This window comes from Callorhinus ursinus, unplaced genomic scaffold (genome assembly GCF_003265705.2).
Source record: "Callorhinus ursinus isolate GAN/ISIS: 27379988/994484 unplaced genomic scaffold, GSC_fseal_2.0 scaffold3, whole genome shotgun sequence".
NCBI lineage: Eukaryota > Metazoa > Chordata > Mammalia > Carnivora > Otariidae > Callorhinus > Callorhinus ursinus.
In genome coordinates this window covers 51,215,351-51,276,298 of record NW_027397065.1, presented here as the reverse complement: position 1 = coordinate 51,276,298, position 60,948 = coordinate 51,215,351, and the positions used below count along the sequence as shown (strand labels likewise).

Sequence of the window (60,948 nt, the reverse complement as noted above, 5' to 3'; positions counted from 1 at the left end):
ACTGTAGACCCCTGTGCCTCTTTTCCTCACCCATCTGGCCAAACCCGAGGCCTCTAGATAAACCCCACTAAGTACTTGCCCCCGGCCTGCACCTGGGGAGGTGAGCTCCGGAGGGGGAAATCTCTTAGTGGGACGGAACAGGACGCGCGTAAATTAATGATCACCAGCCTCAACTGGGTTGTCGACACTATCAGGCAATTGGGGATTTTGTGGGCAAGTTTGCTTCCCAAGTCGGAATGCTCATTCTCCTCCTTCCTCCAGACTCTTCACCACCTCTTCCTCGCTCTCAGCAGAGGACCTTGCCTCCCACTTCGCAGAAAAAATAGAAGCTCAAGATGAAATCTCCCTTAGCATCCCACTACAAACCTACATCTACATCTGCACCCATCCTCTCTTTGTTCCTTCTTTTGGTTCTAGAGAAGTCATCCCTCCTCTTCTCTGAGACCAACCCCTCCACCCACATGCCTGATCCCATTCCCTCTTGCATATGCTCCTGAGCATCCCTTGCTGATTATCTCCCCTGTTCCCTACACCCTTAATTAAGCTCTCTCCCCTTGATCTGCCTTTAAACAAACCCAGCTCTCTTGCACCTTATAACACACTTCCCCCAGCACACACACTGACCCTGGCACACTGTCTCTCTCCTCCTCTTCGCACAGAAACTTCTCCAAAGACCCACTGCCTCCTTCATCCCCCCTTCACTCATCAGACCACTGCCACCTGACCTTCTCCATCACTCCACAGAAGAAGCGCTCCCTAAAGCCGTCAACAGTTGCCACAGCCATCATTAAACCAAAGCTCACGGTCCCACCCTCGTCCCATCTGACTTCTTAGAGCATTCCCCATGGGCTCGCCCCACCTTCCTGAAACTCATCCCTTGCCTTCCTTCCCTACACCCACCCTCCTGGGTTTTCTCCTGCTTCTCTGCTCGCTCCTTCTCAGCCTTGCCGGGCACATCCTCCTCTGCGCAGTCCTACCCTGTGGGTGTGCCTCAGGGCTCCCTCCTGGGCCACCTTCTCTCCTCTGTCTGGATTCTGCTCCCTGGTCAACCCGGCCCTCAGCTGTGCGCAGCCTCAATTATCATCTCTCTTCGGACAACTTCCCATCTTCGTGCGGGTCCAAGCGCAGGCCCCCCAGTGCCTACCCGACACCTGCACTCCACGTCTCAAAAGCATTTCAAGCTCCACCTGCCTCAAGTGGGACTCGGCTTTTCCTGGCCCCCTCGTCACCCTCTCCTCCCCACTCTGCGCCCATCCCTGTCCTCTCCAGGCTTCCCCTTCTCAGGGAAAGTCGCTGCTTGCCAGGCTGCACAAAACCTCACAGTCCATCCTGACGCTCCCTCTGCCTTGCCCTCCATTCCACCACATCTCTGTGACGATTTTACTTCCTGACAACTCTGGAATCTTCCACCAGTCTCCACCTCCGCTGCTACCAACATTGCCCCATTATATTCTCCCTGGATGCCTGCCTGCCCTCCTAACCCTAACTTGCCCTCTGGCATGGACGCATACACACCCTACTCCACTCTCCACAGGCCTTCACACAGGTCACGTTAAAATGAAAAATCATCCTGTCCTTCGGCCTACGCTGTCAGTGGCTTCCTATCATGCTTAAGATGAAAAGGAAGATTCCTTAATGCGGAATCTGCCTGTGCCCACCTTCCACATTCCCCAATCCCCCTGCTCTCCCCCTAAGCCTTCCTACCAAGGCCTTGTCTCGCCTCTTCTCTCAGCTGCACCTTCTTGCCTCAGGCCCTTCGCACAGGTTCTTCCCCTCTGCCCAGGAATCCCCCGCCCCCCATCATCACCTACACATCATTCAGATTTCCTCACAAACATCACTTTCTCAGGGAATCCTTCCCTAACCCCCAAGAAAGGATAGATCCCTCCTTCCTGTTAAATGCTTTCACAATTATGGCTAATATACATCTAGGCACAGCACTATTGTTAGAAGCTCTTCTTAGCATTTCTCCTTAGAACTCAGGTACTCCTCATGACAGCCCTATGAGGTAGACATTACACTTACCTCTATTTTACAGATGAAGAAGCTGAAGCACAGAGAAGTTATGTAACTTATCCAAGGTTCCAGTTAACAAGAAGCAAAGCCAGAATTTGAACCCCAGCCGTGTGACTCCCACACAGTGTTTACTGTTCCATAAGAAAACTCTATTCTTTTCCTCTCTGCCTGGACTCACTGTTTGTAATAAAGTGTTCATATGACTGTTTAGCCTGTGTCTCCCCCTTTAGACTTCAAGCTCTGTTGGGGTGGAGACTACTTCATCCCAATAGTAGGTACTCAACAAATATTTTACTAAATGGCTGAATGCAGATTCCTCTCCTCCCTCTTCCTCACTCACTGTATTCAGTCACCTGGACCTATCCCTGTTGCCTCCTGGAGCTGCAGTTCCTAACTCTAGGAGGTTCAGTTATGCGCTTATCCACGTCCTAAAATTGGTTTGAATATGTTATGTGTCTGTACACATTCAAAATTTTCTACAGCAAAGTCTAGGTGGCTCATGCTATCTTCAGTTTCTCAATGGGTCCATGAAGTTAAAAAGAGCTGATTCAAATATTCCCCAGCCTACCTCATCCCCTCCCTGCCAACCTCCCCTCAATAAGTACAACAACCTCACATCTAGTTTTGTTCTCCACAAATCCATCCTCCACATTTTGGTGATAGAAATCTCTTAAAAACACAAACCCAGGTCACCTTCCTACATAAAACCAGTCAGAGGTTATCCGTCACCTTTGGAACAAAGCGCAAGCTCTGCTCAGCAGGAGAGGATGCTGTAGGGCCTGTTTACTTCTCCGTCCTCCTGTGTCCTTACTCATCCCCTCTTTCCCACAACTACAGCCTACCAGCACAGACCAGGTTCTATGTTTTGGCTTCCCAGCCTATACCAGGGTGGTTTCTCCTGTCTGTATACAGGCAGTGCCCTCTGCCTGGAATGCCAGTCCTCTCTTCTGCACCTAGAAATTCCTGCTCCATCTTTAAGCCTCAAATTAGATGTCTCTTTGGGGTTAGGTGCCCCTCCTCCCGGCTCCCATAGGCTGTGCCTGTCCCTGACAATGCACTCAAGGCATTGAACCATAGTTGCTTTGTTACCGAATCTCCCTGGAGCCTTGAGGGTAGCCATCATTTCTTATCCATCTTTTTATCCCTCCATTCTAGGTGAGCACTTAGCCTAAAGTATGGTGCTCAAAAACGATTTAGGCAATGAATGAATGACAAATAGTCATTGGTCCTAAAAACTCTGTGAAGTGAATAAATGAGTGGGTAACTGGAAGTTCGGGATCAGAGAAAGATGCAGATTAAGATGTTCAGAGATGAGTAAAACCCTATCGCAGACGTCACAGCGAACATGGAACACAAATGCCTGCAGTGAGCAAGTCTAGAGGATTTAAGAGGGAGTCATTCATCTCAAGGCCAGGAGGCGTGTCTAAGCCTGACCGCGCCCTCCCCCGCCAATGGGAGGCCTCGTTATCCTCCAAGCCTCCGCCCCTTTCACCCGCCGGGGCGGGGCCGGCCACTCCAGGAAATAACACTACATTTCCCGGCGCGCCGCGCGGCGCGGGGTTAAAGAGGAGCCGGAAGTGGGGCGCGCGAGGTCTAAGGGCACGAGGGAAGTGGCGGGCGGGGACTGAAGGGGGCGTGCAGGTGAGCGGACGGGCCGGGTTTCGCCGGCATGGCCGAGGCCAGGAAGCGCCGGGAGTTGCTTCCCCTGATCTACCAGCATCTGTTGCAGGCGGGCTATGTGCGCGCGGCGCGGGAAGTGAAGGAGCAGAGTGGCCAGGTAAGCGTGCGCGAGCCGTGTACTAGGGCCGCGTGCAGGTTTTGGGGAGCGACTGCCTGCGCCCCCTCCCTTAGGGGCCTGGCGGGCACCCGGAGCCGGACCCTGCGGTGCCCCGGGAGGCGGCCAGGGGTAGTGAAGGAGCCGCAGCCTCTGCCCCCCTGCGGCTCCCTGTCCTTCTGGGCCTCAGTTTCCCCATCTGTGCAGCGGGCGGGCCGGGATGTGAGATCCGACGCGCAGGGCTTTGTAATTCCCGCGCCCCTTACCTCCACCCCCTTCCTGGTAGTGGCGGTTTAAAGTTTCCGAAGTCTCGGGCCACGTGGCTCAGCGCGGCCCCGGAGGGCGAGAGGGTTGCTGAGAGTCTGAGGGGTGAATTGCGACCAGACCCCGGGAAGGGTAGGGAGGTGAAAGAGCGCCGAGGGAAGGGGCTTGTGGCCCCTTAACTTGAGGTGAAGCTCCGGCCCTCATCCCTCCCGTACTGGGTCAGATAGCTTTGGATTGCGAGCTTGTGGTGGAGTCATTGCTTACTTCATTCATTTTTTTCAGCACTCAACTCTGGCGCTCAGGGTGCTGGTGATAGAATGTTGAGCACGGTCCCTCAGCCCTTCTAGGGTTTACATTTCTAAATCTAGTAGGGGAAGTGGACATAAATCAAAGAATCACAAAAGTAACTGTACACCTAACATATTAGGTGCCAAGAATGAGAGACATAGGGTGGCAAATTGCCCGTGTCAGGGATATCCAGGACTGCTTTCCCCGAGAAGTGGATGTTGATTTGAGACCTGGAGAAGGAAAGTGGATATTCCAGGCAGAGGTGCAAATGCCCTGTGGTGGGAGGGAACTTGCTGCATTTGTACTGGCCTCTGGAAAGTCCACTGTGGCTGAAGCATAGAGTACAGGGTGACAGGGGGTAGGGAGCTGGCTAGAGCCCTACTGTAGTTAGTTTGGTCTTTATCTGAAGAGCAGTGGTAAGCCACTGGAGGGTTTTAAGCTGGTAAAGTGGTTATTGACCTGATTAGTCACCCCTTTGGCTGTGGTATAGGCCCTGGTCCTGATGCTTGCTCCCAGGATCTCCCTAAAGGGTGATGGGCCTTAAGACATTATCCTAGTTTTTCTCAACCCTCTCTGGACCTTGATTGCCTTCTTACTCCATTTAGGTCACTCAACGGGTAAGTGGGGTAAGAGACAGTACCCATCTTCACTGGGGCATTTGTCTAGGCCAAGGTGTTTTGTCCTCATGGAGCATACAATGTAGCAGGAGCAGACAGATGACAAGTATTTTTTTAAAAAAGTTAATGAGGTAGTGTGTTAGGTGATCATAGGTGTTAGCTATAAAAATAAGGCAGGCAAGGAGGATAAAGAATATCAGGGTTCAGTTATAAATAGGGTGATCAGGAAGCCCCACTGAGAAGGTGACATTTCACCTGACATTTCACCTCTGAGAAGGCAGAGACCTTAAGGAGTGAGGGAGTGAGCTATGTAGTTAGCAGGAGAGAGCATTCCAGGCAGAAAGAAAAGCAGCACTTTTGAGGGCCAGTGAGGAAGCAAATGTGCCTGGGGCAGAGCAGAGTGAAACAGACAATTGGAGTCTGTGTTATCAGCTCATGTGCTGGGCACTGACTAGAATATCTTGTTCAGGCCTGATAGCATCCTGCTAGGTGGGTGCTGCTCTTATCCCTGTGTTATAAAGAAGAGCCTGAAGTTTGAAGAGGTGAAGAGACTAGCTCAGCCAGTTAACAGAGGAGCTGTGCCTGACTCCAGATGCAGCCTCTTGGCCATTCTGCCCGGATCCATGATACTGCCCTCACCTCACATTGCTCACTCGACCTCCCTGAGGCACTTGACACCCTGGGTTCTTGACATTTACAAAGTGGACCATCTGGCCTTGGCTCTAAAGGGCTGGATTCCACCCCAGTTCCCTCTGCTTCCACCAAGGGACTGGCGCATTTGGTTCTAGTCTCTTCCCAGCGGATGAGTGGACCGCAGTCATGCCACCTGGACACCTTGGGTGTCTGGGCTGTGGTTCGTACTGCCCTGGGAAGATTGACCCACCTGGCCTTTCAAAGACTTTTGAAAGGTCAGGGGTGGAAAAAACTCTGCCTTGTGGCCTCTAAGCATGGAGAGTGCAAGGGTGGTTGGGGACTGCTGGATAAATGCTAGCCTGGAACATTCTAATTCCAGTCTCTCAAAGGTACCTCTCATTAACATGTTGTCTTAAAAGTTTTTAGCTGGAACTACTTGCCCTGCTTGTCTCTGGAAGGTTTGAGTGGTACTGACAGGACCAAGCAGATATATTTTCCAGAGCAAATAGTCTCCCGTGAGGTCGTGGAGAGTTGGGCCCAAGGAGGACCCATATTGTGCTGGGGGGTTAATTGCTGCTCTCTCTTTACTTCTCTGCAGAAAAGTTTCCTGACTCAGCCTGTAACCCTTATGGACATCTATACTCACTGGCAACAGTAAGTCTGATGGGACTGAAAGAGTGGAGTAGGGACACCCCAACCCATCAGCTTGAAATAGGATTCTAATCTGATCTGCGATCTGTCTGCATAGCCCACTGAGGACACTGGCTTTGCCCCCGAGAAGCCAGGTCACAGGTATGGGTGTCTGATAGTGAGACAGAACATTGAAAGCTGAGATCAGTGCTTTCAAGGACCACAGCTTCTCAGCAGCTTGTTACTCATTCAGTCAACAAACATTTATTGAGTACCTACCCGCTAAATGCCAGGTCCTATTCTGAGTATGGAGATAACTGTCATGAGTGAGACAGACATGGTTCCTTCTTTCCTGGAGCTGACATTGGAGTCAGGGAGGTAGGCATGCCTCAAAGAATGAAACAAGTAAGTGTAAAATTAAAATGGTAGTAACAATTATGAAAAAGGACCTGGTGCCAAAACCCCATAAACGGGTTAACTGGGCCTCATTTGGGGGCTTAGGAGAGGTTTCCCTGTGGTGACCTTTGGTATAAGGGCTGCAGGGAGTGGGGGAGAGAACTAGGCAATAGGTCTGGAGAGGCAGGTAAAGTGGGTCTGGCAGAAGGAACTGCAGTGCTGAGGCCGTAGCTGCAGCCACAGGCCAGAGGAGGCTGGACGGCTCGCAGGGTCCACCCCATGCAAGGCCTTATCATTCATGGTGAGAAGTTGTGTCTTTGTCCCAAGAGCAGTGGGAGCCATGAAAGGGTGCAGTACAGACTGGAGAGATCACTCTGCAGGATGGCATGGCTGGTTGGGGCTGTGGACACCATCATCCAGGCAAGAGCTGATGGGGCTTGAGACAGGAATAACAGAGGGGGTTGAGCGTCAGATAGTTGATTCCAGGAATATTAGGGGATGAGACCGGGTGCTGTGGATAATCTGGAGGGGTGGGCTCCTTGACTCCCAGGTGCCTGGCTTATGCCCTTGCATGGAAGGTGGGCCTGAGCAAGAAACAAGCCCAATTTGGGGGGAGAGGTGGAGGGAAGGGGAGGACATGTTGAGTGTGAAATGTCTGTGAAACATGCAGAAACAGGAAAGGGGGGATAATCCAAGGGCATATCAACAGAGGAATGGTTCGAGAGGGAGGGAGGGGATAATCATTCTCTCCGTGAACTGGCCTGATCACAGTCATCCAGGGGAGTGGAGGACCTGCAGTCATGTCCCATGAAGAATGATTAGAAAATACTGAACTGTCCAGGATGGACAAGAGATGGCAAAGGGGCAGGTGATATGTCTGCAAATCTCTGAGGACGAAGGGAGTGGGCCGTTCCCTGGGGCTCTGAGAGACTGAAGTGGGACCCAGATGTACTGCTCTAGGAAGACAGGCTTCAGCTTCTGAATATAAGCACTTGGTCGTCAGAGCTATCCAAAAATGAGGTAAGCTGCAGTTTCCTGTCATCGGAGGTGTGTAAGCAAAGGCAAGAATGGTGTGGAAGACATCCCAGCTTCCAGTGGAGAGCTAAGGTCTGTGAAGGCCCTGTCAGCTCTCAGTTCTCAGCTTTCCTCTGCTATAAGGTAGGGTCAGAGTGCAGTGCACACCCCGCACCCTGCACTTCCTCTCCCTCACCCCCTTCAGCGTGCCCAGTTGTCTGGCACTTCCTTCCCTAGAGAGCTGCTTCAGTGAGCCCCTTCCTTGTCACTGGTCCCTTCTGTGGGTGAGGGGTACTGAATGCAATGAGGACCTCACACCCACCAGAGGCAGCCTAGTCTAATGGTTCTCAGCAAAGTTCAAACCCCACAACGACCTGTATGACCTTGGGCAAACTTGGCTTCCTTGAGTCTGTGTCTTCATCTGTAAAGTATAGTAATAATAAATAAGGTGCTAAACCTGACCATCAGAGGCACCCCCCCCAATATTTATTGAGCAGTAGCTACTATGAGCCAGAACTATTCTTGACATATCTGAAACCAACCAGAGAAAAATCCCCGCCCTTGTGAAACTTAAGATTCTGTTGGGGTGAGAGGGGCAGAATGAATTGAGAAGTGTAATAAAAAGTGGGACTCAGGGGAGTCCCAAAAAGTGGCCTTCCTGGGAACAAGGGACCGCAAACTGTGTCAGAGCACGTCTCGCCAGCTGGAGAACACGGGGCATAGCCAGTGACGCTGTCGGGGTGAGAGGGTGAGGCCAGACGAGATGGTCCTTGCACGTTCCAGGGACTCAGCCATCTGGGTGCTTGTCCTGCCCGTGCCCCAGCCTTCCAAACCTCCTCTCTGACCCTAAGCAAGTCACTTAGTTGTTCATTTTTTGAGATGTAAGCTACATGCTGAAGATATTTAGTGAGCCAGCAGAGGTTCCTGCCAGCCCCCCCAACCCCCTGGGGTTTGACTACATAGTTGGGGAGTCAGGCAGGAAGTAAGTAGAATAGCAGGAGAGAGAAAAGTGCTCTGAAGAAAATGAAACAGGATGGCAGGGCAGAGATCGTGGGTGGGCCACGATCAGACAGGGCCTTTGAGGAGTCTTTGTTGGCGCTGAGGCCTGAAGCACAGGAAGGGCCTGAGCAGGGTCTTCCAGAAAGAGGGTAGTGCAGGTGCTGCAAGTTCTGGAGGAGGGGGAGCCTAGGTGGTTCTATGAACGGCCTACAGGTGCTGGCTCATCCCACTCGGTGATTGTTGGCCATTGTTATATAATGTTACTGACCCTTCCTGATTATTTTGAAGACTAATAGTTTATGAAATGTGGGAAAATGCAGAATACAAGTATATTACACCATGTTCACAAACTCTCTACACACATTTCCTTGGGGGGGTGCGGGGGGGGGCATATCTTTCTTTTCAAATGTCCTGGAGGTGTCCTTGTCACCTGGTTGGTATAGCCAGTCACCCTTGTCCTGCAGAACCTCAGAGGTTGGTCAGAAGCGGAAGGCAGAGGAGGATGCGGCGCTGCAGGCTAAGAAGACCCGAGTGTCAGACCCCATCAGCAGCTCTGAGAGCTCAGAAGAGGAGGAAGAGGAGGAGGTGGAAGCTGAAGCCGCCAAAGCCGGTAAGAGTCCTGCATGCTGGGGGAGCTTCCATCGGTGTGTTTGTAGGGGCTCAGCCCAGGGCCCTGCAGCTTTGGGGAGCAGGCTTTTGGATATTGGGTTGTTCTGGGGGAGAGCCCGCCTCCAGCTTCTCCTCCAGTGAGTCCTGGGAAGACCAGGACCTTTTAGAGAGAAGATTGGAAGCATCTTGCATACATATTGCAATATTTAGTTGCGGCCTTTCTCGTGCCAGACATTGTGTGCCGGGGACTGGGAATCCAGTGGTGAACAAAACCTGAGCTGGGCCCTTACAGCCTGATTTGGGGTACAGCGGCTATGTTGGTACAAGCCCCCAGGGATTCTGATAAAGATGGAAAGAAGCCCACAGTTGTAGAAGAACTGCTGGAAAGATCGCGGAGGGCAGCTGGCGGGCACCCCTTCAGTGTGGCCTGTGGGCTATGGGAGAGGTTCTTTGCTTTCCGTTGTTCTGGAAGAGTACAAGTGGCTTGGGGAGGCTGTCCTGGGCACTCTGCTTTCAGAGCTCTCGCAGGGGTGACCCCATGAGGCCTGCCCAGCCCCTTCTCCCCAAGTCCTCAGGACAGTTCATGCTTTAACCAACACACCTATAACTCCACAGAGGAGTCGTCCTTTTTCGCTGCAAGGTAATTGGGTTTTGCTTACGTAGAAGGTAATTTCTTAATTTTAGGTATATTTTCCGATTGTCAAAGAAATCTGGGATTCACTGTGGACTGTTCATTATAGGATATATGAAAATGGTTAAAAAGGCAGGAAAAAAATTACCCATGCTCTCGCCACCTACGATTTGGCAAATTATTCTTCCATTTATTTTTCCTGAGCCTGTTTTTTTTTTTTTAAGATTTTATTTATTATTTATTTGACAGAGAGACAGAGCGAGAGCAGGAACACAAGCAGGGGGAGTGGGAGAGGGAGAAGCAGGCTCCCCGCTGAGCAGGGAGCCCGATGCGGGACTCGATCCCAGGACCCTGGGATCATGACCCGAGCCGAAGGCAGACGCCCAACGACTGAGCCACCCAGGCGCCCCCTGAGCCTGTTTTTAAAAATATTCAAGATCATATTGAATATATATCTTATATCTTTCTTAATCTTTTAAAATTACAATTGCAAAACAAGTTCACTTTGAACCATACGGAAGCACGTTGAAGGAAAATGAGAGGTTTTCTGTTCTCCTATCCTGGTTCCCTCCCCCCCCCAAAATGTATCCCGGCGGGTAGCTTTACAGCTCTCCCCTTTGCATCTAGTCCTACAGAGACAGCCATCCGTATGTGCACACATCCGTATCGACACACTTTGTAACACAAAAATTGGTCAGTTTCGTACTGACTGATATTTGATATTAATGGACTTTTATTTAGTGATACCTTATGAATTTTTCCTGTGATAACAGAATCATAATTGAGTCCCCGTTGAGAGAAGCATATGGAAATATTTGTGGGCAGTGTGGTACAATGTCTGGTGTTCTCTTCAGAATCATACTTGATGGGGAAGGGTGCCAGAAAGGCTGGGTGACATCACATTGGCCACAAGTTGCTAATGGTTGGGACTGTGTGGTTCGCTGTACTTCCTCTCCACTTACAAACGTATCTAAAATTAAAAAGAGAGGGAGATGGAGTTAAAGTGCCAGGAAGGGAATTAGACCATGCTGTTCATCTCTGCAGTGTCCTCTCTAATTCACAACCCTAGAAATTTTGTTTTGTCTGAGATCTGGGGAGACAGTCTCCTGGTGTAAGAGCACCAGGAATCTGTGAGTCTCAACATCTGACCAATTCCCGGGCCCATGGTTCAGCTGCCTTTCCGCTAGAAACCCTTGAAATCCCGAGCAGCTTTCTCTGTGGCCCCGGGGGCGGGCTGGCTGACCACTGCCCCTGTCCTGCTGCGTGGCTCTTGGGCTGCAGTGTGGTCACCTGTCGGGCTGGCCCACCCTGAGGTTGGGCCGGGCCACTGAGGTATGCAGCACGCCTGTGAGCCAGCCCTTTCCTCTGGGGGCACCAGTGTCTCATGCCAGCAGGGAGTCGGGACTCCCTGGGGGACTTGGACCCGTGGCTTTCACGTCTCCCTGCCCTCTTACTCCTTCTGGCTGGGGCTCCTGCACCCCAGAGCTCTTTTCCACAAGTCTGGGCTCAGCCTCAGGTCCTCGTGCCAGCACCAGGCAGCCATACCAGTTGAACTGTCAGGTGAGCCGAGACCTGTTGGCTGTTCTTAATGAGAGAAAACTCATCTGGCTCATCCCGCGGGTGTTTCTGTCTTGCAGCCCCAAGACTAGCGTCTACCAACTCCTCAGTGGCAGGGCCAGTTTTGCCATCAAGCGCAAAAGAAAAAGCCAAGGTGAGTAGGACCACCTTCCAAGCTGTGGCCTATGGGAGTGAAGTGCCTTACAGGGGGCAGTCCCCTGCGTCGGAGAAGGCTAGGGTTGTGGGTAACGGACTGACTTGGATTCATATGTCGGCCTTTGTCACCAGCTCTGTGATCCCTAGTGCGTCCCTTCACCTCTCTGGGCCTCAGTTTCCTTTTCTGTAAGGTGGGAACAATGCCCACTGCTCTGGGCCCCTGGGCACAGTATGCACCTGTAACAGCTTCTTGCTCCCCGTCATCCCCGCATTCTCCTGTTCAGCCAACAACTTGTGACCCATCCAGTTACTTTCCAGCCACCGTGGGAGGCAATGGGGGCACCACAGTGAACAAGACACCTATGGTTCTGAAAGCGCGAAGCTCATTTTCTAGACTGAAACCACTTAGAGAGGAATACCATGTGCTGGTAGTCCATAAAGCAGCATCGGACACACAAGGACGCTGAGCCGCGTCCCTGAGCTGCCTGGTGCACTAGCAGCGATGCGAAGAAGTGCTAGGAACCACAGCTGGCGGCTCGTTACCACTTAGCGAGTAACTCCTGTGTCCCAGGAACTGTAATTGGGCTTTCGCCCCACATTAAAGATGAAGAAACAGACCGAGGGAGGGAGTTTGCCCAAACTCTCACAGCTAGGAAGGGGTCTGTGCTTGTCATTCACCAGGCCACACCCGGCCCATCTGTCACCCCTGTCCTTTGTAGGCAAAGACCAAGAAAGCCAGCCAGATGGTGAACTCCACACCACATCCGGCCTCTGGAAAGGCAGTGGCCCACCTTCTGTCTGGGAGGTCCCCCAGGAAGTCAGCAGGGCCCTCGGCAAATACCATCCTGGTCTCGGAAACTGAGGAGGAGGGCAGTGTCCCGGCCCTCGGAACCACGGCCAAGCCTGGTGAGCAGCGCTGACCTCTAGACTCCGAGCCCCCCCCCGAGTTTGGGCTGGGGAGGCAGGCCCCGGGCACTGCTTTATCCAGCTCTGGGACATTCTGGAATTTAGCGGTTTGTCTGCATGGCAGTAAGGGCTCCGCACCTCGATGAGGGAGGGTCTGCTGCCGGGACACGTCAGGCTTTGCCAAGGGAGTTGGAGCAGCCTGGGTGGTGGTGGAACATTTTCTGGTTTATTGCTCTCAGGTGGGCCCGGGGCCCACTGTAAAGGCTGAGGCTAAAGTGAGAGGCCTGGGTTTGCCTCAGTTTCTCATGTCAAAGAGGCAAATAGGCATTTGCCGGCCTGCCTCAGTGTGGTGCTGATGGAAGGAGACCTCTGACCCATCAGACGCTGGTTCGTGTGTGCTAGGACCTAGTCTAACGCTTCCCAGGGCAAAAGGAGTGTGGGAACGCAGGGGGGGGGTGCGAGCGGCCCGCGCCGCGGCTCTGGGGTTCCGGGACAGGTGGAGCAGAAGCTCCGCACGCACGAAGCGAGCACAGGGCACGTGCCTCTCGTCGGCTGGCGTGGCAGAGTGCTGGCGAGGGGAGGGCAGTCTGGAAGGGCAGGCCCTCAGTCCTCTCCCTCCCCCTCCCTCAGGAATGGCATCAGCCAACCAGGCCGACAGCTCCAGCGAGGAGACCTCCAGCTCGAGCAATGAGACCTATGTGGAGGTAATGGCCACCATCCTCGGGAGCTGCCCTCTGCGAACCTCTAACCCTCCCAGAGGCCTGGCCGGGGCTTCGCACACCAATGGGGCCAAATCAGTTCAGCCAGTGTTTCAGGGGGACTGGGAGCTGGAAAGGCCAAGGCCTGGGGAGGGGAGCCAGGTGCTGCTCACCGCACCTTGGGCATGAGAGAGGTCTCGGGTTGGCGGGGAGAGTCGCCAACCTGTCTGTGGGACAAGAGGAGCCTTCCTGGGAGAGGTGGCATTGGAGCAGGGCCTCGATGCACAGGGGACTCACCAGGAAGGGATGTGGGGGAAAGTGTTTAAGCAGGAAGAGCTACACGACCCAAGGCCCAGGGGCAGGAGGGCGGCCATCCCGTGGTGTGGTCAGGTGAGTTGGGTGAGGGGCTCTGGGCACGCGGGTGAATGCCAGGCCTGGGCGCGTGGTCAGAGATCGTCAGATCGTTAGGTGTTGGTCTGTGGCCTTAGCTCTTCTCTGAACTGTGACCAGGGAGTCTTTCTTTATGGGGCACCTGGGCCTTGGGAATATAGTGGCAGGCAGGAATGCATGATTCCTGCTGCTGTGGGGACGTGGAGGGGCCCTCAGAAGTTTGACTGCAGTGCTAAAGGTTGCTAGGGGAAAGGTAGAGAGCCCTGAGGGGCAGCAACAAGGATGTGGTGCCGTAGGCGAGGTGCACGTCACAGAAGAAGGGTGAGGTGGGCAGGGGCCCCATCCTGCTGCCGGACCGTGAGGGCCAGCAGGAGTTTGGGCTGTGCTCTAGGCTCTGTGAGAAGCCATCTCAAAGTTTTAGGCATGGAGGTAAGGTGGCCTGATTTACGTTGGAGAAAGGCTGCTGGTCGTGGCCTGGGTTGGAGGACAGGGCAGAGCGAAAGTAGCAAGACGGTTGAAGCTGGCAGAGTGAGGCTGGTGGCAGGCGCCAGGGCGCCTACTAGAAAGGGCTTGTGGAGGGAGAACCAGCAAGGATTGGGGCGGGAGGGTTGATCTGGTGCCCAGAGTACTTCTCCCTTGCTTCCTGCCTCACCCAGTAACCTCCTGTCTACCCCAGGCCTGGCCGAGGGCCGCTCCCCACATCCCATGCCCACCTGGCTACAGCCATCGGGGCGCCCCGGAAAGCCAGAAGTCAGACACACCGCTTCGGTGAGCCGGAGGCCAGCACAGGGCCCTAACAGTAGTGAGGAGTCTGTGATTGAGGAGATGGCTGCCCCGGGAACCTGGAGTCAGGTGAAATCTGATGACGGAGGTGGAGGTAGGGCACTGCCTGCCTTGGAGATGTCAGAGTTTTAGAAGTCGAAGAAAGAGCCCATAGAGGAGAGGAATGTGCCTGAACAAGCCAGTGGCGAGACTGGAGTTCAAATGCTGGCCTCCCAGCCCTTGGGATGGCCGCCACGATCAGATACTGTAGTTGAAGGGGCGGATGGGGTGAGCCTCCAGGTGGCAGAAGAGCATAGTGTTCGAGGGTTCTGCCCCCAAGGCCACCCAGACATGGGTTCTAGTCATGACTTTGCCCTTCTTATTGGTCTTGAATGACTTAACCTCCGTGAACTTCTTGTCCTTTTCTGGAAAATGAGTGTAAAGATAGTATCTGTCTCAGCGATTTGAGAATCAGCTGATACAAGGAAAGGACTTTATAAACCATAAAGCCTCTCCTACCCCTCAGAGGCAAAGATGATTCATTTTTCCCTAATCGCATTTCCTTGTTCCAGATGAAACCTTCAGTAAAACCACCCCAGGTCAAAGCTTCACCAGCCCCTGCCAAGGACCCTCTCGGGAGAGGGGCAGCCCCAACCCCTGGGAAGGCAGGGGATGTGACACCCCAAGTCAGAGGAGGTGCTCTGACCCCAGCCAGCAAGGCCAAGAAGCCGGAAGAGGACTCAGAGAGCAGTGAAGAGGAGTCTGAGAGCGAGGAGGGGGCCCCTGCGGAGCCACCCCACCAGGTGAGGCCTGGGGGTGGACTACCCCTCGGCGTCCCACATCCCCCAGTAGCCAGGGAGTCTTCCATGGCCAGCAGAGGCTGGCCGAGTGGCTACATGATGAGCACCTCCTCTGCCAGATAAGACTCACCTTGGGGTTTGGGGAGCAGGAGGTGGAGGTGTGAAAATTGAAGGGCAAGGACAGTTGGGCTTGCGTCAGCCACCTGTGGAAATTGCCCTTCTTGCCCAAGCAGCAGCCTAGAAGGGCTGCTTCCTACAGGGTGGTCCTGCACCCCACTCTGTCAGTAACACCCCTTTACCTCGGCTTCCTTGTCTAGTGAATGGGATGTGGCCAGCTGGCCCTATTGTGAAGGGACTTAAGTTTTAATTGCCTGGTCGTCTGGCTTCTCGGGCCAAATCATGGTTTGTTAGCTAACAGGAATCCTGTTAACTCCCATCTGCTGGGATCCCCTCCCCTGGGCTGGTGGCCAGGGCTCTGGGCACCTCTGAAGAGAAAGCAGTGGGGCTGGGAGGCTGTTGGGGCCGGAGAGCCGGGAGGAGGAGAGCATCAGATAGTGGTGGGAAAAGGCCCCGCAGCCCTGAGCTGGCCAGGTGAGGCCCAGGTCTGGATGATCGGGGAGGTGTAGTAAATAAGGTTCCCTTTGCTGGGTGTTGAAGAGGAAGGTAAGGTGGGCTGCGCTGTAGGAATGGCAACTGAGATAGAGTCCTCAGGGAAGGCCTACAGAGACATCGGGGACCTGCCACACAGAGGGCGCGGAAGTGGGCCAAGCCAGACTTGGCGCCCGTGCTCACAGAGCTCTCCCAGCGGGGGGGCCTGGCCGAGGGCGGCTCTGACCCGTGTGTACGGGCAACCTTGGGAGCAGTGCAGGGAGGGGCCTCAGGGAGGACTGCCAAAGGAACTGGCGTCTGTCTCAGACCCAGAGGAGGAGACAGTGGTGGCCTAGGGAGATGGGCAGGGCTGTGAAGGCCCCAGGAGTGAGAGAGTGAAGCTGATAGGCCAGGCCTGAGCACCAGTCAAGGTAGAGAGTGAGGAGAGAAGCGGGGGCGTCTTGTGAGCCCCAACTAAGGCCTCCACTTTGTCCTGAAGGCACCACCAGAGGGTGAGGAGAGGAACAAACCACCCTTTCTCTTTTACTAGGTGAAGGCCTCAGAGAAAATGGTCCAGGTCAGAGCTGCCTCGGGTCCTGTCAAGGGGACCCCTGGGAAAGGGGCCACCCCAGCACCCCCTGGGAAGGCAGGGTCTGCAGCTGCCCAGGCCAAGGCAGGGAAGCCAAAGGAGGACTCGGAGAGCACCAGTGAGGAGGAGTCCGACAGCGAGGAGGAGGCGCCGGCTGCCAAGACGCCACTTCAGGTGAGGCCTGGGGAGGGAGGGTCCGTGCAGCCCCCCCCCCCCCCCCGAAGGCCTTCTGCAGACTTGTTCTGCCCTCTGCGAGAGCCCTAGACATGCTCAGAGTCGCATCCCTTCTCCCCTGGGGTATGTGTGATGTCCTTTGCTCTGTCCGGTCTCTTGTGTCTCCTCCTCATGTCCGCTCTCTGGGCTCCCTTCCCTGATTCCATTTGTCTCCCTTCAGGTGAAGCCTTCAGGGAAGACCCCCCAGGTCAGAGCTGCCTCAGCTTCTGCCAAGGAGTCCCCTAGGAAAGGGGCCCCTCCAGTGCCACCTGGCAAGGCAGGGTCTGCAGCTGCCCAGGTGGGGACGGGGAAGGGGGAGGAAGACCCAGAGAGTAGCACTGAAGAGTCCGACAGCGAGGGGGAGGCCCCAGCAGCTGTGCCCCCAGCCAAGAGCCCTGCTCAGGTGAGGCTGCAGGTGCCCCTGATTGGAGAGCCCATCTGTCGGCTTGTCTTCCCCCTCTGCACCTGGGGCCCTGCGCCCTGCATTTGCCTTCTCCCCACCTGTCTCCCCTCAAACGCACTCCCCTGTGGGCCCCTGCCCTGATCCTGTCTTTTGTTACTCCCAGGCAAAGCCCATGGGGCAAAACTCCCAGGTCAGAGCTGCCTCGGGTCCTGTCAAGGGGCCCCCTCAGAAGGTGGGGCCAGCAGCCCCCCGAGTAGGGAAGCAGGAGGAGGGCTCTGAGAGCAGCAGCGAGGAGGAATCAGACAGCGAGGGGGAGGCACCAGCCCAGGTGAGGCCCCTGTCTATAAGGCTCTTCCCTCCCCCTCAGTGTCGGGAGCACCCCCCGCCACACACACACACTCTCTCTCTCTCTTTCTCTCTCTCTCTCTCTCTTTCTCTCTCTTTCTCTGCTTGCCCTCTCAGTTTGTGTCTCTGCACACAGCCATGCTCTCCACTCCCTCCCCTGATCCTGTGTGTCTCACTGCAGGCAAAGTCCTCCGGGAAAGTCCTCCAGGTCAGAGCTGCCTCAGGTCCTGCCAAGGGGTCCCCTCAGAAGGCATGGCCTGTGGCCACCCAGGGCAAAGCTGAGGGGCCCAAGGGTGACTCAGAGAGCAGTGAGGAGGAGTCAGACAGTGAAGAGGAGGCGCCTGCAGCCGTGGCACCAGCCCAGGTGGGGCCCGGGAGGGGCCGCTCTGCAGCCTGACCTCACCACTCCCACCAGTCAGCTCCCCCCGGGAGCAGAGGGGAAGGATGGCAGCAGGGCTCCACCCCAGAGCAGATGGGGGCTCTGAATTCAGGCTCCTTCTCTAGCTTCTGACTTCTGCTTCCTCTTAGGCAAAACCAGCTGTGAGAACACCCCAGACCAAGGCCTCCCCAAGGAAGGGCACCCCCATCACCCCAGCACCTGCCAAGGTCCCCCCGGTTCGAGTGGGCACGCCAGCCCCTTGGAAGGCGGGAGCAGCAACTTCTCCAGCCTGCGCCTCATCCCTAGCTATGGCCAGGGGTGCCCAGAGGCCAGAGCACTCTTCAAGCAGCGAGGAGTCCGAGAGTGAGGAGGACCCTGCTCCTGCCCCAGCCGTGGGACAGGTGAGGTCAAGTTTATTCAGCTGACTCAGGGCCAGCGCTCACATGGCCCCTGGGGCACCTGTGACCCGCTTCTCTTCCCTGTCATTCCAGGCAAAGCCTGTGGGGAAAGCTGTCGCCCTGAAAGCTGCCTCCACACCCACCAAGGGGACCTCAGGCCAAGGGACTGCCCCAGCACCCCCTGGGAAGGCAGGGCCTGCAGTGGCACCGGTCAAAGCTGAGGCGCAGGAAGACTCCTTGGAGAGCAGTGAGGAGGACTCCGACAGTGAGGAGGCGGCTGAAGCTCTAGCCCAGGTGAGGCCGAGGAAGGCCCAGTCCATCCCAGCCACACCAGAGCCTGGGGCAGGGCTGAGAAGAGGCTTTTCTGGGCTGCTCTTGCCCTCGCCCCCGGGTGTGCAGAAACCTCAAGGGCAGCCTCAGCTCAGCCTCATTCCCCACTTTTCACTCTGTCTCCTCCGCCTGTCAGAGATGGCAAAGTCTCCCCTGTGGCCTTTTGAGCTCCCATTGGGATTCCTTATGCCTTCCACAAGCTTTGTTGAGCACCCCATCTGCCAGGCGCTGTCCGGTCTCCCTCAGGGAGTTCCTAGTCTAGATGGGGGCGTGGACGTGTGCCCAGGTTATTCCAGTATGGTGTGTGCTAAGGCTGAGAATAGAGCGCATACCTGGGCTAACAGCATGGCTGGTGGTAGCGTCTAGGGGTGTCCAGGAAGGCAGGCCTTCTGGAGGAAGTGGCATCGGGAACTGGGCTGAGAGAGCTGGCCGGGTGAAATGGAACGTTGCAGGCAAAGAAACTGGCCTGTGTGAAGGCCCAGAGGGTGGGAGAGCGCCTGGCCTGAGTAAACTGCCCCAAGCACCGAGGGAGGTGGTGTGGCAGGGGCAGACGGCAGGCGTTTGGAGCCAAACTGCCTGGATTCAAGTCCCAGCTCCGTGTCCTAGCAAGTGACGGAATCCATCCAGGGCCTTTGTTTTACTCTTCTGTAAATTGGAAATCCACCTTCACAGGATTGAGAATGTAGCGAGGTCTCACCTGCCACACCCAGCAAGGGGCCTGGGCACTGCCGGCTTGCTCATCTGCCACCCTGGGGGTGGGCCAGGCCAGTGGGGAACAGAGTCAGGAGTCCCCTCCCAGTCTGGAAGAGTTAAGCTGCGAAAAGTGAAGATTGCTCATGCCCTGCGCTCACTCGCCATTTTATTATTTGTAACTGTCACTCTCCCCCCCGCCCCACCCCAGTAACCACTCAGAAATTAGTCATTTCTTTTTTTTCCCTATACCAAGGCACACGTTTTCTATGGATTTTTTTTTTTTTTTTTTTTTTGGTCCCCCTCTCCCTGTTGCGTTGTGGGACCCAGGTTCCTGTGATTCCCCTAGTGAGGTTTTGACCTGTGTGTGGGCCCTGCTGGAGTCCCAGCCCAACAGCTCCTATCCCGTTTGTAAGCTGCAGACACATCCCAGACGAATGCCTGAAAAGTTTCATTGTGCTTATTGCTTAAGTATTTGTCTTCCCATCTGAGCCTCCCACCGGTACCATTAGACGGGTGTTCATTTGCTTTGGTTTCTGGAGGAGGAAATTAGAGCTTAGAAGAGTTGTTTGCTGACCTGCTTCAGCCCAGCCAGCCAGTGAGGGTCCGAGCTGGGCCCGGGCCCCAGTGTGCCTGCCTCAAAAGCCTTTGACTTTCACACATCCTTTTGCTACATCCTGGCCCAAACTTTTCCAACCACAGACATGATTATGCTCGGGGGTCTTACATTCTTCCAAGGTGCAAAATAAAGCAGCTAATCCCTCTCTAGGGGAGCAGCTTTATAGCCTGATGCCCTGTCAGAAGATGGTGCCTTGCCCAGCTTTAAGAGGTCTGAATTGCCTCCACCGAGACAGGCGCCTCTGATAGGAGTCTTGTCTGAAGGGTAAGGATAATTAAGCCTCTGTTGTGGGGTTCTGGTGAGGGTGAAATAAGAGAATCCTTGTATGGCTTCACTCTCAAAATGCTGTCTGCACACACTCAGTGGGTCCCACACTGCTCAGTATTGCTGGGGTCAAGTGAGTCAGATAGTCTCTGGTCTGCTCAGAGACCCCAGCCAGCTCAAAGGAAACCGTCCACGTGAGAGGTGTGGTTCAAAACAAAGGAACAAAGACAGGACTGGTTCTGGAAAACCAGATGTGCCAGAGACTGAGAAGGAGGTGATTCTCCATTGAAATGCCATAGGAAGAGAGCCCTTGTGTGAGAGGGGTGGGAGAGATGGTCAGTCAGCGTGTCACGATTGGCTGAATAAGTGGTACGGTGCCTTTAGGGCCTGACCTTGTGTTGTATGTTGACCGTACATCATTTTTTTTTTTTTTTAAGATTTTATTTATTTGTCAGCACAAGCAGGGGGAGCGGCAGGCAGAGGGAGAAGCAGGCTCCCCACTGAGCAAGGAGCCCGCTGCGGGACTCGATCCCAGGACCCTGGGATCATGACCTGAGCTGAAGGCAGACACTTAACCAACTGAGCCACCCAGGTGTCCCTGTTGACCTTACATCTTACAATATTACATTTGCTTACCTGTTTTCCTGGCTTTTGTAGATTCATTGGGATTTTCTATATACAAACCATGTTGTCTGTGAATAAGGACAGTTTTACTTTTTCCTCTTCAGTCTAGATGGCACTTATTTCTTTTTCTTGCCTTATGGCACTGGCTAGGCCCTCCAGTACACTGTTGAATAGCAGTGGTGAGAACAGGCACCCTTGCCTTATTTTCTCGTTTAGGGTATAGTGTTCAGTCTTTCACTGTTTAGTATGATTTTAGCTCTAAGTTTTTCAAAGATGCCCTTTATTAGTATGAGGAAGTTTTTTGGTTTTTTTTTTTTAAGATTTTTAAGTAAGGTCTACACCCAGTGTGGGGCTTGAACTCACAACCATAGAAGAGTCACATGCCTCACTGACTGAGCCAGCCAGGTACCCCAAGGAAGTTCTTTTCTGTTCTTAGGTTGTTGAGTTTTTATTATGAGTTGGAGTTGAATTTTTGTCAAATGCTTTTTTCTGTTGAAGTGATCTTACTGTTTTTTTCCTGTTATATTAATGCAATATATTGCACTTAGTTGATTTTCAGGTATTAAATCAACCTTTCATTCTTGCAATAAATCCCACTTGGTCATGCTCCCTTCTCTTTGTTGCTGGATTTGGTTTGCTAAGGTTTTTGTGTCTGTATCCATCAGGAATATTGGTCTGTAGTTTTTGTGTAATGTCTTGGCCTGGGTTTGGTATCCAGGTGATACTGGCCTCCTGAAATGGATTTGGTAGTATTCTCTCTTTTGTTTTCTGAGAGTTTATGTTGGATTGGTATTGTTTCTTCCTTAATAGAATTCACCAAAAAAAGACACCTGGGCCTGGATTTTTTGTGAGGAAGATTTTTAATTACTAAATCAATTTTGAAAATTTTTATTGGTGTATTCAGGTTTTTTTGCTTCTTGAGTCAGTTATATTTTATACTGTATTGAGACTTGTGAGATCAACTTCATGCTGGTGTCTTCTGTTTTCTTAAGTGAATGTAGAAGACATTGCTCCCCTCTGGATGACTTTTCTATGCTGATGAGCGCCTTGACCTTAGCCAGACACAGTCTGTGCTTTAGAGGGCTTTCTTTCTTGAAGTGCTGATTCTTAGTTTCACTTGGTCTCATGTGGATGGGGGAAGTTACTGATCAGATGGCATCTCTGAATGAGGCAGGGGCCTAGAAACACTGCCAGATGCCTCATTCTACTTCACATTAGCCCGGTTTGCTTTCACACTCCTGTGAGCGATCTCACCGTCAAAGATTTTACTCTTTGTTGCCCTCATCTCTCTAGGTCTGTGTTTGCTTGGATGCCCTGAGAGGGTTTGGGAGGATCCCTTGGATATCAGTTAAGATTAGGTTAAACTGAAGAAAACCTCAAACAGCCATGGTTTTCTGTCTTGTTCTGCCATCCTGAGTACCTGGCTCCTGCCTCATATGCTAAGATGGCTGCTAGAGCTCCAGCTGTTACCTCAGCATTTCTTCCACCTGGGAGGAAGAAGACCCATGTTTTCTACCCATGTAAGAAAGTTGAATTGTATACTTGATTTCCATTCTCTTAGCCAGAAGTTAAACTTGTGGCCGCCTAGCTGAAAAGGGAGCCTGGAAAATACCCCTGCCCTGGGTAGGCTCCTGCTTAGCTAACACTAAGAAAAATGCTCACAGTAAATGAGTTTATGTGCCAGGCACCATGCTAAACACTGTGACTTTCCCATTTAATCCTCGTGATAACCCTGTGGGTGAGCCTTGTTGTTAGCCCCATTTTACAGAGAAGGAAACTGAGGCCACAGAAGTCAGTGATTTGCCCAGGTTCACACAGCTATTAAATGGATAAGCAAGAATCCAAATTCAGGCATCTGACTCCAGAATCGGTGTTCTTGGCTAACCACTCTGCTGCATCTCACCTTCTCCCTTCCGTAATTCCTGTGTCTCCTTCCAGGTGAAGGCCTCAGTGAAAACTCCTCAGAGTAAAGCCAGCCCAGCTCCCACCAGAGCAGCTTCAGCCAAAGGGGCAGCATCAGCTCCGGGAAAAGTGGTCACTGCAGCTGCTCCAGCCAAGCAGGAGTCCCCGGCCAAGGCAAGTGGGACCAGAAGCCCAGGTGCCGGAGGTGGGGTGGAGCCCGGGAGGGGAGCACACAGTTGGCTCAGCCTAGCCAGGGCCCTGCACAGGCGGGAGAGACTTCCACACCGTCACACCATGGGTGGGCTTAACCTAAATAGAACCGTGCTGTCTGCTTCCTTCCCTAATGCTGCTACCTTCTCACCATTCAGGTAAAGCCACCAGCGAGAGCCCCCCGGAACAATGCTGTCTCGGTGAAGGGCCGGGGGTCCGTGCCAGCCGTGGGGCAGGCAGTGGCCACTGCAGCGCAGGCCCAGCCGGGGCCAGTCAGGAGCCCACAGGAGGTCTCCGAGAGCAGCGAGGAGGAGTCGGACAGTGACAGGGAGGCCCCCACTCAGGTGAGGCCCTGGGGAGAATGGAGAGCAGCTCTTGCGGTCCCTTTGACTCTCTCCCCTAATTCTGTTTCTCTCACTGCCCGCGAAGCCCTCAGGGAAGACCCCCCAGGTCAGAACTGCCTCCGCCCCCGGCAAGGGGTTCTCCAGGAAAGGGGCTGCAGCAGCCCCTCCCAAGAAGACAGAAGCCACATGCACCCAGGCTGGGAAGCCAGAGGAGGACTCAGAGAGCAGCAGTGAGGAGGAGTCGGCCAGCGAGGAGGAGGCGCCGGCCCAGGTGAGGCCTAATGAGGAAGCCGCTACAACGCCAGGCCTCTGAGCCACCGCCGCCCACTCCTCGCGGAGGACTTGGGTTCAGGGCCAGGTGAGGAAGGAAGACCAGATGAAAGCCATGACTCCTGGACTCTTACCCCAGCTACTGTCCTCCGTGTCTCTTTAGGTGAAACCTGCTGTAAAGCTCCCCCCGACCAAGGCTTCCCTGATGAAAGGTGTCTCGGGCACTCCTGTTTCTACCGAGGCCTCCATAGCACAAGTGGACACACCGGCCCCACAGAAGGCTAGACCAGCAACTCCTGCCAAGGTAAATGAGGCCAAGGATCTCAGGATGTCATGGGGAGTCTTGAGGAGGCTTGGGCTGTGATGCAGGTATCAGGAGGTGCTGGGGAGCTAGAGGAAGTCCCCTTCCTCATCTGGGCCTGGGGCCCCAGGGAGAGCTCAGCTGGGTGAAGCCTGGGGAGTGGGGAGAGGGAGTGAATGAGGAACCGACTTCTACGTGGACGATTTCCCTTCTGTCTGTGTGCAGAAAGCAGATTTCCCTTCTGTCTGTGTGCAGAAAGCAGCAGGAGTGGCTTTGTCCTGCAGAAGTTCGGGGAGACAGACTCCAGGACATAGAGGGCTCCCGTGTGTGATGGCCTGGTAGCCACCATTGAGCCTTGGTGTCAGGAGAGGCAGTAGAAGGTGGTAGCAGCTAGGCCAAACTGGAGAGTTCTGGTCCCATCTAGAAAGATGGTCCCTGTCAGCCCCAGCAGCTGATTATGACCGCATGGAAGCGTACCTCTATGTGGCCACATGTTTGTTTCTTAAGGGAAGCTGGAAATCCCTGTGCCAGGCCGAGCTCCATCCCCTCTTAGGTTTCTGTTTTCTTCAGGAGTAAAACAAGCACCAAGAAGTTTGTTAAATGCTCCTAGCACTGACCTCTGCCTTCAGTGCATCAGACCAACTACGAGCACTCCATCTCGCGGGTGGAGATAAAGGAATGAAAGATATTGGCCCTGCTCTCATCTCATGGGGCCCGTAGTCAGTAGGGCAAGGTGAAGTAGTGGATTATTGGAGAATATCCTGGTAGTGCCCTGTCTGATGGAGCTGGGAGAATAGGTCTCTAGAGGCCAGAAGAGATGATTGAGCAGAGCTTAAAGGAAGACCAGGGGTTCACCAGACAAGTGGAGCTAGGCACTCCGAGGCAGGGGCGTTGCCAAGAGGAGGGAATGTGAATTCGGGTGGGTTCCACAAAGGCCAGCCACCCTGTAGGCAATAGTCACTTCTAGTTGCTTGTCACCAGTCACATGTATGGGGGCCTAATGCCAGACTAAGACACAAGAGTCCCAGCCATGTTTAGACATAGCAGTATTTTGGTTTGTTTTTGTTTTTTAAGTTTTAAGTGGGTTCTTGGATCAGGACATCCTAATCTGTGGAAGAAAACCTAATTCCAAGAGCTTAAAAGAGATTGGTTCCATCATGCCGCACAAAGCTTTGGGGTAAAACTGCTCTAAAGGTGGTTCCTTCAGCTCGGCGTCATGGGTGACCCAGATTTCTTCCATCTTCTGCTCACTGTCATGGCAGGGCTGCAGCGTCTCCCAAAGAGCTAGGAAGTCCCCCAGCAGACCTCCCTTCCCCTCACCTCCTTGTCTAGATCTTAGGCATGTGCTTCCCCTGCCAAAAAAAAAAAAAAAAAAAAAAAGGCCACTCACTGATAAGGGGCCTGTGGTTCTGTGATTGGCTGGGAGAGGGGGCCACCGTCCCCAGAGCCTGGTGAGCGGGGTTGGTGGGGGCTAGCAGAGCAGAGTCGGGGGCACAGCTGTTGTGGTGTAGGAAGTGACACAAATCAGGATCTCCTAGCTGCTCTTGAGAAAGTGGACTTGGGCAGCGTAGGCTGCTCTGCCACTTTGCTTGGCCAGACTGAGTAGTGAAGGGGGGCCTCTGTGAAGGAAGCCCCAGTGAAGGAAGCCCCTGCCCTGGGCTCCCCTGAGCTGGTCACCACCAGTGCCTGCTACTCCGTGCTGTCCTCCTCTGGCCCCCCGACCGCAGCTCATGCCCAGCCAGCCGCCCTCATTTATGCCTGGTCTGGCAGGAGGGGGCAGCAGCCTTGGCACACTTCTGGCTGGCTCCTGCTATTACCTGAGGGTGTTGCAGCCAGATGTGAGCGCGCTGGGACCACTACCGCTGGCTCACCCCTGCAACCTTGTCCCAGGCTGCTGTCTCCTCTATTTTGGACGCCTGGCCACCAGCACTCCAGCTCTCAGGTTTTAGTGCGGTCTGACTCCTATTTCCCTTTCAAGTTCAGAGTCGGCTCTGGAGGGAGCACTAGCAGAGGGGAAGGCTGTGTTTCCAGTGGCCGGGGGCATGCCAAGCCAGCAGCTGTCCTCCTGCGCATGTAGTAAGGGGCCGTGCTGCCTCCCGTGGACAGCCAGCATACGAGAGCATCCTTGCTCACTGGCCATGGTTTCCCTGCCCCGGTCCCTCAGTTGTGTTCCCCTTCAGCTAACACCCCCTGTCCCCTACCCATGTGCTTGTCCCCTCAGAAGGAGGGTAACTCCAAAGCTGCCAGAAGCAAGCCCCTGGCCCCAGCACCCCCAGAGAAGAACACAGAGGGCTCCTCGGAGAGCAGCGACGAGGAGCTGCCGGCCAGCCAGGTAGGCCTTTCCTTCTCTTTGGGACACTGCAGACTCAGGGCAGCAGGCCCCTGAGGGTTGCGAGGGCAGACCTTTGCCATTTAAACAGCACTTCACGGTCTCCTGGTTGAGCCGTTCATCTTCACGGTAACCCCAGGAGGTAGGCAGTGGGGCATCACTGAGCATCCAGGCTTCACAGCCAAATGGTGGAGGGTCAGTACTGGCTCTCCCAGCTGCCAGTTCCATGACCACCCTGAGGCCCAGATATCTGTCCTGGAAGCAGGCAGGGTAGTGATCCTCCCTCCTGCATTCCTGCACAACGCACTGCCTGATGGGAGTGCCTGTTCCTGCGGGAGGGCACATGCTGTGGCCCATTTGATGCATCAGGAATCAAAGCCCAGTGAGTTGAAGTCCATTCCCCAAATTCTCATGACCCATGAGAAGACAAGGCAGGGCCAGATGCTGGTCCCCTGGCTCCCAATACATCCCCGCTTGCTGTTTGGGACCGGGAGCCTTCCCTGCGGGGCTTGTCGGAATCCAGCGGGCATGTCCGGGACCTCACTCCGGCACCCGTGGCACGCGTTCACGTGCTCTGCTGCACCCGTGGCCTCCCCAGACTCCCCCTAAGGTTGGGACCAGGCCCACCTTATCTCCCCAGCTTGCTGAGTCCAGGTTTCTGTGTGAGCCCCAGCCTTTCCAGCAGGTAGCAGTGCCCTTTGTCCTGTAGCCCCAGGTGCCTGGACGCTTCTGCCAGGTCCTCTCGGGGTCCCTAGAGTCCTATAATTACCAGACCGTCTGCTTAACCACCTCCCTCATATACCTACCGCGTGCTGATCGGTCCACCAGTGAGGTCAGTGGCTGGTGCTGCGTGCCACCCTCGGTGATGGGGTGGGGTGCTCGCTGCCGTTCTCTGCTCCGTAGCGCAGGCGACAAAAGTCCTGATGAACAGCTACACCTAACGTTATCGGTCACTTTCCATGTCACAAACCCCGTACTTCGTTATCCTGCTCAGTCCCCACAACAGCCCTCTGAAGGTAGGTTCTTTTATTCCCATTTGAAGGAGGAACAAGTGAGGCTCAGAGAAGTTGAGTGACCTGCCCTGGCATCCCACGGCCAGGAACAAGGGGACAGACCTGGCGTTTGAACGCAGGCTGTGCATACGGTGCCCACGGGCCGGCACTGCGCTGTCCTCTCTCCAGGGAAAGGGGAGGGTGGCCCGGGCCTTGCCCTCTGGCGGTCCAGGCACCCTTAGGAGGCCGTCTCCTTGTCTGAGCAGGGTCGGGACAGCTGGGAGGGAGGGGGCCGCCTCGCCCTGCGTTGTGGGGGCGGACTAACACAATTAAAATGAACATCATGCTTAAGTTGAACCATTTAATTGGTACGTTAGTCCTGAAGATTCTGGAGTCCCTATTAAAGAAGAAGCAGGAAAAAAGTTGGCATTTTGTGCATTTCCCTAGGAGCGGTGCAGCCTGAGGAAGCTGCAGCCTCTCCTCCCTGCTGGGGGATTTTGAGCTCCTTCATCCCTAGCTCACTAATTATGATTATTATTACTATTATGCATTTGTCAAGTACTTCCCTACTGACAAGTTTCACTCTGTTTTTATTATTAGCCTATCAGTGGAGAAAAGGGTTCAATGCCAGAGTGGTGGGCGGAGCCTCAGGCTGGGGGGCAGGGGCGATCGTGGCTCCGTTCCCAGGCTCCCTCGCTGTGCCTCAGTCTCCCCGCCTACAAGGATGGACCCCAGCCTCTTTCTCTGAGATCGACTTCAGGGAGGGTGGTCTGTGGCTCTGCCCTGTTGCTGGCATTATTAACCCCAGGCCAGGGTCTTTGCTGGGGTCAGTGCCGTATTAAAAAGACCTAAGCCCTGCCCTCAATGTTTCAGGTAGAGTCAGAGAAGAAGACCCGTAAGGAGCTAAATTAGGGTGTTAAGTCGGAGCCCTAGCATGGTTGGTCCTGGAAGGAGCTCCTGTCTGGTCCCTGGAGAGCAGACTTCCAGTCCAGCTCTGGCACAGTTTGCTGGTCACCCTGGGTGAGGCCACTTGCCTTCTCAACCCGTGGGGTGACATTCCTTGGGGGCTGGTGAACCACGAGGCTGCAGGCCCAGCCTGGAGGGGGATTTCCCAGCCCTTTTGGGTAGGGCTGGCCCGGGACCTGTTAACTAGGCCCCAGGCAGTCCTGCGAGGGGCTCTTGGGTGCCTTCTCAGCTCTGTCCCTTACCCCAGGGTTAACAGCCTGGGCTGGTCAGCCCCCCAGCCCCACTCAGCCCCAGACTGGAATGAGGGCAGAGTTGGTGAGCCCAGCTGTGACAGCGGGCCCCCAGGTTTGGTTCTGCAGCAGGAAGGGCATCCCCACATTCCCTCTGGGCCCTCGCGGCCTGGCACCGACAGGGAGGCCCAGCCAAGTGTCCAGGCTGCGTCAGCTTCCCGTGAGGCTTTGTCACCTCTGTGTGCCGTGCTTTGCGGTTTTCAGAGCGCATCAGAGCCCCTCTGGTGAGCGAGCCCAGGCTGGGATTACTAATAGCCTTTTCAACAGGTGGGAAACAGGCCCTCGAAGCTCAGGGGCCTCACCACATGGTGAGGTCTGGCAGAAGTGGGGTCAGAGGTGGGTTTCCCCATATCCCTGGGTCGGACGGCCCACCTTTTGAACGATCCGATGCCACTGCTGCACTGTTGTTGTGTCCAGGGCTCAGCCCCGGGCCCCTCGTGTCCCTGCCCTCGAGTGCCAGGCCCCCTGCACCGCCCCCGGTGCCAAGGCCGTGTGGGCAGGTGGAACAGGGAGGAGGAAGCTTTTGCTGCTGAGCTGCTTTTAACATCCCAGACGCTATTGTTTGCCTCGGTGGGTTCGGTGCCTCTCTTCGTCCCCGACAATCTGTTCTTCTGTCTTCTCACATATATATAGATTTCCCCCCCCCCCCCAACTGTAAGCCTTCTCCCACTTCCCATCCTTCTCTCTTTCATCATGTGGGAAGGCAGGCTCTGGAAGTGGCAGATCAGAGCAGCCGCGGGGGAGGCTGTTTGGCAAGGGTGGGAAGGGCCGCAGCCCAGCAGAACTCCCACCCTCGGGCAGGCACCTCTCTGCTTGACTCCTCAGGATGCTCTCCCACCGCGCCCTGGGCTGCCCTGGGCCCCCCTGGGCCCCGGAGGTGGGCGGGGTGGGGTGATGGGCGAGACAGGGTCCCAGACCTTGGCCTCGGGCTGCCTCCTCCTGCTGTCCTGTTTCCCCTCCAGGCAAGAGAGGGCGTGGAACTTAGACCGAGTCTGACCTCTGGGGATGGCAGGTGCAGGCTCCATGTGTGTGAGGGTGCCCTTGTGTACGGCGGACATGTCCACCAGAGCTGTGACCCCGCCTGGTTCGCAGGGCCCCAGGGAGCGGCCACTCTCTCTTTTACTGCCTCACTGGAAGCTGTACAGCCTGCCCCAAGATAGAACGGCATGCAGAACCCCCACATGCCTTCACCAGCCTCAGTGGATCTGCACTCGTGACCAGGCTTGCTTCATGAAAACCCTGCACTCCTTCCCCAGCACCCCTGGGTTCCTTTCTTTGATGAGAGGACGGCCACCATACAGTATCACTCCTGAGAAACTGGCCTGCGCGCTCGGCATCCCCACTTCCCAGATTGTCTCATGAACGATAGTCTCTACATCTGGTGTGTTCGGATAAGAGTTCACACAGGGCCACACACTGCATTGGGTCCCTTAAGTCTTCATCTTGGCTTTTCCCCTGTGCGGTTTGTTTGCTGAAGACATGGGGTCAGCGTGGAGTCAGGTCGTTGCGCCCTGGGCCACAGCTCAGGAGGCTGCACCAGCGTGTCTGGGGTGGGGGCAACTCGGCTATGCACAGCTCCCCAAGAGGATTGTGGGTGACAGCCGGGCAGCTGAGGGGCATGCTGCTTGGAGCACCTGGCTTGGCCAGCGTCTGTCTGGCCCTGAAGTCAGCCAGAGGAAAGAAGGCTGAATTGGCTCTTCTGGCCCCAGCTCTATAGTCAGTAAGCTGTGCAGCCTTGGGCCACTTTTCTCCCCTCTCTGGACTTCGTGTTTTCCCAGCTGTACAGTGGAGCCAGTACCGCTGACCTCAGGGGCTCCTGGGGGCTGTTAGGTGCTGTGTGGGTCTTAGCAGGTGCATGGGCGGGGGCGGCGCGCGGAGAGTGCTGTGGGTGGCCGGAATGGCCTCCGCCTGCCCGGCTGCCCTGAGCGCTCTGGACCCCCACCCAGCCTCCCCTTTGCCTGGCCAAACCTTTAATCACTGGGGGGGTATGTTTTGTTTTTGTTTTTCAAGGTGATTAAACCCCCTCTGATTTTTGTCGACCCTAATCGTAGTCCAGCTGGCCCGGCTGCTACCACCACACAAGCCCCGGCGGCAAACAGCCCGAGGAAGGTCCGGGCCTCGGCGAGCACAGCCAGGAGCTCCTCCTCCGAGAGTGAGGATGAGGATGTTATCCCCGCCACGCAGTGCTCCACTCCTGGTGAGCACAGGCCCGCTACGCAGGGCTGACTCCCGTGCCGCCACCGCCAAGCTGGCCTGGCAGAGGCCACCGGGCACGCACGCACACACAGCACACACACAGCTCCCTGTGGCCCAAGGGGAGAGGCTGCCAGCTGAGTCACACAGCACACAGTTGTTTGCCCAGAGGGGCTTGGAGCCAGGTCTCTGCCCCTGACATTGGTTCGTCCTGACAAGGAACTAGCTCTGGTCTCCATCTCCGGAGACCATATTTGCCGGGACTTCTCTGTGCCAGCTCCAAAGGGTGGTACCCATGCCAGTGGCTGGAAGCTGCAGACAGCAGGTTCCTACGTAATCTAAGGGAGAGCTTTGTAGCAACTGACTGCCTGAACGGGGAGAGGGCTGTGAGGTGGTAGTGAGCCTCGCAGTCCTGGTGGCATGTACAGACATCGTAGGCAAGGGTTCCATCTGTCAGTGGGAGACAGGACCCTATCTGGGTTTTTTTTTGACTTCTGAGAATCTCTGGTACTCCCGTTGCCATCAGGAAAATAGCTAACGTTGTTGTGACACTCTGTGAGCATAATAATAAGACCTGGTTTTGGTGGGCTCATTAAATACAGAATAGCACAGGAGAAAAAACTGTCACCGTAATCCCGCTGTCTGGAATAATTACTGGCGTTTTAGAACTGTTAACTTTACCGAAACTGCAGAAACCTCAGCTGTGCGTGTGTTTAGTGAGTCATAGCGTGCACGCGTGCTCTGATTTTTACCTGACGGACTGTGACATTACGTATTTACCGTGTGAGTCCTGCTGGCCACAGAGCTGTCCTTTGGGTGGGCTTAGCATAGTTTATGTGGGCAGTGCCATGCTGGAGGAAGCAACCGGCTTTGTTTGGGGGCTTTGGGGTTATCACGAACAGTGCTACAGTGAGCACACGGAACTGAGCCTTTGCAAATGACCATGATACTCTTAATGAAGACTCTTGTAGGGACCCCTGGGTGGCTCATTCGATTAAAGCGTCTGCCTTCGGCTCACGTCATGATCCCGGGATCTTGGGATCGGGCCCCACATCGGGCTCCTTGCTCAGCAGGGAGTCTGCTTCTCCCTCTGCCTGCCGGCCACTCCCCTACTTGTGCTCTCTCTCTCTCCCTCTCTGTTCTGGCAAGTAAATTAATAAAATCTTAAAAAAAAAAAAAAAAAGATCTTCTAAATGCACAGAGTCCCATTTGGTAGCCGTGCTCCCCACCATTCCTCAAAGTAGTGGCCTGGCCAGCTGAGGGGCGGCAGCATCGAGGACTGAAGTGTGGGGAGGGGCCGGGGAGAAGGCCTGCGGTCACAGCAGTTCTGTGGTTCCCCTGAGCTCGTGACACAGAGCTAGTGACGGCTCCTGCCTGCGAGGCTCAGGGATGGTGTTTGGTTTTTAAATTTTATTTATTTTTGTGAGAAGAGAGAGCATGAGCCAGGGATTCGGGGACAGAGGGAGAAGCAGACTCCCCACCAAGCAGGGAGCCCGATGCGGGACTCAATCCCAGGACCCTGGGATCATGACCTGAGCGAAGGCAGACGCTCAACGACTGAGCCACCCAGGCGCCCTCGGGGAGGACATTAAACAGGCTTCTGCTGCAAATGCCGTGAGCACTGGGCCACGTCCCCAGGAAGGGCTGATAATTGGGGATTGCTCCACGTGTGCCCTGACTTGCACCCCATCCCGCTCCATTTCAGCCAGTAGAACCAAAGCAGCTGTGCTCACGGCCCACCCAAGGCCAACTGCCAGAGCCAGCACTGTTGGGGCCGGCAGCAGGGAGGCGTCCGGTCGGGTGTCAGAAGGCAAGAAACAGGAGGCGCCTGGTGCTCAGGTACGGCAGGCAAGGGAGGGCCATGTGGGCCGGCAGGGGCGAAGGGATCCCCCCGCCCTCCCCACCCCCACACATGCTGCTGGGTGGGGCTGCCGTCGCTCTCCTCCACACACCCCCCGCCCCCAAGGAGCCGCCCCCTCACAGCCACGCACCTTCCCTGGCTTGGCTGCAGCCCCGACCAGGCTCCCAGATGCCTCTGAGCTGTAAGGAAGAGTAGTCTGGGAGTGTGGCCCCCGGGTAGAGCCACGCTGTGGCTCCGCGCGCCCCTCGGCAGCTGTTCCAACGTGGTTGCGCTTTTGGTTTGTTTGCTTTTTCCCTCCCCGTTTGGAAATGCTGTGAACAAACCTTGCCTGTCTTAGTGTGGATAATGGTGACTTCCTGGCTTCACCATTTTCAGTGCATTTCTGTTGGGTCTTTGCCTAAATCTACAGCCTGAGCAGGGTGGAGTTAGCGGCTCATTGTGCGAATGACAGAGCTGAGCGCTGTCCCTCAAGACCGTTGAGGCCTGTCCAGAATTAGGCAGGGCCAGAACCCAGGTCTCCTCACTCCTCACCCTGCTCCTGGGCCATGTGGGCCAGTTTTCCCATCCCATTGCACCCCACCCCTCTCTTCTAAGAGGGCAGGAGGGAGCTGGGCACCCCTAGCCCAGAGGGGCTCAGCACGAGCTACAGCCCAAGAGAAGCTTCCTGGGAGCATGGGAGCTGGGTAGCTGTGCTGTGGTCACGGCACCCGGCAGCCCGCCTCCATTCGGCCAGCAGATGGTGCTGAGCATCTGTCCGCACCAGGCAGACAGCCGGGAGGGTCTCATGGGCCATGAAACAAGGAAGCCAAAAAGTAAAGTACTCACCAGTTGGTGGGTACTTTGAAAGAAACTGAGTCTAAACGAGAGAATAATGAGGTGAGCTGCTTTAGGAAGGGTGGGCAGGAAAGAGCAGCCTCTCCAGGGAGGCGATACCGAGGCTAGAGAAGCAGCCACGCCAGGGCGAGCCAGGGAGTACTCCGGCCAGGGGAAGGAACCCAGGCTGGGACCCTCTGGGGAAGCACTTGGGCGGGAGAGCTGGGGGAAGCAATAAGGCGAGAGGAGCCAGGCCGAACAGGCTGTGGTGAGCGCCGCCCAGCAGCAGAGACTTGGGGGGGTGGGGGGGGCGGTGCCTGCCCAGCCCAGCTCTTTTCCAGTTCTGTCTCCCTGACTAGGGGCGGATGTGGGAAGCAGGAGTGGCACCAGGGACACCTTTGAGGAGGTTGTTGCAGCCACCAGGCTAGAGACTTTTCCCAAGTGCAAGCTCAGATTGAGTCGGGGGGCCTCAGGTGGGGCCCGAGCAGCTTCCCTCCCCTGGGCTAAAAGCTGTCTTTGGATCCACTGAGAACAGTATGATCAGCTGATAACCTGAAGCCTGGCCCTGTTTTCTGCCCCGATGGTGGCATTACCCCCTTGACTCGCCCTCAGTCCCCTTCTCCAGCCCCATGGCTCCTTGTGCAGATACAGGTCCCCTCCAACCCCAGCCAGGATCTGACCAGGGTCTGGCACAGATGGCATCCCGAGGACCTGCGAGTCTCAGGGCTGCCTCTGGCTGTCCACAGGTGACAAAGAGGAGCCCTGCTCGCCTCCCTCTGACCCAGGCCGCCCTGAAGGTCCTTGCCCAGAAAGCCAGTGAGGCCCAGCCTCCTGCTGCTGGGACCCCGTCTTCCAGTGGGGTGAGCCGGGGAGCCTGGTGGTGGGGGGGGGGGGGCTAGGCCCCACCACCCTGGAGGGGACAGTGAGCAAAGATGACAGACCATTGAAGGGAGGGCCCAGGGAGGGGCCCAAGTCCCAGCGCCAGCGTTTACCCGCCCTGTGACTGTAACATGCACACATCTCTAACCCACACCACCCCCCCCCCAACCTCTGCTGCCCAGCTCAGCGTTTGTGGGAGGGCTGAGTGAGGCCCGGGTGCAGAGCAGCTAACAGACGCCTAGCCCTGAGGTAACTGGGATGTTCCATAAGCACCAAGTTTATTTCCCTTCATTTTTTTTTTTGTTTTCTCCCTCTCTCTCCTCTTTTTTTTTTTTTTTTTTTTTTTTCTACCAAATTAGGTTGACGGTGCTCTGGGAACACTCCCTGTGCAGGCCAAGGGGACCAACAAGCTCAGAAAGCCTGAGGTTCCTGCAGTCCAGCGGGCCACAGCCACTCCTGCCAGATGCGCCAAAGCCAAGGCCTCTGACACCTCCAATGACAGTGATGACAGCAGCGGCAGCTCTTCGGGGAGCGAGGAAGATGCTGCCGGGCCTCAGATGGCTCCCTCGGCCCCCAGGCTAGGTGAGGGTCTCAGGAGAAGGCTAGGTGGGCCCAGAGCAGGGGAGTGGCAGCCTGGTGGAGCACGAGTCTCAGGCCTCGGCACTGTATCTCCACCTGCTCTGCAGCCTGGGCCCAGTCACCCCATGCTGGACCTCAGTTTCCCACCTGTACAACCCCACGAGGAGATTGGGCCAAATGATACCAAAGACCTTCCAGCTCTGCTGTTTGACTGCCAGCTTTTTACTCTCAGGCTCCCATAACTGGCCCCCCAAAGTCCTGGGGTCATGCTTCCCACACAGAATGGGGCACCTGGGTGGTTCAGGCGGTTAAGCATCTGCCTTCGGCTCAGGTTGTGATCCCAGGACCTCATCGGGCTCCTTGCTCAGCAGGGAGACTGCTTCTCCCTCTTCCTGCCACTCCCTCTGCTTGTGCGTGTGCACGCTTTCTGACAAATAACACCTTTAAAAAAAAAGAAAAGCAGGGAAGCAGAAGTCGGGCCTCAGGAATTAGAATGGAAGGTTTTGGCATTGAGATGTTTTGCTTAGAAGGCTGCGAATAGCCATTGAGCTGGGAGGAAGTCGTAGGAGCAGGTAAAGCCTTGGGCAGGAGGGACCAGCGGAAGGCTCAGACCATCCCGGGGCCTCCCGACAGCTGGCCTCTGCCCCCCCCCCCCCCCCCCCGTAGGTCCAGCCCCCTCCACAACGGAGACCTTGGTGGAGGAGACCACAGCGGAGTCCAGTGAGGACGAGGTGGTGGCGCCCTCTCAGGTAATGGTGAGGGCGGGGACTGGCCCCTTGGGGGCCGTTCGGGCAGGCGCTGGAGGCCTGCTGCAGTGTTAGGCCGAGGCCGTCGGCCACAGCGGGGGCCCGTCTCTCCCCGTGGGGCTCTGTTTCAGCATAGAGCCATGAGTATGGACTCCTAGAGCCTGTAGGAAAGGCTTGCCCGGATTTTAGATGAGTCCCAGAAAAAAAAAGACACTTTGGAACAGATGGGATTTCTCTAAGGTTATCTTCTGTACACGGCAAGTGCTAGTGATTTTCCATTCGCGTTAGTAGTGGGAGATTGTCTTTTTAAATGTGGCTGAGGAAAATCTGTATTAATTAAAATAGTGTAGGAGGTTCATACAAAGGGCTAGTGTGCCCCACGCCAGGCCCGAGAGGGCTGGCCCGATCTCAGGGGCTCCTGGGACGGCTTCCTCACAGTAGGCTCTGCACTCAAGGGTGGGGCGGGGTTCCAGTCTCGTTCACACTGGGTTTCTTCAGTCTCTCCTCTCAGGTTATGTGACCCCTGGGCCGACTCTGGCCAATTCCCAGGCTTCAAAGGCCACTGCTAGGCCAGACCTCAACCCCTCGGCTTCCTCTACTTCCGCCACCAAAGATGCCCCAGACGGCAAGCAGGAAGTGGAGCGCCAACATGTAGCAGGCACCGTATCCCCTAAAACAAGTGAGTCAAGGGCCACAGGAGAGACACAGTGGGACACGGAGGGACAAGGCAGTGGGCCTCAGGAACAGTCCTACCAGTATGGTCCTGTCTATCACAAGGGCCTCTCCAAGCAAGGCCTGGTGCCCCACATCCGGGTGTCTGGCTCTTAGGACCTGGGATGGCCTGGAAGTTGGGTTTTCCAGCTCTGTGGGATGCTGGTGCATCTGGTTGGGTGATCCCTGCCTTAGAGCGGCCTTGGCTTTCTCTAACTGTCCCCATTGCCTTTGCTTCCGAACAAATGGACTCATGGTGTGGGGTGTGGGAACGGAGGGCAGTTCAGACAGAAGGCAGGAGCCATTTCTGGCGAAGCCTCTAGCAGATGGCAGAGACCCCAGGTGATGGTCTGACTTGTAAAGCCTCAGACAGGACCCTAGCCACCCTGGGCCTCTGTGTCTTAACCACACAGGGCAGAGTAGATCCATCCAGTGAGTGTCAGGGCGTGGCGCACACAAACAATTGTCACAAGGTGTTTGGAGGGCAGACTGGAGTTGCTGAGGTCACCCAGCCTGGGGCATTGCCAGTGCTGAGGGACAGGTAGCTTTGATGGGCACGCCTGGGACAGCTCTAGGCATTCCCCAGCTGTGGTGTTCTAGGGTGTTTGTAGACAGGAAGCAGAGACGTGGGCTGCGAGGAGGGAGGTTGCCGGCGCAAACCTCCTCAGCTTCCCTCTCCAGCCAACCCCTGCCCTTGCCAAGAAGCACTAAACAACTGAATTGGGCCTCCGTCTGTCCTGGGACCACCCCGCCCCCCGCACCGACCCCTGCTCAGCCTGCTGTCTGCGCCTCCCCTGGGCTCCTGTCCTGGGCCCACTGCATGCTGCAGGCAACAGGCCCCAGGCCCGTGACGGGGAGCCGGGCCGAGCCACGGGGCGCCTCTCAGAGCCAGCGTGTAGGCACGGTTGTGTCTGTGAGGCCCAGAATGAGTGCAAACCTGCCGAGTCACCTGGGAAGTCAGGGGCAGCAGTGGGACACTGCTAATGCCGCCCTCCCTCCCCCCAGTACCCCAGCCTTGGCCTTAGCTGCAGCTCACCGCTGCTGGGTCAGCAGAAGAGCCATTGCTCACTGTTTGCCCCACTGTTCTTTGTGAGAGGTGGGTGCGACAGGGAGACATTTTAGAGGGGACTGTGGACAGGTTTTTTCACACGTGTAGTCAACACACAATTATCAAAGGAGAGCAGAGGCGTGGAAAATTCTAAACAAAGGCACGAGAAGTCGCTCTGGCAGGCAGCAAACCTGCCTCGTCAGCCACCACGTGCATATACACCATGCCCGTCACCCGCTAGGCTGCCTTGTTCCCTGACCAGCTTTTATCATGAGTCGGCCTTAGAATAGAGGCCTCACCGTTTACCTGAGCCCTTATTTTACAAATGGGGAGACTGAGGCCAAGGGAGGAGCACGGTCCCCCAGCATGCTGGCGGTGGGCACAGCTGGAAGCCAAGTCCCTTACCTCCCAGCTCTGGGCCTCTGACTGGACAGTCCCGTCCCCTCCTGTCTGATCTCTCATTTTGTTGGCAGAGTTCACTCCCCATCCTTAAGATTCTGGAGTCTTTTTCCATCTCCAACCTGACTCGAGTGCAAGGAGACAAAAGAGCTAAGTTAGAAACGGCTGGAAAGGTGTGAGCCAGGCAATGGGGCAGAGTGACTTCTGGGCCCCCTTTCCCTGTCTGTACCTTGTCCGAGGAGGTCAGCTGTGTCCCTAGACCACGCCCCCCCTTTGGCTTATACGTGAGTAGGCCGCACCCTGCAGCTTCGGGGTGAGCCTGTTTGCTGTCTCTCCCGATCCGTGACTCCATGTTCTCTGTCCACAGGCAGAAGAGAGGCTAATCCCATGCCTCAGAAGCCCCGGAAGCCCAAGAAGGAGGCTGAAAGCCCCCAGGCCTCCATGCTGGCACTGCAGAGCGACATCAGCCGGCGCCTCCTGAGTGAGCCCTGGCCCCTGAACGAGGCCCGGGTCCAGGCCTCAGTGGTGAAGGTCCTGACGGAGCTGCTGGAGCAGGAGAGGAAGAAGGCCGCGGATGCCGCCAAGGAGAGCAGCAGGAAGGGCCGGGTGGGCCGCAAGCGGAAGCTGTCGGGGGACCAGACGGCCACCAGAGCCCCCAAGAGCAAGAAGAAGAAGCAGCTGGTGGCTGGGGGAGGTGGGGAGGGTGCTGGCTCGCCAGATAAGGCCCTCAGGACTCCCAAGGGGAAAGCCAAGAGAGACGGAGCGAGTGGTGACATCAAGGAGAAGAAGGAGAAGGGGTCTCCTGGCTCCCAGGGGCAGGGGGCCAAGGAAAAGCCGGAAGGGGAGCCAGGGACACTGAAGGTTGAGGGTGGAGACCAAGGCAACCCAAAGAGCAAGAAGGAGAAGAAGAAATCCGACAAGAGTAAGTGGCTGGCCGCTGCAGCCCGGAGCAGGCTTCGGGGCCCGTGCTGAGAGCCTCCGGTCAGCGTGCCGTGGGGGCGGGCGCCCAGCGGGCACAGAAGGGAAGGGCTGCAGACTGGTTTGCGGGGGGCCGGGGGTGGGGGGTGGGGTGGGGTGGGGTGGTGGTGGCAGAGCCAGAGCTGGGCCGCGGAGCTCCTGGGCTGACCTGCCGGGGATCCGGGGAGATGCAGCTGCCCGGTGCGGCCTGCTCACGGGCCACCGGGGCTCGCTCACGGCGGGGGGCCAGTTGTCCGGCGCCCCTCAGCGTCCTGCTTCCGCGGCCCAGGCACCTAGAGAGAAGGTTCCCTCAGAGCTCACGGCGGCTGGCCCTTCCCAAGCTCTGTGCCAGACTGCGTGCCGCAGAACCTCCTTTCATCCAGCCCTGTCTGTCCCTTGAATGTCACTTTTTAAAATGTGTGGAAGTCTTAAAAAGTGAGTTAGAAATAGTAGTCCAGATGGTCCGTGGATGGGCTCTTGGGCCAGGGCAGGTGGTCACAGAGGCCTGGGGCCTGTGTTTCGATGGGTCCCCGGAGTGTGGGGAGAACTGGGGACCTGGCGTTGGAGGAGTGGTTCCTGGATCCCTTGAGACCCCCCCCCCCCATGCTTCTGTTACTTAGGGGGTTTACTTTCTTTCCTTAGAAAGAAAAGACAAGGAGAAAAAGGAAAAGAAGAAGAAAGTAAAAAAGGCCTCAACCAAAGACCCTGACTCACCATTCCTGAAGAAAAAGAAGAAAAAGGTAGCGTGTGTTCCTGAGGGGTCTCCAGCCAGAAGAAGGATGCAAACCCGGTCCCCAGGGTGGATGTGACCAGCCCCATCCTGTGTGTGTCAGAGTGCGGGTGGGGCAGGCCAGACCTGCTCCCTGCCCCCGAGCCATTCTCAGGGTCCAGCGGTTGGGGCCTCGTGAATTGTGACAAGCTGGCGCAGATGGGTGGAGGGCAGGGGCCACCCTGAGGGAGGGACACGGCCTGTGTGTGTGCAGCCATGGCAGTGGCCCCGTCTTTGTGAGGTAGAAGGATGTTCTTGGGATGGGTGAAGGAGAGCCCTGCGGTGGGGGGCAGGGAGGCTAGCCAGGTAGGCTGAGGTGAGAGGAGACATTCCCTGGGATATATGTACCCCAGCTGGCAGGGTGTCCCCTCTGCTTTATGGGTTCCAGAGGCTGATCACTGGAGTAGGGGGCAGTTCTCAAAGCTGAGCATCTGTTGGCTTCAGTGTCCCGGGCTCCTTCCTGGGCAGATGGGGCCCCAGCCCTGCCCTTGGGGATCCCTGTGTACCCAATATCTGTTCCGGGTGGGGGAGCTACAAGTCCTCAGGAGAGAACCATCACTTCTGCTCCGGGGGGTGGGGGGCGGCATGGGGAGGGGGGCGCGGAGCTGCTTCAGGTACAGGAGCCTCTCGTCCTTCTCTCCTCACAGAAGAAGACAGCAGAGCAGACTGTCTGAGGGGCACACGGCAACAGGTATGCTTCCTGGCCGGGGGGTCCCTGGTGAGGGTAGGAGGGTAACTCTAGCGTCTGGCCTGGTTGCAGGGGCCAAGCAGGGGGAAGGAGCAGGGGCTGGAGAAAGTGGTTCTGTCCCTCAAGGTCAGTGGGGCCAGTGAGGCGATGCCAGAAATCAGAGCTGCAGAGTCAGAAGGGTCCAGAATAGTGACGGCCGTGACCAACACAGCACTCCCTGGGTGCGGGCACTGGGATAGTGCCTCTTTGTAGAGGAGAATGAGGCTCGAGGTCAAGTACAGCTCGGTCTCTTCCCACCACTGTCCGCTTCCTCTTCCTTGTGATCTTGTCATTTGAGGGCATTCCTCATGGGGAAGAAGATGGTTTCCTCATAATAAGCCACCCCGATGGAGCTGTGCTTTCCGGGTGGTGGTGAAGGGGCTGATGGGACCCCAGCAGCCACCAGCCCCCTGGAAATGAGAGGGGGGGCACACAGAGCCTGCCTGCCTGGCGTTGAGGATTAAGCATGGAGCACTAAAGTGCTCAGCCCCGTTCCTGGGACACGGTCTGCACTAAAGTGCCCGCTGTGGTTAAAGCTCCTCCCCTGCGTCAGAGACACCAGGCTTTGATTTTATTTTCTTCTCTTTGGAGAAAAAGGTCGGGAAATCTTACATCTGGATATGTTTCCTTCCCCCAGGGATTTCCTAGCCAAGTGGTGACCAGCCCCATGCCTCTGCCCTCTGGCCACCATGGGTTGGAATTGAATCTTTAACTTCCCTCCCTCCCCAGAAGAAGCCAGCCAGCCGCAGAGCCCGTGCTGGCCGAGCTAGTGAGCCCTGCAGAGAGGCTGGTCCGAGGAGGAGGAGAAGTGACTTGCGCTCACCAGCTTCGCGTCTGACTTCTGCCCTGACACAGAATGCTTCAGATAGATGTGTACAGTATATATATATTTTTTTAAGTGACCTGCCCCTCCCCCTTCAAACCCAACAGGCCCAGAGGCCTCGGGACTTTCCATCTCTTGTTCCTGCAGACCTAGCAAGGCCCAGCCTGCAGCTCCTTCTACGTCTCTGGTCTCTGGCTGATGCTGAGGCTTTGTCCTCTGTCAGTTTTTCCCTGTTTTGTTTGTGGTTTTTTTGTATCAACTCAGAAAATAAAAGGCTTGAAGGAAAGGTGCGAGTTCCGAGCGCATCCGGGACAAATGTTTTGCATTTGACTTATTCTTGGAAGGGACCGCCTGGCTAACGCTTGGAGGCGACCAAATCCCGCTCAGGATTTGTTCTTGGCTACACATCAAGCTCTGGGACGCTGTGGTGAGTGGAACAGACAGGTCGCCAGAGAAGAAGACCCTGCGAAGTGCCCCAGGTGCTGAGTCAGCATGGGGAAGGCTTCCCGGAGGAAGTGGCATCTCCGCTAAGGGGGACCTCGTGCGTCGTCACGGCTGGTTGGTTAGGGCCTGGCAAACATCCAGAGGCAGGAAATGGAAGAGGGCTGGTGGGGAATGACTTCACGAGCCTCCTTTTGAAGTTGGGGTGTGAGCTGGAGGCAGGCCCTCTTGATGTGCCTGGTAGAGAATAGGTCCCGCGGGCAGAGTAGGAGCAGGAAAAGCAGGATTGAGTCGCCCTCGTGTCCAGATAACGAAGGTTCTAGGATGGTGCAGGCAAGAAATGTACGAACTCCAAAGACCTGTCTGGGTGCCAAATCTCCAGAATGTGGTGAGGGCAGCAGTGCCATCGCCCAGAGCTGCGTGGAGCCCCAGATGACACGGAGCTTTCTCTCCAGTGCGCTGAGCCTCCTGCCAGTGAGAGTAAGAGGCCATGTGGAGAAGGAGCGCGCTGGGCTGGAGGGCTTGGAGGCCCGGGTCGGCATCCGCTGCACCCTTCACTCGGGCCCCTGCCCCGTATTAGCTTCTCTCTCCTGCTTAGTGTGGGGGTCTAGAACGGGTCTACGTCGGGCGTGAGCCCCTGGTTCCCCACAGCTCCCCGCTTCCTGGCAGTCCCGACACCGGGGCCTGCGCCACTGCCGTCCGTCCTCACACTCACGCTGTTCTTAGTAGAGGAATGAGAACGGGAGGAACTGGTACTTAAACGATTCTGGGCAAGAGCCTATTTCTTTTTGGAAGTAGAGTATGCTTGTGTGTCCCCACGGCAACCGAGCGTGCCTGCGTCCAAAGAGCGCACTCCGCACAGCCCGGCCGGGCCCCACAGGCATCTGGGGCTGGGCTTTGCTGGGCTGTGTCCTCCCACCCACGCCACTGGATTCAAGGTCTCGGGTACCTCCTTGGGGTCCACGAGCCAGATCCCAACAACAGTCAGGAGCCAGAAGTGTTCTACTTACTACCTTTTATTCTCACAGAGCTGCGGCCCTGAGGGCCGGTGACAAGCTTGGCCGCGCGGAGGGAAGAGGGCGGGGGTTGTGGAGCGGCCGGCTCTTCCCGGGGGGAGTGCTGCTGGAGAGGGGAAGGGCGGCTCCTCCCCGCAGCTAGGTAGGCTAGAAAGGCAAGGCCGAAAGGGCAGGAACAGCTAACGGGTTGGGTTAACGCGGGGGAGCACTGTCCCCTCTCCCTGTGCCTTCCATCTTGTCTGTGGGCCTGGATCTTGGTGCTCCATGTTGGAGGCTGAAATGGGGGTCAGCCTAGCTCCTGGTCTACCCCCTTGGGCCATGCGTTCCTGCTGATGGATGAGGGGTGAGGCAGCAGGACCCTCCTGCATCATTACATTCCGTGTTCTCTGACGTGACTTGTGTCTAAGGCTGATGGAGAGCCAGGTGCCAGGGTGTCGTGGAAGGAGGCGCAGAGTGGGAGACAGTGTGTATGGGAAGGAGGGGGGCTAGGGCTGGGGGTGGAGAGGAGCAAGGAGGCAGAGGCCATGCGGGGCGGGCTGCGTGCCGGCATCTGCGTCTGCTTGTCTCATATGCCCACTACAGAGAAGAGAAGCCGCAGGTTAGGGTGGGGGGGGGGTCACCTGTTGGCCCTGCCCCTTCCCAGCACCCTGGGATCTCAGGGCAGTTGAGGACTCTCCACCCCCACAGCCCCTAGTAGTGGTCCTCGGGTGTGAAATGGATGTCCCGGGGAGGTTGGAGAATGGCCCGGGGTCATGCTGCGCCGGAGGGCCCGTGAGGGATTCAGCCCCTCGGGGGATAAGCTGCTGGGGCCCGGATGACCCCTGCAGGGGCCCTTACCTTGGCCCAGGTCCTGCTTGGTCAGGCCCAGCCCGGATGACAGGTCTTCCATGTCCAGTGGCTCTGCAAGGGAACAGCAAGGCCACGTGTCACTTGGCAGTCCAGCCTCCCATACCCATTGGCGAGAGGCTGGGGTCATTCCTCCCAGCCTGGCCACCGGCCTCGTGCCTGGTGGAGACGGGACTCTGGCTGGATGGCAGCACTAAGGTGTGCTCGGGGCAGGCCAAGGGAAGGAACGATGACATGAGATGGGTGGGCCTGTAGGACTCCTGGATGCACCGTGGGCGGTGCCTGGCTGCGTGAGCGTCGCAGATGGAGGAAGGAAGGACAGATGAGTGAGCAGATGAGTGGATGTAAGGAGAGGACCGATGGACAGATGACTGCATGGGTAGGTGGATGAAGGAGTGGCTGAGGGGCTGCCCCACGTGTGCCAGGAGGGCCTTCTGGGTCCTTCTGCTTCTTTGACACTCCCTGGCCACGTAGGCACTGCTTACCACTGCAGTTACGGTGCCCGTGGCTCCTGGTGTGGGGGACCTCGGTGCCGTTGGGGAAGACGCACCAGCAATAGCCGGTGCTCCCATAGCACTGGAGCGGCTTATAGTGGCCGTTCTCATCACACTGGGGCCTGAACGTGCCAGGGTGGACGGCGGGGATGCGGCTGACCTCCTCCTGGCACTTGGTCGGTACTGAAGCGACAGGCGTGGTGAAGACAGTGAGTGAGCAAGCCCTGGGCCAGAATCTCGGCAGAACCAGACATCCACATACCGCTGCCGTGGGCCTAATGCCTTCTGCCCACGGGGCTGTGCTCACTCTACCCCTGGCACAGGTGGGGAAACTAAGGCCTGGACCAACAAGGTGTGAGATCAAAGTGCAAGTAAGCTTATCCCAGAACGCGGTTTCTTCTGACACTCAATGTCTATTGAAGTTTGGAATTGCACCTGTGATTCTTATTTCTAGGGAAAAGCAATGGGCATCTTGGTAAGTCTGAGCCTCTGTTACTGGAGTTATCCAGGTACAAATGGGGCTTGCTTTGAGGATGTGGTAGAGGGATTCAAACATCAGCTGGGAGTTGGTCACCCTGGCATCGAAGGTGCTTTCTATGACTCTATGTTGAGAAAATCGGAGGCCTCTGGTGGGATGGGCTGGGCCCCTGATCTTCCACTCCCCAAACTGAAGCCTAGAGGGAAGACATTTGCCCAAAGTTGTGTGGCAAATTAGTGCCAGGAGGAAGACATGGCCCTCTTTGAGGCTTTAGGGCTGAAAATCCTAGCATACATTGTCCCCCAGATGGAAAAACCCCAAGGTCCTCCCCAAGGTCCTCCTGTCCGGCGTGTACCGGCCGTGTGAGCTCGGGGAGGTCCCTCGGCAGGTGGGGTCCTGAGCCCTGCCCAGCCCCCTCACTCGAAGCTGCGTGGGGTTGAATGGAGAAGGTCACTGTGATGACACCTGGGATGGGTCGGGTCCTTGTCTCCAGGCCCCACGTGTGCAGTGCCAGCCTCCACAAGGGAGGTCAGCCTCTAAAGGGAGTGCTGAGGGGGAGCAGCCAAGCCCAGAAGCAACAGGCAGGAGCGACAGGAGTGAGAGTTGAGAGAGGCTGGGGCAGTCCCACTGCAGCTCCCAGAGAGCCCTGAGGGAGCTTCCAGAAGCCCTGGCATCCCAAGGCTCCTGCTCCTCATACCTTTTAGTGGAACCTCGGGCTTATTCTCCAGGGAATTCTTGCTCATTTCAAACAGGAGCCACTGATACATCCAGCTCTCGAAGACCTAATGGGATAGAGGCAAGGGGTCAGGCTCCACAGCCCCCTCCAACCCTGCCTGACTTTGCCCCTGGGGACAGACATGGAGGGTCCAAGAGGGATCCAACACCCCAGAGCCCAGCTGCAGCCAGGCTCCCTCTTAGAGACCCATAGGGTTTGGTCGAGGTGGTTCCTCAACTCCGAGCCCTCTTCATGTCTGTGGCTTTGTTGGCGCCGGTGCACCACCTCCAGCCTCCTGAGGATAGCTTCCCCGACCCAGCCCTACAGCACCTTCTCCCAGCCCTGTCCTAGATGTCAGGGATGAGAGGGGGCCAGCGCAGGGGAAGCCGCTGACCTTCCAATCCAGGGGCCCCATGGTGCTCTTAAGGTGTTTCAGGTTGTCTAGGAAGTTCCCCTTCAGCTTCGGGTACACCTTCAGGGGGTCAGTCTCCTGTGGGGTAGCAAGGCAGGAAAGAAGGTCTAAAAAGAGCTCTCTGGCAGGCAAGGTGAAATGTGCAATCCGCCTTTCCCTGCACCTCTGCCATAATGGAGCCAAGGAGGGGGGAGGCAGCAAGGGCCTTCCACCTGCATGGCTATGTGATCCTAGGGCTGGGAGTTCGGAGACCCAGGTTCCAGGCCCGCTTCTACCCATAACCCCCAGTCTTCCATTCCTTGCAGACTCCTACTCATCCTCCAGATCTCCCCTCATCAACACCCCTGCCCTCCCCCCCACTCAGTTGGGTCCTCTACTGCTTTCCTCTGCATGTCCCTCATCACCTGGTCACTTGTCTATCTCCCACATCAGCCTGGGACCCCTGTGGGGTTGGAAGCAGAGTCTGATTGCTTCCCAGTGTGAGCCCAGAGCCTTGCACAGCACCTGGTGCGGAGTAGACACACAGCAGAAACTTGGGAAGGGAAAATGGGCATCTTGAGCTAGTCACTTCTGGGCTTTGGGCCTCAGATTCTCCATCTCAAACCCTCAAGCAGATGGCAGGGCTAGACTACATATGACAGTTAAGGGCCACATTGGCATTCTTTCGCTAATCTGGTGAGGGCGGAATTGTGCAGGCCTTGGAGTGTGGTGTCGCGGGAACCATGGGTGGGCAGGCAGGGCCACCCATGGGGTCCCACTCACCAGAAGCATGTGCATCACGTGGTCCTGTGTCATGTTGCCGTACTTGGTGGCGTTCTGCATGGGCTGTGGAAGGAAAGAAACGGGGGTTACCAGTACCGGCCCACAGAGGAGGGGCCCTGCAACAGAGCCAGCGGCTCCGGGTCTTGGTAGGAGTCCAGAGTTCAGCTGCTCAACAGGAACAGGCCCATCTCTACCACCTCGGAGTAGGAGCCCAAGTAGGAGAGCTCAAGCCAGTCACTTTCCCTTACTGCGTCAATGTCCTTAGTGGTCAAATCTGCATAAGCTTTCCTGCCCAGGCTTTGTGGACAGCAGATTGTTTTAGGACAGAAACATTACCCATAGAGGACATCAAGGGCTTTGAGAAGGGAGGGGGCCGTGAGATGCTCTGGGAAACGAGAAGCATTTTGTAAACCTCCCAGGGATGGCCCCAAGAGGCTCTTTCCTCCCCGACCCCTGGGAGCTCTCTTCTTCCTAAGGCAGGCCCTGTCCTCCCCGCCCCCCGCCAAGCTGGGCTTTTCCTGCCTCAGCCGTCCTCCCCCGGCCTTCACCCTACATCCAGGCTAGATGACACCTCCCCGTTCCACCGCCCTCCGGTTGTCCTTACCCCCTGGAGCAGGCCTGGCATGGGCAGCGCCTGCATCATCATGGGGGCAGCGACCTTCATCTTGTTCAAAGGCTTGGATGCTGTGGGGACAGGAGGTACAGTATGAGTGTGGCCCCAGTGCCCAGGGAAGAGAGCACTCGGATTGGGGACCAAGATCAACCCAGTGAGGAGGGGCTGGAATCCCAGACCCGAGGGAGAAGAGAGTGGGCCCAGCTGGGTGCAGGGATGGGGTCTCGAGGGAAGGACGGTGGGGTGGGGGAGGTCGGGATGGAGGTGGGGGACGCACGCTTGGGGAGCTTCATGCGCAGGTTCTCCAGCTGCAGGTTCTGGGAGGTGACCGTCAGCTTGTCCAGCCGGCCCTGCTGCTGGTACAGGAAGTAGGCAGTGGTGGCCTGGCCAGCCAGGAGCAGAGCCACCAGGACAGAAAAGCCTGTGTACATAGCTCCTTGGCTGCACTTGCTGTTGGGGGGCAGGAGGTAGGTCAGAGGAAGGTCCACAGACGTGGCTGCCCCAAGGGCTGACTGAGAGCAGGGGGATGCCCCCCGTTTCCGTCGGCTCCTCCACCCCCTCAGCTATCCCGAACACGCACACATAAACAACCAGTGCCTATGGACACACAGCTCGAAGACGTTCCCCCAGCGCCACAATTCTAACCACTGCTGCTCCCTACGGTCCTGAGCAGAAACCCTAGTGCTGCCCCTGGACCTAGGATGAGTGGGGAAGAGCCAGAGATGAGTGCCTTGTCCTTCCTGGGCCTCGTCCCACCTGTGCTACAAGGGCTTGACGTGGAGGGTCTCCCCGGGTTCTTTCTGCCAGGGGGGTCTCCTGAGCATCAGGACTGCCCTCAAGGGGAACAGGTTTCAGCCCCCTACCTCCCCAACCCTTGCAGTGAAATCAGAGAAAAGGGAAGGAAGTGGGCCCTGGGCAGCAGAGCATGTGGCCCACCTGAAAACGAGAAGTGAGGCCTTGACATTTTAGGAGCAGGCTGGGGACAGTGGATGCAGTCAGACTGGAGCAGAGTCGGGCACCACTCCCTCTGGGGACACACCCTCACCCCACACTCCCCGTGTCTTTGAGCAAGTCTCTGCCATTCTCCGGGCCTGTCATGTGGGTGCCTCTCACCTCAGCAATTCTAGGATTTGGTGGTTTTCTTCTTTGAAGCAAAATCTGACTGTGACCACGCAAGTATTTCAGATGGTACTCCCAACCCGGGCGGGGTTTCAGTAGGAGTATGGTGCCTGAGCCTGTGTGACTGGGACAATGTCTCACATTCTCTAAACGAGTTGGCTGCACAGGGAGGGGTGGCCAGACCTCAGGTAATTCTTGGAGTTGTTGGCCTTGGTTACGGTTTTGAGGGCACATGAATATGTCACAGCTTAGGGAATGTAAGGATCCTGCCCCAGGACCCTGACAGTTCCTGGCCTGTTTCCTCCCACCTCACCCCGGGGGTGGGACTACCAGAACCCCACTAGAAACTGTCGTCATGAGACTACACTCTGCCTACTCCAGGAACCAACAAGGACAGTTTAGGAAACTCCAGGAGACCCTTCTGCCTAGTAACTCATGACATCACACACAGAGCTCATTCTCATTGGCTCTCTGCTTGCCAGTCCTCTGCATGTTCTGGGCCAAGGTCCAGGCCAAAAGATCGTTGTTCTGTTAGGAGAAAGCAAAAACCCCGCGTGGGGAAAAGGAGGAGACCAGACAGGAAGGGAAAGCAAGTACCACTTCTTGGCCTCCTCCAGGAACAGGGGTAGCCTGGCTTCTGTGAACATCCACCCAAGCCCGGGTCTTGCCTGGGTTCAAGCTCTCCAGTTCATTATCTACATGCTCACCCCTCTGCAACCCCAATCAGGTCCCAGTTCTACCTTCCACTATACCTTCTCTGAACCTCAGTTTCTCATAATGCCTAAGAATCTACAGAGTCATATTGGAGATGAGACCTGGAGTGGAATCCTGGCTCTGCCACCCCCTTAGGTCAGGGAGCTGGGGTAAGTCAACCCCTCCGAGTAACCTGAAGTAGGAACAACTACTCAAAGGGTTGTTATATAAAATAAGATCATGAGGGTAAAGCTCTTGGCTCCACACCTAGGTACACAGTTAGCACTGAGTACTACTCTCAAGGGAGTTAATAGTTAACTTTAGCGTCTGGTTTCCTTCCTCTTTTTGCCCCTTGAATGTGGGTCCCCTGGTTCTGGATGACTGCCAACTCTTGCCACCTCTCTCCTCATTTCCTCCTTTCCACGGCCTCCTTCTTGAATGAAAAATAATAATAATAATTGGCTGAAGTCAGGAGCCAACCAGAACTAGCAGGAACCATGATACAAATGTTGCGAAGCAGAAGTGTTCACAAAGGGGTCTGAGAAACAGGCTCAAGGCTAGAACGGACTGAGCACACACCAGGGCCAGTTTTAGAAGCAGTCCCTGGGGTGCCTGGGTGGCTCAGTTGGTTGAGCGACTGCCTTCGGCTCAGGTCATGATCCTGGAGTCCCGGGATCGAGTCCCGCGTCGGGCTCCCCGCTCAGCGGGGCGTCTGCTTCTCCCTCTGACCTTCTTCCCTCTCGTGCTCTCTCTCTATCTCATTCTCTCTCTCAAATAAATAAATAAAATCTTTAAAAAAAAAAAAAAAAAGCAGTCCCTAAACTAAAAGGAGAGTCAGGCAAGGATTTGAGGAGGGGGCACTCTCTCTGTACACTGAGCTCGCACTAGGTCTGCAACTCACTGCGTGGCCCTTCCTGCCCTCTCTGCAAATCCTGCTTCTAGAAGGAGGCCAGATCGTAGAGTGGGCTCACATTTTGAAGTCAGGCTAGTCCTGGATTCAAATTCTAAGTAGCTCACTCCAATACTCACCACCTGTGATAACTTCAGTAAGCTGCTAACAAAGCCTCAATTTTCTCTTATGTAAAAATGGGGATGATAAAAGTACCGGACTTATATAGGACTACTGTGAGAGTTAGGGTTGGGTTTAGCACATAACTAATCATAGGAATTACTAACCCTGGCTGAGGACTGGTGACAGGTAGTCAGTGAACGGGAACTATTATCATGGCTAGTGTCATTGTTTTTATTATTACTGAGACCCAGAAAGAAGTAGCAATTTGTCCAAGTCATATGTGACAGCAGCAGAACCTGGACCAGAATCTAGCCCTCACAGGAGAGTCAGCCCTCCGAGCCCTGGGATTCCTTGGGGTTTTCACAGGAATGCTCTGATGGTCTATATCTGGTCCTGCAGAATGCAGTTCCTCATGACATCTCTAAGTGTCTCTCCCAAACCTCTTTCTGCCTGGCAACAGCTGACATCACTGCCCTGAGTTTCTATAATTTGCAAATTACTTTTTTTTTTTTTAAGATTTTTAAGTCATCTCTACATCCCACATGGGGCTCAAACCCACAACCCTGAGATCAAGAGTCTCATGCTCTACTGACTGAGCCAGCCAATCGCCCCAATTTGCAAATTACTTTTTGAAGATTGGGAAGAGTGGGGCTATGGGGTAGCCACATTCTAACCCTGTTTCTTTTCTTTTCTTTTTTTTTTTTTCCCCAGGGAAACACCTGGATGAGACAATCCTGGGCCTGGGAAAGGGGTCCCGGGGTCCTCCTGGATGGCTGTGCTGGCCCCTTGCTGAAAGGGAGAGGGACACAGGCAGGGCATGACCCACATCAACCTTCAATCCCTTCTAAAAATTTAGCCAGAGCCCCCACCCTTGCCTTTTCCTGACTCCTCCCAGCATCTCTCAGTCCCTCCTGTAATGGCAGATACGTCCATCTACTCACACTTCCCTGATACAAACACATTCACCTATCCGTGGTGATTAGGGAGAAACTCCACTGTGATGAGCAGCTTCTACCATCCTCTCTGAGAAACTCAGTTTCTCCATCTAGGATCCATAACATTTTCCAAATCTAGTCCAAGGTTTCTAACCTAGGATTCGCAGTCTAGCTTCAGGGGGTCTGGGAAGCCCCTGATATTGTGTGTAAGTCTAGGGGGAGAATCCAGGGCTCTCTTATGATTTTTGAGGACATAAGTGTATCATACAAAGAAATTTAAGACCCCTGCCCTGGAGAAGCTCCCTCATTTTATTGGAGGGAGGACAGAAGCCCAGCTCAGGCCAGAGACTTGCTCAAAATCACCCAGAGGCAGGGCCTGAATCCATCCCTCCCGTGGCTCCCTGTCTCGTGCTCCTCCCATGGCACCCAGGCACGTCTGTGTGGTCCAGGATTTGTGTGCTCTCTCCTGCAGCTCACACATACCTCTCTGGAGTGCCGGGGCGTTGGCCCAGCATGGGCAGCTGCTCATGGTTGGAGATGAGGTCGCGCTGGTCTTCCATGGTTCTGGCCTCTGGTCTTCCCCACACTTCCTGCTTCTGCTGCTGCTGCTGCCGCCTGGGTGTCTGGGACCCTGAGCCCCGGCTTACCTCTTGAAGTTGGAGCTGAGGAGGAATCTGATTTGTCCACCGGAGGCCACTCCGCCCACCTGGTAAAAGTGGAAGTGAAAACCACAAAGCTGGAAATACCCCCACTTGGGCAAAGCTGCCTTTAACAGGACAGGATGGGGAGGCGGGGGCTCCCCAGACAGGTAGAAAGGCCAGTATACTTCCATTGGCTACTCAGGGCCCTCATCACTTGTTTCTGGGCAGACCTTTGGAATCATAAGGCACTTTGGATATTGCAAGAAACAGGCAAACATTCACTCCCTAGACGGAAAATCACTTTGGACAGAGAAAATGCCTTTGTCTCCCCTGCTTCCCCACTGAAAAGTGGGCGCAGAACGTCGGGGGTGGGGTGAGGAATGATACGCTCAGTGTTCCCCATGCTCCCTTCTAACTTGGGCATTTTATGAACCTGAGTCCATGGTTCTAAGGCTCTGGTACTAACATTTGCTGCCACTTACTAAGCCTTCCTTTGTGCCAGGCACCGTGCTAATTGTTTTACATGCTTTGTTTCATTGAATCTCTATAGTGACTCTTTGAGGCCTGTTTTATTTTATTATTTCCATTTATAGGTAGGGACCCTGAGGCTTTGAGAGGCTATGTGCTCGCATAGGATCATGCATCCAAGAAGTGGGGAATCCATGGTTTCAACCTCTCTGCTCTTGTGTCATGCTGATGTCCAAACCATGTGGTTCAAATTCAGGACAGTGGGGGTCTCTGCAGAGGGCCTGGAAAGGGTACCCAAGGGAGATTTGACTATGTTGGCAAGGTTTTATTTCTTACTGTTTTGTGGCTTACCTACCATATTTGTTTTATGAATCTTTATGTCTTCTGTGTATTTCAAAATTTACATTAATTTTTTTTTGTAATTTTAGTAGTTTTTAATTTAGAAACTTTGTGGTCTGGGCACCTGGTGGCTTAGTCAGTTGGGCATCTGCCTTCGGTTTGGGTGGTGAGTCCAGGGTCCTGGGACTGAGTCCCGCATTGGGCTTCCTGCTCCAAGGGGAGTTGCTTCTCCCTCTGCCTCTGCCTCTCTCTCTCTCTCTCTCTGTCTCTCATGAATGAGTAAATAAAATCTTTAAAAATAAATAAATAAATAAAAGTAAAAACTCTGTGGTTTGAAGATTCAATGAGTCTTAGATTTCAAGAATCAAGGGAGATAGTATATGTATTTTGAGGGGAGGGGAAAAAACAGACATGGCCTTCGATGCACCAGACCTGAGTTCAAATCCCAAGTCAGAAAGACCCTAGCCGCATGACTTGAGCCAGCCCCCTAACCTTTCTGAACTGGTTTTCTCCTTTGGAAAGGAATGACAATAACACTAAACTTGCAGCGATGTAAGATTAAATAAGCATTTAGCACAGAGCCTGGTACCATAGGAGATACTCAAGAAAAGAAACTGTTACTCAAATATTTACCAGATATTTTCTGGATAATTAAGAAAAATGAAATCGTGTATCCATACAAACTGGAGCACAAATGTTCATAATAGCCCCAAACTGGAAACAACCCAAATGTCCATCAACAGGTGGCTAGATAAACAAACTGTGGTTCATTCATACAATGGAATACTACTCAGCAATAAAAAGGAATGAACTATTGATACTCACACCACCTGGATGAATCTAAAAATAATTATGCTATATGAAAGAAGCCAGAACCAAAGAGTATATACTGTATGATTCCATTTAGATAAAATTCTAGGAAATGCAAACTAATTTACAGTGATAGAGAAGAGATGAGTAGTTACCTGAGGATGGGGGTGGGGGGCGGTGCAAGAAGGGACAAAAAGGAAGGATGACAAAGGGACACAAAGAAACTGTGGGGCGCATTATCTTGATTGTAGAGCTATTTTCATGATGTATGCATTTGTCAAAGCTTGCCAGATCGTGCCCTTTAAATTTGTAAAGTTTATTATGTGTCAATTATATCTCAATAAAGCTATTTTTAAAATAAGACTTTTGAAAAACATTTCTTAAAAGACAAGTGACAAAGAAAAATAGTGTGTGTATTTCAAAGATCACTATTAAGAAAGTGAAAAGTCAGCCCATAAAATAGGAGAAAATATTTACAAATTATATATCTGATAAGGATCTAATGTCCAGAATATATGAAGAGATATTAGAACTCAATAGTCACAAGACAACCCGATTGCAAATGGACAAAGGATTTCAGATTTTTCTCCAAAGATGTGCAAATGGTCAATAAGCACATGAAAAGATGTTCCCCATCACTAGTCATTGGGGAAATGCAAATCAAAGCCACCATAAGGTGCCACTTCACACCCACTGTGACGGCTACCATCAAAAAGACAGACAATAACAAGTGTTGTCAAGATGTGGAAAAAGTGGAACTGTCATTATTGCTGGTGGGAATGTAAAATGGTGCAGCTGGAGCGCCTGGCTGGCTCAGTCCATAGAGCATGTGACTCTTGATCTCAGGGTTGTGAGTTCGAGCACCACGTTGGGGACAGAGTTCACTTTAAAAAAATAAAATGGAAAATAAAATAAAATGGTATAGCTACTTTGAAAAACAATTTGATAATTCCTCAAAAAGTTAAAGAGTTATCATGTGACCCAGTAATTCTGCTCCTAGATCTCTACACAAGAGAAATGAAAACATACCCCCCACACAAAAACTTGTAGACCAATATTCATAGTGCCATTATTCCTAGTAGTCCAAAAGTGAAAACAATCCAAATAGCCATCAACTGATGAGTGAGTGAATAAAACATGGCATATCCATACAACAGAATATTATTTAGCCATAAAAAGGAGTTAAAAATCTCAACAGAACGGTTGTTTTTAAAAAACAATGAAGTACTGATTCATGCCACAAAATGTTTGAATTTGGATGACATTATGCTAAATGAAACAAACCAGACATAAAAGGCTACATATTGTATGATTCTATTTCTGCGAAATGTCTAGAATAGGCAAATCCATAGAGACAGAAGGTAGATTAGTGGCTGCCAGGGGCTGGAGGTGGGGAGGGGGCAGGAGGGGGGTATAGAGAATGATTGTTAACGGGTACAGGGTTTCCTTTTGGGGGTGATGAAAATAGTCTGGAATTAGATAGTGTTGATGGTTACACAACTTTACGGATATATGGAAAACCACCGAGTTGTACAATTTTAAAAGCTTGAATATTGTGGTATGTGAATTATAGCTCAATTTAAAAAAAGATTTCTTGGTAAGGATGGCTAGAACACACATATAGCTTTACTTCCTCTCTCAAATGACTTTTTTTTTTTTTTTTTAATGTAAACTCTAAGGACAGAGAAGACAGAAGAGAAAACAGCAGCAGAATTTGGGAAGCTGGAGAGCATATAGACTAGTGGTAAATCTCATAGCAGACTCCAGAAAGCTAAATCTTCAACCTGCAGCTAGAAAAGCTGAGAAGCTTTACCTATTTACATGGCAGAACAGGCTCAGGAATTGGGATATGAGGCGACTGGGTGGGAGTAGAGGTGGGGCTAAGAGGAAGAGGGCTGGTTGAAAGTCTGTTTATGAAACAGTTGGATACCCACTTCCTCTCCCTCCCCTTCTCTGAGAGAAGACTGGAAATTTATCCCCAGGCATAATAAAGGGCATGGGCCAGTACTAAAGCTGAGAGTCCCAACCTTCTCCCCCTCCCAGTTCCCAGAATGCTAGAAGGCAGGCCTCTCCCTCGGGTAATACTTGGAAAGATCCTTCTTCGGGGAACATGACCAAACCAGGAGGAATGATCTAAATACTCTAACATTGGGGGTTCCCCAATTAACAGGTAATGCCATAGGGAAGCCCTCAGCAGATAAGCCCTCCTCATGGGTCACGACCTCCATTTGGTTTTTTAGACAATCAAGGATCATGGAACATCTGAAGAAAGCCTCCAACATAAAAGAGAATGAACTAAACAAATAACCAAACCCCAAAAAAGCACCAGGGAGGAAAACAAATGGCCATGAATAGCCTTAGGGACATAAAAGATGATACTGTACCCATGAAACAAGAATAGGATGCTATAAAGATATAGGTGCTATTAGAAGAAAAATACAGCTATTGAAGATTAAAAGTACAAGGGCAGATATTAAATAATTGGTAGATGGAAGATAAAGTTTTTTTAATGTTTCAGAAAGATAAATTTCCCACAAGGATAAAAAGAAAAATCAGAAAGAAAAGAGAATTAAAGCCAATCTGAGAAACCCAACAGCCAAATATCAGAGTTTAAGAAATAGAGAACAGAGAAAATCAGGGGGAAGAAATCATCAGTGAAATAACTCAGTACCATTTCCAGAAGTCAAGGACATACATTTCCAAACTGAAAGGGCCCGGTGAGTACCAAGGAAAAGGCATAAAATAGTTTCAAACGAAGGGACATCATGGTAGAGGTTTCAGAAAAATAAAGACAAAGAAAAGATTCCACAAATTCCAAATTTCCAAAAAACAAAACAAAACAAAACAAAACACATATAAAAACCCAGGAATCACAGTGACTTTGGACTTCTTAACAGCAACCCTGGAAACCAGAAGATATTGGAGCAGTGCCCTCAAAGGTCTACGGGAAAATGATATCCACCCTACTAAGCCAAATTATCAAATATGTGAGGGTGTCATTAAGATATTCTCAGACATTGAATATCTCAAAAATTTTCCTTTCTCAGAAAGCTTCAGGAAGTTATGCTCTACCGCATGAAGTTCACTAAAAATAAGAGAAGACCTGGGACACAGGAAACTGAAATTCAGTTGGTGAGAGGGAATGGGGATGCCCAGGAGAGTGGCACACAGAAGTTCTAGGAGTAAAACAAAATATCTACATTGGATCAGGCCCAAGAGCTCTGAAAGACATCTCCTCAACATGACAAACCTGATAGATATCTGATATGCCTGGATGTACTGAGATGCAATTTTGGGAGTATATGATGTTAAATTACGATAATTTCATAGAAAATTAAGTAAATAAAGGAACACTCGTGCACTGTTGGTGGGAACATGAACTGGTACAGCCATTCTGGAAAACTGTATGGAGGTTCCTCAAGAAGCTAAAAATAGAACTACCCTACAATCCAGCAATCTCCCTACTAGGTATTTACCCAAAAAATGCAGAAACACGAATTCAAAGGGATACATGCATCCTTATGTTTATTGCACCATTATTTACAATAGCCAAACTATTGAAGCAGCCCAAGTGTCCATCAAAAGATGATGGATAAGAAGATGGAATGGAACACAATTGAATATTATTCAGCCATAAAAAATTGAAGTCTTGCCATTTGCAACAACATGAATGGAGCTAGAGATTATAATACTAAGCAGCTAAGTTAGAGAAAGAGAAATATATGATTTCACTCTTATGTAGAATTTAAGAAACAAAAGAAAATGAGCAAAGGAAAAGAGACAAACCAAGAAACAGACTTTTTTTTTTAAGATTTTATTTATTCATTTGACAGAGACACAGGAAGAGAGGGAACACAAGCAGGGGGAGTGGGAGAGGGAGAAGCAGGCTTCCCGCTGAGCAGGGAGCCCGATGCAGGGCTCCATCCCAGGACCCTGAGATCAGGACCCGAGCCGAAGGCAGACACTTAACAACTGAGCCACCCAGGCGCCCCAAGAAACAGACTTAACTATAGACAACAAACTGATGGTTACCAGAGAGGAGGTGGGTAGGGGATGGGTGAAAGAGGTAATAGAGATTAAAGAGTACACTTACCATGATGAGCCCTGAGTAATGTACAGAATTGTTGAATCACTCTATTATACCACTAGAACTAATATAACACTGTACGTTAACTATACTGGAATTAAAATAAAAAACTTAATTTAAAAAAAAGAAAGAAAAATAAATGAACAACCAAGACAACTATTAAGTCTTGGGAAAACAAAAGTTATTTAGGAAATGTTTAGTAATCTTAGTATACTGTGTAGCTCAAATGGAATGATGTACACACTGTCATAATATGGTGAACGTTGAACGCTGATCATACATAACCAAACATACAGTGGAGGCATAAGGGAGGATGAAAGGACAGAAAGAGTGACATAGAGGGACAGAGGAGGGAAGAGGGCGAAATCTTCACCTTCCACTGTGAAAAACCAACCAGACAATGTTTAAAATTGAAAAATCAGGAAGTAATACCAGAAGCTATTCGGAGGTACAGAGATAAATACCAAAAGAATCGGCTAAAAAAGTTTATAGTAGTATAAAGAGGAAGGTGAGGAAATGCTATTTTTCACAGCAAGGCTTATAGAGTATTTGATTCTTTAAATATGTAAATTTGTAACTTGGATACAAAGTAAAACTAAATTTAAAAATAAAGAAAACATGCAACAGTTGATTCTAGGCTGATTGTGAAAATAAAAATGGCAGCCCAAACCCTCTCCCTTGTTTTTTTTAAAGGTTTCATTTATTTATTTGACACAAAGAGAGAGAGCACAAGCAGGGGGAGCATCAGGCAGAGGGAGAAGCAGACTCCCCGCTGAGCAGGGAGCCCGATTCGGGACTCGATCCCAGGACCCTGGGATCATGACCTGAGCCGAAGGCAGATGCTTAACCGACTGAGCCACCCAGCACCCCCAAACCCTTTCCCTTGTGAAGCAACTTTAGGTCAAGGCTGAGGATGTCCCCAAAGATCAACCTGGCCTTGCCCAGAGGAGGCTATAGACTAATTCCAGCCAGGAGGGTATACCCCAAGACTGAGTTTCCCCAGGATTGGCGGGAGAGGGCTCCCTTCATCTTTTCTAATTGTAGGGTAGTATGTCAGTTGTCATACAGGCCCCACTGCCCAGTGTAGGAGTCCTGTGCCACCCCTCTCCTTGCATGGGGAAGGAGACAAAGTGATGGAAAGTAGGAAGGCTTGGTATGTGACACATCCTTAGGGGGATACAGGGTTAAGGCAGGATTCAGCTCCCCCATTTTTCAGATGGAGAAAGTCTGGCTCAGAAGGGGAAAGGAACTGACCCAAGGTCACACAGCGAGGTCACACAGAGCTGAGACTAGCCCCTGCAGTTAAACAAAAGAACTCTGGGGCAGACTTCCTGTATTCACATCCAAGTTCCAATAGCTGGATCACAGGGTAGAGGAAAAGAAAGTACAGGTAGGTGTGTTGGAGACATCTTTTTTTCCAGAAAACAAGGAAATGCTCAGACTACTGGGATTTGTCAGAAGGATCCAGGATCTGGGGCAACTGGGTGGCTCAGTCAGTTGACAGTCTGACTCTTGATTTCAGCTCAGGTCATGATCTCAGGGTCATAAGATAGAGTCCTGAGTCGGGCTCCACTCTCAATGCAGAATCTGCTTGAGATTCTCTCTCTCCCTCCCCCTCTGCCCCTCCCTGATGCTCATGCTCTCTCTCTAAATAAATAAAATCTTTAAAATGGAACTCCTTTAAAAAAGAAGAAGGATCCAGGATCCAACTTGAATAGGCACCTGCCAGCCAAATATGGGACAATTCCAGAATCAATTAGAGTAACTTACCTTGCCTCTTTGGAAGAAACTATAGTTCAATCCCAGTTGATAAAGAAAAATTCTTCTTTACATAAGAATGCAAGAAAACTAACATAAAAGAAAACATAGAATTAGAAAATCACCTTTTTATAACCTCAGTGTAATAGCTGGTTCAGGCGAGGGCCACCAATGGATGCCAAAACCATGAGATGAAATGTTGCAGGGTGACAGGATATCCACACACAGCAGTATCATCCCAAAGGTCCCTGCTGGTGGCAAAGAGGGAACGGCACTTTACTGCTGTCACTACCAAGTGACCAAACTTTTACTATCACCAACAGTGGGACAACCTGACATTATGTTTCCTAATGGGGTGTAATATTCAGCATCAGCCAGGAAATATCTTTTCTAAAAAATCATTAATCTTGAATCTACCTTTAGACCCAAGTTCCAGTTTATAGTAATTATAGGGGTAGAAGAACAAGTTAAATGACACCTTGAGGAAATAAAAAATTCCAGGGACAGTCTGCAAGACAGTGACTGTTACCATCAAAGGGTCAATGCCATGAAAAAGGTATATGTGTGAGAGGGTTTTATATTTTAAAAGATTAAAGAAATGTAGGGGTGGGATGCCTAGGTGGCTCAGTTGGTTAAGCGTCTGCCTTCACTCAGGTCATGATCTCAGAGTCCTGGAATTGTGCTCCCTTTCTCTCTCTCCCTGTACTCATGTTCTTGCTTGCTCTACTCTCTCTCTCTCAAATAAATAAATAAATAATCAATCTTTTTTTTTTTTAAAGATTTTATTTATTTGACAGAGAGAGACACAGCGAGAGAGGGAATATAAGCAGGGAGAGTGGGAGAGGAAGAAGCAGGCTTCCCGCTGAGCAGGGAGCCCGATGCGGGGCTCAATCCCAGGACCCTGGGACCACGACCTGAGCCGAAGGCAGATGCTTAACAACTGAGCCACCCAGGCGCCCTAAACAATCTTAAAAGAAAGACATGTAGGGGAACCAGCTGGCTCAGTCAGTGGAGCATAGGACTCTTGATCTCAGGGTTGAGTTCGAGCCCCATGTTGGGTGTAGAGATTACAAAAAATAAAATAAAATCTTTAAAAAAAGATTAAGGGAATGTCATAACCAAATGCAATTTGTGAATCTTTTTAAAAAGATGTTGTCAGAGAGAGAGAGTGAGAGAGAGGAGGCACAAGCAGGGGGAGCGGCAGGCAGAGGAAGAAGCAGGCTCCCCACTGAGCAAGGAGTCCAATGAGGGACTCAATCTCAGGACTCTGGGATCATGACCTGAGCCAAAGGCAGACATTTCACTGACTGAGCCACACAGGCATCCCTGCAATTTGTGAATCTTGACAAGATTCTGGTTTGGAAAAAAAAAAAGCTACAAAAGGCATTTTTGAGAAACTGAGGAAATGTGAATCTGGATAGATTATTAGAGGATATTTGGGAATTATTGTTTTTTTAGGTGTGATAATGGAATTTTTGGCCATTAAGTGAATATTTCTTCTTAGGGGCTGAAGGCTGAATGAAATACTCGGATGTGACATGACATGAGGTTTGCAACTTATTTTCAAATGTTCAGAAAAAAGATATAGGTAGATAATAGATAAAATTAACAATAGTTGATTATAGATGTGGGTATAGGAATAATCACTTTTCTATATGTTTGAAATTTGTCATAATAAATGGTTGGGGGAAAAAGGCAATTGTATACAAATCCTACACAGGAACTGTGCTGGCTGCTAAGAATACACTCCATTCCCATCACTGTTACATTGACACTTGTGGGACAGTGGGTCCTTTCACACCATAGGCACATAATGTGTGTTGTAATCTTTGGTGGACTTTCTCAGTAACTACCAGAAGTTGGTGTTTGGTTTGTTTTTTGTTTTTTGTTTTGATCGGAAAAAATTCCAGCTCTACCACTTACTAGATGTGTGATTTTAAACAGGTTACTTAACTCCCTTTTGCCTCCATTTCATCTGTAAAATAGGCATACATACCATAGAACCAAATAGGCATACAACAGAACCTATCTTACTGGGTTGCTGGGAGAATTGAATGAGTTAATACACACATGCCTGACATAGAGACTAAGTGTGCAATAAAATTTTGGTAGCTCAATATGATTTTTCCTGCAAACTTGCTAAATCTGAATCAGGGACCCTGCCTGTGTACAGAGATTTTGGAGCTGCTCAACAAAAGGGAGCAGCAAGGCTTTTCTTTTCTTTTTTTTTTTTTAAGATTTTATTTATTTGACAGAGAGGGACACAGCGAGAGAGGGAACACAAGCGGGGGAGAGGGAGAGGGAGAAGCAGGCTTCCCGCTGAGCAGGGAGCCCGATGCGGGGCTCGATCCCAGGACCCTGGCATCATGACCTGAGCCGAAGGCAGACGCTTAACGACTGAGCCACCCAGGCGCTCCCGAGGCTGTTTGTTCGAGCATGTGTATCCTCCCACCCGGGACCTTCCTGGGAGTCTCATACTGTACCCTTCAAGCTGGTCAGTTGAAAGGCCTGCACTCCCTTGGTCTGGATACTCCAGGCTCCAGAGGCATGAGTTCCTACCAGTTCACTTGGGTGAGCCAGGAGGTGGGAGTGTCCCAGGACCTCAGGCCCATCCTGTT

General features: G+C 53.5%; 2 protein-coding genes across 5 annotated transcripts; one reads left to right on the top strand and one right to left on the bottom strand.

Moving 5' to 3' along the window:
• Positions 1-3,629: 3,629 nt before the first annotated feature.
• Positions 3,630-41,007, top strand: TCOF1 (treacle ribosome biogenesis factor 1). Of its 4 annotated transcripts, XM_025867248.2 has the most exons (28): positions 3,630-3,793; positions 6,191-6,246; positions 9,096-9,241; positions 11,509-11,582; positions 12,304-12,490; positions 13,121-13,194; positions 14,913-15,143; positions 16,279-16,491; positions 16,712-16,933; positions 17,097-17,261; positions 17,460-17,642; positions 17,807-18,058; positions 18,149-18,349; positions 22,521-22,658; positions 22,853-23,038; positions 23,124-23,309; positions 23,472-23,612; positions 25,831-25,941; positions 30,197-30,383; positions 32,085-32,218; positions 33,800-33,913; positions 34,292-34,514; positions 35,178-35,260; positions 35,756-35,936; positions 37,783-38,337; positions 39,015-39,112; positions 39,789-39,832; positions 40,506-41,007. In XM_025867248.2, the coding sequence occupies exons 1-27, from the start codon at positions 3,686-3,688 to the stop codon at positions 39,813-39,815; spliced, it is 4,476 nt and encodes a 1,491-aa protein (XP_025723033.1). In that variant the 5' UTR covers positions 3,630-3,685; the 3' UTR covers positions 39,816-39,832; positions 40,506-41,007. The 4 variants fall into 4 exon arrangements, with proteins under 4 accessions (XP_025723033.1, XP_073746964.1, XP_073746965.1 ...); XM_073890863.1 differs by lacking the exon at positions 17,097-17,261; XM_073890864.1 differs by lacking the exon at positions 33,800-33,913.
• Positions 41,008-42,130: 1,123 nt separating this feature from the next.
• On the bottom strand, positions 42,131-50,802 carry CD74 (CD74 molecule). The gene is made up of 9 exons (XM_025867246.2): positions 50,711-50,802; positions 46,746-46,918; positions 46,460-46,539; positions 45,856-45,918; positions 45,076-45,171; positions 44,664-44,748; positions 43,480-43,671; positions 42,986-43,048; positions 42,131-42,724 (listed from the first exon to the last, which is right to left on the bottom strand). Exons 1-9 carry the CDS (start codon positions 50,785-50,787, stop codon positions 42,714-42,716), a joined length of 840 nt encoding a protein of 279 aa, XP_025723031.1. The 5' UTR covers positions 50,788-50,802; the 3' UTR covers positions 42,131-42,713.
• Positions 50,803-60,948: the final 10,146 nt, after the last annotated feature.

Excerpts from the sequence above, each read along its gene's own strand:
- TCOF1 (XM_025867248.2), top strand. The coding sequence starts at position 3,686 with ATGGCCGAGGCCAGGAAGCGCCGGGAGTTGCTTCCCCTGATCTACCAG. Across the intron at positions 23,039-23,123 it reads ACAGGGAGGCCCCCACTCAG|CCCTCAGGGAAGACCCCCCA; the intron begins GTGAGGCCCTGG and ends CTGCCCGCGAAG. Across the intron at positions 25,942-30,196 it reads AGGAGCTGCCGGCCAGCCAG|GTGATTAAACCCCCTCTGAT; the intron begins GTAGGCCTTTCC and ends TTGTTTTTCAAG.
- CD74 (XM_025867246.2), bottom strand. The coding sequence starts at position 50,787 with ATGGAAGACCAGCGCGACCTCATCTCCAACCATGAGCAGCTGCCCATG. Across the intron at positions 46,540-46,745 it reads GCGCATGAAGCTCCCCAAGC|CATCCAAGCCTTTGAACAAG; the intron begins GTGCGTCCCCCA and ends CTGTCCCCACAG. Across the intron at positions 43,672-44,663 it reads GCCCGAGGTTCCACTAAAAG|TACCGACCAAGTGCCAGGAG; the intron begins GTATGAGGAGCA and ends CTGTCGCTTCAG.